The 60948-nt window shown below is 42.7% G+C and overlaps 2 protein-coding genes across 2 annotated transcripts; one reads left to right on the forward strand and one right to left on the reverse strand.

Annotated features, from left to right (window-relative positions):
- Positions 1–30400: 30400 nt before the first annotated feature.
- Positions 30401–45448, reverse strand: SLC2A10 (solute carrier family 2 member 10). Its single transcript, XM_072633656.1, has 5 exons — positions 45065–45448; positions 38774–40135; positions 34766–34888; positions 32188–32323; positions 30401–30868 (listed from the first exon to the last, which is right to left on the reverse strand). The coding sequence occupies exons 1-5, from the start codon at positions 45375–45377 to the stop codon at positions 30772–30774; spliced, it is 2031 nt and encodes a 676-aa protein (XP_072489757.1). The 5' UTR covers positions 45378–45448; the 3' UTR covers positions 30401–30771.
- A 5773-nt stretch (positions 45449–51221) lies between these two features.
- TP53RK (TP53 regulating kinase) lies at positions 51222–53011 on the forward strand. Its single transcript, XM_072633657.1, has 2 exons — positions 51222–52177; positions 52473–53011. The coding sequence occupies exons 1-2, from the start codon at positions 51868–51870 to the stop codon at positions 52949–52951; spliced, it is 789 nt and encodes a 262-aa protein (XP_072489758.1). The 5' UTR covers positions 51222–51867; the 3' UTR covers positions 52952–53011.
- Positions 53012–60948: the final 7937 nt, after the last annotated feature.

Raw genomic sequence — 60948 nt, forward strand, 5'->3', positions numbered from 1 at the left:
GCCCTCTCTGGACCACAGATTTCCTGGATGAGGGGCCCATATTAGGTCTCTTAAAGTTCCTAAGATCTCTTGTTTTATGGTTCTAAGGGACCGCTGAGCTGTAGTTTTAAAATGCTATAGGAATCTGGAGGAGGGGATTACTGCAAAAGTCATCAGAGAAGAAGACTTCCTGCAGGACGTGTGACTTATAGAGCCTCTGTTCCTTCCAGGTCAAGAGATTAAATCCTGGATTTCCTATGATTTAGGGAAATGCACATATTGGGAGCACTAATGATCTAGTAATCAGCTGGGTTGACCTAAGTTCCTATCTGGTGAGAAGAGACAGCTGGTTGCTGGGTTAGTTAAGTGTAATCTATCTCTGTCTCCCTGTTAAGTAACACCAAACATATAGACATCACCCCCCATTTACACGATGTTAACAAAGTCTAACACTTATATACTGCTTCTATTTAACATTTAAATAACGCCAGTACTAGCCAGAACCTATAATGGTCTTGCTCTCCCAGACTGACATTTTTATAACGGTAAATTGGGCCATCTTGTGTCTCAGTTCTTCCCTAGCCCTTAGTCATTGAAGGGGCATTGCCTTAGACAAGCTGAGAACTAGGAAAGACTTTAATTTAGAAAGGTCAAGTTCACCCACTGCATCTTGGGTCCGGCTCTTCTTGTCTTGCCACTGGACTTTGATGACTCTGGAGGAGGGAGGGAGGCTGCTGAGACTGATGACTTTGCCTAGCTCTGCCTCACTTCGGGCAAATCAAGATATCACCCTTGACATCACTAATTTTTCTAACTCAAACTATACTTATTTGTGCATATATCTTATCTCTCCTATTAAAATCATAGGCTTAGAACTGAAAGGAATCTTAGGGGCCATCTATTCAAACCCTTCTCATTTTACAGATGGGGAAACTAAGGTCCGGAAAGAATGGTTTGCCCCAGGTCCAGAGCTGGGCTTTGAACCCAAGACCTCTGACTCCAGAGGCTGCTTTCTTTCCCATGTACCTTGCTGCAGCCTCGTGATTTTTGAGGGCAGGAATTATTATTTATTTCCTTCTATTCCCAACACTGAGCACAGAACTTGAGTAGGAGACTGTGAGATGTTTGTGAATTGAATGGCTTAGACCCTTTGACCTCTCAGCCAAACATTTTCCATGAAGGAACAGCTAATCAGAGACCAGTTGGCCTTTAAGGTCAATGGGGACATGGAAGATAGCTACCCCAGCCTGGGATCCCCAGAACCTAGAAGGCTTCTGAGGAAACAGGGTATTTCCCCTTATTCAGTGCTCTTGGGTTTGGGTAATAGAAGTGGCCAGCGGCTCCCACTTCCCTCATCTCATCCCCTTCCTTCCAGACCTTGCAAAGAAAACCCCACACTGGAAGGAATAGTAAACGTCTGGATGCAGAGCTCATGCAAAGCAGATGTGAGCAGCAGCCCAGCCTCCTCCCAAGACCTGACAGGGCATCAAAGAGTCAGGGAGGCTGAGCTCAGGCCTCAGCTGAGGCAAGCAGATTTTTATTGCTGCTGATGAAAGGAACAGCCAGGCCAGGAAGAAGCTTAACAGAGAGGGAAAATCCAGGCTCCTTGTTCTAATTTTCTGCTGGCCTCAGGCAAGAGCGTTAGAAGGAATCCATTAGTGCAAGAGGCCAACAGTGAAGGCAGAGGGGAGGGGGAGAGTGACAGAGGAGATCCAAAGGATGCTAAATTAGAGAAAAAGAGAGAAGGGGAAATGATGAGAAAGACAGAGACACAAACAGACATAGAGAGACTGAGACAGAGAGAAGACTAGAGTATGAGAGAAGAAAGCCTAGAAAGACCAGAGAGGGAAAAAAGACTATAAAGAGAGAAAGAGAAGAGAAAGACTATCAAAGGGAAACCAGAGAGAGAGAGAAGAAAAGTCTAGAAAAAGAGACAAAGAATGAAAGTCCAGAGGGTGTAGAAAGAATTACATAACTTAGAGCTAGAAGGGACCTTAGAGATCACATGGCCTAGTTATTTTACAGATAAGGAAACTGAGGCCTAGAAAGGTAGGGCCACTTGGCCACAGTCACAGGGCTAGTAAAAGCAGCAGAGACAGAATTGCCTTTCCACTGAAGAAAGAAAAGGCTAGTGTATTCAGAGAAAAAAATAAATTAGACTGAGAGGACGAGGTAAAAGATTAAGAGATCTTAGGAGACCTCAGGAGCCTGGAAAGGAGACACTAACTTTGGTTACTCACCTAGTAGGGGCATGAGACCCTCTAAGTATCTTGAATACTCACCCATCATGATCACAAACAAACCAATCATACATATGGTTGTTCAGTCCCTGCCCATTCTCACTGAGATTCCCAGCTAGCTTCAGTCCCCTATATTCAAGTAAAGACTCTCCCATAGCCTGATCATTCCTAGGCAGACAGTTAGACATACCTTGAATCTTCCCACCAGCCTCCATTCTAATGCTTGAACGTCAACCTCCAAATAGGTTAGCAAGGTATGAACTGCTTGTACTCACCAGTAGAAAGGTGATGAGGACCAGCTGTGCTAAGGTCCACTTGGCCTCTGACCCCTGAGGTTAGCCAGATCGGGGAAGGATGGGTTCAACAGGTTCAACAAAAAACACTTTTTTGTCAACATCTCCAAGGGCAGGGAAACTGCAGCCTGGAGGCTACATGTGGCCCTCTAGGTCTGCGAGTGTGGCCTTTTGACTGAATCCAAACTTCACAAAGTTTCCCTGCTCCACACCATGCATATACAGAGTCTGTTCTCAAGGCTTCCAAACACCTTGTCTGGTCAGGGATTGAGGTGGCAGGGAAGTGGGTGACTATAGGTTTGTGTGAGTCAGTGATATTTAAGACACAGACCCAGAAATATTCTACCTCTATTTGCTGCATGACTCTCAACAAATCATGGCCCCTTCCTTATCTTCATTTCCCCAATCTGTAAAATGGGAATGGGTGAATATAGTCTCCTCCAAATTTTCCCAGGGTCAAGAATCTTTTTTCCTGAAACATCATAAGGAGAAGCACAAATTGAAGGTGGTAATTCTAGAGCAGGGGTGGGGAACCTGAGGTCATATGTGACCCTCTACATCTCTTATGAAATTCAGTCAAAGGGCTGCACTTGAGGACCTGGAGGGCCACATGTGGCTTTGAAGCCACAGGTTCCCCACCCCTGTTCTAGAGGTTATACCTATAGGCCACAGGGAACCCCTGCAGTTGATTGAATAAGGAATCTAGCCTTAAGGACAACAGGTTAGAAGAAGCAAGTAGCAGAGGGAAGAAGCCATTTAGGATCATACTGTAACAGCCAAGATGATGGTGAGGACAGCCTGCATCAGAGTAGCCACTGGTGAGAAGAGAGCTGAGGAAAAGATGCATTCCAGATGTGATCACAGACTGGAAGCTTGATGTCTCATGAGCCTGCAACAAGGCAGACTCTGCCCTTTCGGACCCTTTGTCACACAGGGTTCTCCAGGATACCATATTCTATGTTTTCTCAAGATAAGGTCAAAATGGGTACACGATTTAGATGTAAAGAGTGATACCATAAGCAAATTAGGAGAGCAAGGAATAGTTTGTCTGTTAGATCTATGGAGGAGAGAAGACTTTAGGACCAAACAGTAGATAGACAGCAATGCAAATAAGATTAGAAGGAAAGCAGAAATCTGGAAAAACAGTTTTGACAGCAAGTGTTTCTGATAAAAGCCTTACTGCTCAAATATATAGAGAAGTGAGTTTATAAGAACAGAAATCATTCCTCAATTGATAACTGGTCAAAGGATATGAACAGGCAGTTTTCAGATGAAGAAATTAAAGCTATCTATAGCTAATATGCTCCAAATCACTATTGATTAGAGTAATGCAAATTAAAACAACTCTGAGGTACCCTCTCACACCTATCAGATTGGCTAATATGACATCAAAGGAAAATGATAAATGTTGGAGGGGATGTGGGAAAATTGGGATACTAATGCACTGTTGGTGAAGTTGTAAACTGATTCAACCATTCTGGAGAGCATTTTGGAACCATGCCTAAAGGACTATAAAACTGTGTATGTCCTGTAATCTAACATTACCACCGCTAGGTCTATATCCCAAAGACATCCAAAAAAGGTGGGGAGGATCTACTTGCACAAGGATATTTATAACAGTTCTTTCTGTGGTGGTAAACAATTGGAAATTGAGGGGATGCCCATTGACTGGGGAATGGCTGAACAAGTCATGGTGAGTGATTGTCATGGAATAATACTGTGTTGTAAGAAATGACAAATGGACTGACTTCAGAAAAATCTGGAAAGGCTTACAATAACTAATGCAAAATGAAGTGAGTAAAACCAGGAGAACATTGTGCATGGTAACATCAATATTGTACGATGACCAACTGTGAATGATTTGGCTCTTCTCCTCAATATAATGATTCAAGACAATTCTAAAGGACTTGTGATGAAAAATGCTGACACATCCAGAGAAAGAACTGACAGGATCTGAATGTAAACTGAAGCGTCCTATTGTTCCCTCTATTTTTTCATGGCCTTTTTCTTCTTTAGGTCTGTTTCTCCTTTCACAACATGTCTAATTTGAAATATGTTTTGCATGACTGCACATGTATAACCTGGGTCAAATTGCTTGCCTTCTCAATGAGGGGGGAGGGGAAAGAGGAAGAAAATTTGGAACTTTAAAAAAATGCGTGTTAAAAATTGTCTCTATACGTAATTGGGGGTAAATACTATTAAAATCTTTTTTTTAATTAAGAGATCAAAAAAGAGGAAGGGGAAAAATGTTGTAGCATGTGCAGCAGCCATATCCCAGTAAAATCATCTTGGCAGATGGTATAAACCAGGTTGAGGGTAACCAATGGGACTCAGATCTGTTGGTGAGTTAGGGGAATGTGTACTTCAATTATATCAGGACTTTCCCAGGCAGAAATGGGTGGATGAGAACAGTTTGTTCCAACAGACAGTGAAGGTTGTGGGAGCAGCACACTGTGATGTGCTTAGAGCTTGGTCATGCATCAAAGATGCCAAGGTCATCTGCTGCATCCCAGGCCATCACCAGTCATCTTGACTTTAATCTTGCCGCTGGACTTTGATGACTCTGGAAGAGAAAGTGAGGCTGACAACTTTGCACAACTTTACCTCACTTAAGCCCAATTTATATGCAAGTTAAGACATCACCCATCATTCACTATTTTACAATTTTATTATTTTACTTTGTTATTGTTTTACCTACCTTGAAGGCCTGTGACAATGGGTGAGTGATGAAGCAGCAGGTGCAGGTATACAGGGAGCTGCAGTCACAACTTTGCACACAGGCATCCCAGGACAGAGGGTCATCTTCTTACTGTACTGAAGAAGCAGCGGGATTTGGCAGTCCCCTGAGTGTATGAGCAGCTTTTTTTTATAAGGACCTCACTGCTTACCTGCTGGCATGAGGAAGGGGCTAGAAAAAGGCTAGAAAAGAAGGGGCTAAAAATGTTGGCTTCACCCAATCCTGGCCTGGCAGGTGGGGACCCCATCCTATGGTCAAAACACAAAAATAGTACAGAAATTTTTGCATAGATGGTTCCACTTACCACTGGCACATGGAATGTGTGCATGCTCATGGACAACATGGAATCCAATAGATCTGAAAGATGAACAGATCTTCTTGTAAAAGAACTCAACAGGTACCACGTCCAAATAAGAGCCCTGAGTGAAATAAGACTGGCACACGAAGACTGGCTTACCAAAGTCAGAGTTGGATACATGTTTTTCTATAGTGGACACTGTGATGGGGAGTGCCCATGAACCTGGCATAAATTTCACAATTAGGTGTAATCTAGTCAGCAAGCTTTTATGCCTTCCAAAATGAGTGAAGGACAGGCTTATGACAATGCAATTGATGCTTGCAAGAAAGTGCTGCAACACTATCACCCATGCTTCCATCATGGTGAACTCTGATGAAGTTAAAGAAAAATTTTATGAAGACCTGAAGTCTCTCATCATCTATATGCTGAAAGGTGTAATTCTGAGTGATTTTAATGCCAGGGTAGGCACAGACATGACAGGGAGTCTTTGAGAGAAACAGAGTCAGAAACAGATATAGCAATGGTCACTTACTACCAAGACTTGTGCATCTCATGACCTTCTCATCACCTGCACTGTCTTCTATTTACCTAAATGTAGCAAAGTATCATGGATATACTCTTGAAGAGTAATTTAATAGACTAGGCCATTGTAAGAAGAAGAGATAAGAAGGATGTGAGAACGACAAAGGTGAGTGGACTCTTCCAAACTAAACATTCACATTCAACGAAAAAGGTGGTCCCAAGGTGAGAGAAGTACTAGAAGACTTACCGTCAACAGATTCAAAAGCTTCACCATTCATTACTGATCTGGAGGAAAAGCTGAGTCTGCGCTCAGAAATGGTGAAGCAGAAAAGGAGTGGGCAACTTTCAGAGACTTGGTGTACAGCATCACATTTGCTCATGTGGGTCAGAACACTTGCAAACATCAGGATTGGTTTGACAATAAGAATGGAGAAATTCAGAAGCTGCTAAGTGAAAAAATGAGAACTCCACAGGGTTTGCCAGCAGGATAATTTATCTGTCTGTAAGAAGGCAGTGCTTAACTCCATCAACAGTAAATTTCAAGAGAAACTTAGAGAGTCGCAGGATTCTTGGTTCAGTATGAAGGCAGATGAAATTCAGTTTTATGCCAACAGCAACAATCTGAAGCACTTCTAAAATGCCCTGAAGACTATTTATGGTGTACCCACATGTAAAGTTCTTCAGAGATGTCCTGAGAGTGCTCTTGTATCATTTCTTCTTACCTCGATGGGAGTGCTAGTTTTGTTTAGGCTCTCTGTAAATAGTCTCTTAGGTAAATATATATTTGGCATTTGGGCTATGTGGCCGGCCCATTGGACTTGTGCTCTCTGTAGTAGATTTTGAATGCTTGGCAGTTCATCTAGAGGAGGTAGTGGACACTGAGCTCCTTTCTCAAACCAATCTGCCAAGCATTCAGACTCTACTATAGAGATTGCAACTTCACATTGTACAATGCTAAAAGTACACTTGTGCAGAGTGATCTCTACCAATGAGGAGATAGACCCATACTAATGGGCTTTGTGACTTAGATTACATTTGTATTTATTCACTTTAGATCTATGATCCATATATTTTTATATGTATTCTCCTCCATTAGACTGCAAGCCCTTTGTAAGTGGAGATAATTTTTTTCTTTGTATTTATATCCCTAATACTTAACTGTGACAATTAAAAAGGTTCAAGAGACATAATTTCTGAGTAATTTAATCATTTTATTAATAAGGCCAGCAGGTTTATTAATAAAAAGATAGTTATTTGGCCATTTCTCTTAGACCAAAGACAATCATGGTGGTGGACTCATACCTTATATGCCCTTTTGGAAGAGGAGTGACAACCAACTCTTGCTGGTTAACAGTTAATGAGAGAATGAATATTACAATGAGGGACTGAAAGTGACATCATGTCACCCTTGAATAGAGAGATTATCTCTGTATCCAGATTACCCTCAGCCTTGGGCAATCTATTCAAACACCCAAGCCTGAGCCCAACACAATAGCTACTCTACCTGGGTCAAATCTGAACAAGAAAGTCAGTTCAATCTCATTATCAGCAATGTCCTTCAAGAGACTGAACTTTTTAAAATCAGGATTTTAGAAAAAGAGGGGAAACTCTTGATCTCTCCAAATCATTGGTTATTAATCATTATTTCTCTTGTAACAAAAATGTCTGGCACAAAAATGTCTGGCTCTTAAATTCAGGTAGATTAATTGATTACCAAAGAAAGCTTTTATACACATCAACCTGGTCACACTTCTCTTCTGCTCAATAATTTGCAATGGTTACCTATTGCCTACTGAGATAAGGTTAAACTGTTTAACATGGCATTCAAGGATTCCCACAATCTGGTGCCACTCTACATTTTTGGCTTTATTTACTATCTCATTTAGATCAACTCTAATGCTACCTTCTACCTGAAGCACTTTCTGATTCCTCCAAGTTGTTAGTTATCTCTACCTCTCAAATCACTTGTATTTACTTTTTTTGTGTGTGTTCTCACACCAGAATATAATCTTCTTGAGACTTGAGCCTTTGTAGTGTCTCTTTTTGTAACCACAACCTTACCTCCTCCACTGAAACATTACTATCCTTCTTTGAACCTTTCAAAGACTTTTGTTTTTCACATCTTTAAAACAATGATAATATGATATTGTGTGTCATAAGAGCTTGTAGAGGTCAAGCTCCTTGAAGGCAGGGACTATGTCTTATCTAAACTTTGTATCTCTCTCAATGTCTAGCACCAAGATTTGAGTAGTAAACTTTTTTCTCATTTAAATTTTTTTATTTGAAAATTGCTATTCATATTTATTTATAATTTATATAGTATCTGAGGGTTGGCAAAACACTCTTTACAACAATTCTACAAAGTTGATCCTTTGAGATTTTTTTTTTCATTTGTTTGATCAAAAACACAAGCAAATGGAATAGGAACAATAAAGATGCATTCTTCTGGTCTAGTAATCCACTATGCTATTAACTGGACTCCTCTAAGACCTTGATCTATCCATCATCCCCTTTCTTTCATCTTCAATTTCTTCTCCTCTTTCAGATCAATAGTAGGCAAAAGGTCTCTTTTCTCTTGACTATCACTTTCATCTGTGCTATAGTCTTCCATTCACAAAGTGAATGACTCTCCTTGAAATTTTCTTTTTTTTCACCCATGACATTTAATCTACATTTTCAAAGCCTTCATCTTCACTCATTTGTAACTGTCCTGTCAATTCCTTGGTTTGAGTAGTGCCCTCCTCTGATCCTAGGGCACCTTCTACACCCAGATTCCCCATCCATGGTGTGATTCATAGCAGTGAGTGAGCTATGGTCAATAAGTCCCCATCCATCCTCCGCCTCTCAGATCTATCTATGGAGATGAATTGTAAACTCTTAATAGCTGTAACTCATGGCTCAAGACCCAGGCTCTGTGCTTACATGAACTGGGTTGACTCTTTGTTGGGGGGGGGGCATCTCCCCAAATCACATAACTGAATCACTTTGCTCCAATCTTTTGAAGCTGGATTGAAGAATGCATGGAGGTTAAGGTCAAGGTTAAGGTAAGGTTAAGACTGGAAAGGTAGGAAGGAACCAGGTTATAAAGAGCTGTAAATGCCAGAGCATTTTATATTTGATCCTTGAAGTAATAGGGAGCCACAAGTTAGTGGCATTACTTGAACTCCAGTCTTTGGATTCCAAGTGTAGCTTGCTTTCCTATACACTGGGCTTCCTCCCAAAGAGCATAGGACAATACCTGCATTCAAGGATTTCAAACAAAGTCATTTGGGAGACAGGACAAAGGCACACAAAAAATGAACAGTATAAGTTTTATCTATTTTCATCTAAATTTATGATTTCACTCATGTAAGGAGCTCTCTAGTGAAGAAACTTCTTCTACCAAAGCATATTTGCAGTTATTTTGCAACTTATGATCTTAAAGAGTTTCCTTTAGAGTGTGTTACAGTAACGGCAGGACACATCATAAGGCAGAACAACAGAAGGGATGAGCAAGTAGGATAGATAATAAACACACCAAGATCAAGAGAAGAAGATATCAGGGGTGGTTAGGGAAGGCTTTAAGGAAGAGATGAGATTTAGAACCATAGGATTTATTACAGAATCTCAGAGTTGGAAGGACCACAGAGGGTATTTAATTGAATCCAAACCTCAACAAGAATCCTGGGGACTGGATTTACCACTTACCATAGGCAATAAGCAAGTCACTCCATCTTTCTGAGGGTTACAAGAAGGGAAGGAGAAGGGAACAAACATTTATTAAGTACCTACTATGTGTCAAACACTATGCTAAGTGCTTTGCAAATAGCAGGGGCTTAATAAGTGTTTTTATATAGCACTTTAAGATTTGCATAGCACTTCACATAAGTGATCTCATCTCATTCTCACAATAATCCTATGAAGTAAGTGCTGTTATGATTCCCATTTTACAAATAAGGAAATTGAGTCTGAGAAAAGTAAAGTAATTTGCATAGGGTCACAAAACTAGGCAGTATCTGAGGGTGGATTTGAACTCAGGTACAGCACTCTATCCACTATGCCACCTAGCTACCTTCTTAGAGAACTTAGAGATAATCTAGTCCAAGCCCCTTATTTTCCATTTGGGGAAACCGAGACCTAGAGGGGAAGATTACTTGCCCAAGATTACACATGTAATAAGTATCGGCACTGAAATTTAATCTCAGGTCCTCTGATTTCATATCTAGTGTCCCTTCTTCTACATTGTCTTGAGCTGGGCCCTGAAGAATGGGGAGGGATTCAGGGATGTGGACATGAGGGGAGAGAGCAGTCTAAGTAAGGGTTAATTAATAAGCATTTACTGAGCTGCATCTATGTGCCCAGTCAAAGCAATGATCAACTGCCAGTGGCTTCCTGTGCTCTAGCAGAGATAGAAAGGTCACCCAGAGTCATCTGTCATCATGCTCTCCCTCTGAAGACATCCATCGGAACCATCAACACCAACAGGAAGGCAAGCTAGCATCCCCTATGGCTCTCTGTGCCTGACAGCCTGATGGCCTCTTGTTTATCTAGCTTCAGAAATATGTGCTCCTCCTCCCCAGGCAGGGACCTTCAGTCTGCCGTAATCCAGATTCCTCGTGCCCTGAAGAGTCCTGCCTTCAAAGCTCCGATGAGATCAGAGATTTAGAATTTAAAAAGAGCTTTCAGATCACTAGGTATACTGCCCTCCTTTTATTTTACAGATGGAGAAACTGAGACTATGAAAAGGCAAGTGATTTATACAAGGTCATACAGATAGCAAGTTAATAAGGTCTGGATTTAAACACAGGTCCCCTGATCCCAAACCAAGTACTCTTTGGACTATATTGCTTTACCCATCAGCAGGGACAGAGATTGTCCATCAACGTCAACAATTCCGGCCTTTCAAAGAGTTCGTGAATCTGTTTGCTTAGGGGGTTCTTCTTCATCATCATCCTAGCTAACATTTATATAGCTCATTAAGTTCTTCAAACCAATCTACTAATTTGCTCTTTAAAATTGAACCTCCCTCCCATCCAAGCCTGGGACCATTTTTCCTGAGGGACAGCCAAGTGACACTGTGTACTGAGTGTACAAAAGGAGATATGACTCTTGATTGGTGCAGAGACCTCTGAACCAAGGACAGTGGACCTGCAAACTAGAGAAGAGACTTCTTCAGATTCCCAGAGATCTTCTGAGAACACTCTCATTGGTGAGATCAGTCACACCAGCTGAGCCAGTGTGGCACGACAGAAAGGTTTTGCAATCAGAGGACTTGGGTCCAGATCCCAAATAGTCTGACTAACACCCTAGATCTTGGAAGTACAGATTTCAATAAATGAAGAGGAAAGATAGGTAAGATATCATGGATAAAAATCTCAGGTTGGGAAGAGGAGAGAGAGAGAGAGAGAGAGAGAGAGAGAGAGAGAGAGAGAGAGAGAGAGAGAGAGAGAGAGAGACTTTTTTGCCTGTGTGACCTTGGGAAAATCATTTAAATGCTGTGGGCCTCAGTTTCCTTTTCTGAAAAATGAGGGGATTGGACCAAATAACTCTGGGGTCTCTTCCAACCCCAAATCTCTGATCCTGTGATCCATAAAATAGTCAGTCCTTCCACCTAGTTGGCAGAGACTATATGTATGCATTTCTATTGCTCTTCTCAACTCTGATCTAGAGTCAGAATGTAAGGTTCCAAGGTGTACTGGAAGACATAATGAATTGAGATTTGTCATGAAAATCCTAACTTTGAGGAAATCTTTCCCACTTATCAGGGAATTAGACCCTTCCTCATGAAGGATCATACATGAGGTTCTGAGACAGACTCTTCAGAGGACATACTTCAAGGTGTTTCACTTGAATGAAGCTCCATTGTCTGGGTTGTGTTCCACCAGCCAAGCATCAGAAAGGCAACCTAGTTCTCCTCAAGGCTGCTTTGTCCTCAGGTGATGAAGAAGAGATAGCAGCAGTTTGAGCCTTTAGACCTCTGAGCCAATCAAGTCTCAAGGAAGGTCTCAACACACTTTAAGGAAAAACCAACCTCATTTGCCACAGGGAAGGGATTAGACCCTCTTAGAGGAAATCCATGCTGTTTCCTAGGTAGGACAGGGCACAACTGTGGAGCATTATCAGACCTCCAGGGAAGCAAACCCACCACACAAATTTCTCACTGATTGTGCTCTTCCCAGAGATACTGAAACGTAACACCAGAAATAACAGAAGAGAAAAATCCTGGAATACTCCAAACCAGTCTCTTCAAGCTTCTTGAAGTCTTAACTGCTTTCTTTTTTTTTCTCCTTCTCTGTCTTTCTGTCTGTCTCTGTCTCTCTCTCTCTCTCTCTCTCTCCCCCACTCCCCCTGGAATATATACAAGTGTTTAGCTAGTTTGTCCAAAGTACACCAGCACTGAAAGGGAGCATTCTTCAACATCTCAATTACCAATGATCAAAAGTTGTTTATTAAAAGACAGCTGCCTCAGTTTCCTCAATTGTAAAATGATGATAGTAATAGCACCTACCTCCCAGGATTTTTATGAGGATCAGATGAGATAATATCTGTAGAGCATTTAGCACAGTGTCTGGCATATAGTAGGTACTTAATAAATGCTTATATCCTTTCTTTCTGAGGGTGAAAGGCAGGGAAACAATGGGAAATGTAGGTGCTATAAAAAGAAAGTATCAATAAAATTTTATTTCAAAGGAATTTTCAATGCTCCACGATTTCATGAGTATAGATTCTCTCTCCACCAGTACATTTTACAACTTAATAGATAATCTTCCAAAGTTGCTACGATAACTCTTTTTGTTCTAGCAAAGAAATAGAAATTGAGTGTTTTCATCACTTGAAGACTGGGCAAATAAATTGTGGTATTTGAATGCAATGGAATACGACTATACTGTAAGAAATGAAAAAAGGGAATGTTTCAGAGAAATTTAGCAAGACCTGTATGAACTGATGCAAACTGAAGTGACCAGAACCAGGAGAATAATTTACATAATTACAGCCCTTTAAAGGAAAACAACTTGGAAAGATTTAAGAACTCTGATCAAGGCAAGGACAAGTCAAGATTCCAGAGGACCAATGAGGAAGAATGCTACTCACCTCCTGAAAAAAAAACTCAATAGAATAAGACAGTCATTTTCAGAATAACCAAGGTGGGAATTTGTTTTGCTTGACTATGCATATTTTACAAGGATTTTGTTTTTCTTTCCCCCACACAACATTTTTTTAGGGACTGAGATATGGGAAGGAGAGAAGGTTAAGATTAGAATTGGACACCCCCCCAAAAAAAAGAAAAAGAGAAAAGGATCATTGAAGCTTTTTTTTAATAATGGAAGAGAATATAAGGAAAGACAGAAGGAATCAGATAAACAAGACAGCTTTGAAAGTTACTTGTTAAATTTATTATAAGCTTAAAAGAAAAAGGAAGCTGTACATAACAGGGATATGTTTCATATGTAAACTTTTTTCTATTATACTATGTATATAGAACTGCTCATTTTATTTAGTACTTAATTCAGACTAAAAATAGAATAAAATTTAAAATTGAGCAAAAAAAGTTGCTGTGGTCAAAAATTCACCATCTTTTAGTCAATGTGGTAATGAGCCTTTCTGCACTTAGTTTGCATCACAGATACATAGTTCCTTGTCAGGCCTGTACATGAATTGTCTCTGCCTGCAGAATCTTCATAAGAACCTAGGGTCACTTCCCTCCATGGTGAAGCTTCAGAACAGGACTTTAGTGGAGGGGCTATGGGTGAAAGCTCTGATGGGATCACTGCTTCTCTTTGCTCTACTTTTGGCACAGAAGGAGTTCTCATATATAGCTGGATATTCTAAGTCAGTCCTCAATACTAGATCGTATCTCCTGGCTGGTTTTGTGATCTATTTCTTAAACTCTTCACCTAATTCCTCCTGTCTTGATGGACTGTAGTATTTTCCCATGACTTTATCATTTCTATTCCTCCCTCTGTTATTTTTACTCAAATGTTTCCCCCCTATAGATCCTGGATTTTCTGATATGAACATGCATATATACATACATACATATTTATTTATTTAAAAGTATGCAGTTCTAGTCTGCCTGGCTTCCAACATCACCCCTTCTCTATTTTATGCCTTTGGATAAAGGAATACCCTCCCCAAGACATACTGCAGTCATGTACCCCATACCACCACATTTCAGTGATAGCTATGAAATCATATTTGCATTCTTCTGTTAGCATCTCTAATTCTGCTGCTTATGTGATCCAGACATGGTGAATTTATTCACACAGTCGAGACCATGGGTTTTATTGCTGGTCTCTTTCTTGGATTTTCCCCCAAGTATTCCAGGGAATCTTTATGGTATTTTGCTTGTTTGTATTTTTAGTTCCTTCTCTCTGTGATATCAGAAAGAAATTCTGTTGTTTGGCATTGAAATCTCTTCACAAGCTGTCCCCAACCTACTTTTCTAGCCTTAGTATACATATTTATTCCCTTTCACGTTCCCCTTGGTCCACTCAAATTAGCTTTACTGTTTCACCAACATGGCACTCCATTTCCAAACATTTCCACTGGCCATCTTTTAAGTCTCATGTGCCTCATCTCCTTATTACTACTTCTTATAGGTCTAAGTTCCCTTTAAGACTCAGCTGAAGGATGATCTTCTATATGAAACTGCTCTTGATTGGTGGTCACCGCCCTGTGCCTCCCCCTCCCCCCCCCCCCCCCCCCCCCCGCTGCTATTTCCTTCTTTCTAGCCTTCATGCTATATCTACCCCAACTACATATGTACGTATTGTTTTCCCAAATAGACTAGAAGCACCTTGAGGTCACAGAACATTCCATTTGTGATTTGCATCACCAGCTTCTAACACTGAGTCTAGTACAGAGTAGATGTTTTAAAAATATTTGCTGAATGATTCTCCCTCCCTTTTCCTTCTCACTTTAGAACGTCAAATTTGTAGACTCTAGAAAAAACAACAACATGTTTACCAGCCCTCATTAAATATATTCTATGGCTGGCCAAGAACTCATCATTTCCAGCTGTGATTCAGAAATCCAAATTTTGTTCTCAGATACCATTTTCTTAACCAGATGTTCACTTCCAAATCTGTTTTTCTCTTCAGACACCCGCAGCCTTAAATTGGCAGCAGTGATGAAAATATGTGCCACCAGAGGTCTTTCATTTCATGCCCAGGACTTCGTAATCTTTAATGATGCTTCTTGGGTTCTTTTTGGTTCTATTATCCCCCCTCTCATGAATCACAAGTAGTGGGTAGACTATCTGTTAAATACCAGAAACATGACCAGGTTTGAGAGCTGACTTTCAGTATCATTAGAGTGCCAATAGGTGCCTACCAGTACCCCTAACTAGGGAGTCACCAACTACTGCCATATTTATCTTTCCTCTCACCCTTATCATATGATCACTCTCCTGACATGACCTTTAGAACTGCATCATTATTCCTGTTTCTTTTTCCAAAGGTTTTAGCTTTGAAGACAGCTCAGGATCCTGAATGCAAGAGCCTTGGGAATAGTAGTGCCCTCAAGATTACTGATTCTGCTTCTAGCCCAGGCCCATGGCCATCACTGAGAACAATCACTGTGGAGAAGAGCCTACTTCTTTGCCACCATAGACACCAACTGTACTGTCCTGCCACTGACAGGAAGGGTCCTGGGAATGGCATTACCTTCCCCATCCCACCATCCAGCCCAGCTTCCTCAGTCAGCATCCTGAGAAGTCATCCATGGGCATGCTGCTTCATCCAGATTTCAGGGAAGGTAGTGGTCAAGATGATGGTAGTGGTGGTTTGACTTGCCTGGCTTATGTAAGCTACCTCCTATCTCTTCCTCAGGATACCTGGCAACTTTGAGACTGATTCCTGAGAATCAGGGTGCTAAACACCCAGAAAAAGACACACTTACCACTAAAGTACTTGACACCATTCAGTGATTCAGCATCAGAAATTATTATAATTTTGTCAGTGGAACATTAAAAGATGATCCACTAACAACTAGCTTGCTGCTGAATCTTCAGAACTATGGGATCTTCCCATCCAACTTGCAGTGGAAGACATCTCTATCTTTTGTCTCCCCCATTAGAACATGAGTTTCTTGAGAGCCTATTTGTAGCCCCAGGCACTTAGCACAAAAGTGTACTTAAAGTCAATACCTTAAAGTCAACAAAGTGATTTTTCATTCCTTCCTTCACTAAGTCAATCAATCATTATCTTATAAATATAAATCCTGACACTTCTATCTGGTCCCATGGTGTAATCTATAACCTGTGTTGTTGTGGTTGAGGAAAGTCTCATTTCTTCTTTTTGAATTTTATGCTTAGAACCATTCAGAAAGGTACAAGTGCTGAAAGCCAACGAGTAACAGGCAATGTTAATTGGTCCATTATATTAAATGAGTTAGAAAAAGTTCATTGCTCTTATCATCATTTGTGGTGTTATTGATAGAAGAAATCTATCATTAAAAATACTTGAAAGAACTCCTGAAAGTGATCTTTGTTCAATAAAACTATGCCATATAATTGATTCTTTTTTGCTTTGACCTGAAGACTAAATGGAAGCAAAATCTATCAGGCTAAATTTTGTCTAGCATCTTCACTGTGGCATTCTTTTATTGGAAACAATCAGAAGGTATTTGTTCCTGATGTATACATAATAGTCAATGAGCAATAATTGCTAATGTTCAAGATACACTCTAAGTTGATTTAGTATGTGTCAAACAAGTCAGACCAATTTGGCCTGAAAGTTTGGTTAGCAGTAGATGGTAAAAACAAATACTCATTCATTGGACACCCTTACCTGGAAAAAGACAGAATTAGGAGCAAGGATACCAACTGTACCTTACATATATTGTTGTTGAAGAGCACAAAACCACTATTTTTAAAAGGCTTTGATGTAACCTGTAGTATCTATTTTATATACTTTTATCTTTCCTTAAAACTTGCAAAGCAAAGGTCCAGTATAGTTGCGACTCTTCTTTAGAACCATCAGAAGTAACGATTCATAGCCATCAAAAGAAACTCTGGTTTGGAAATCTATAGGGAAGCACACAGTGACTCTGATTTCATACTAGGGTAAGAAACACAAGCGCAAACTATTGCATAGCCTCCATCTAGATGCTCAGACCTCAGGAGAGAAAAACCCAAAGCAAAAGCCAGATACTAATTCTGTTTTACAAGAATAATGTGGGAGTTGATGTTCTTGACCAAATGGCAAGGTGTTAGTCGGTGAAAGTGGCAACTAAGAGATGGTCTATGCAAATTTTCTAAGTATTACAGGTATGTATCTGTTTTTGTTCAGTCATTTCAGTCATGTCTGACTCTTCGTGACCCCTTTCGGGGTTTTTTTGGCAAAGACACTGGAGTGGTTTACCATTTCCTTCTCTGGCTCAATTTGCAGCTGAGGAAACTGAAGCAAACAGGGTTGTGTCTTGCCCAGTCTCACACAGGTTAAGTGTCTGAGGCCGGATTTGAATTCACAAAGATGAGTCTTGACATTAGGACTCTCACTCTCCTAGCTACCCTATAGCCACTGTGCCACCTAGCAGCTCATCAGAGATGTGGCATCCAAAGATACATTTTTAAAAATTATGATTCAAACATTAGTTATCAAGAATACATCCAAAAGGGAAGTGAGGAGTTTACTGGAGATTTTCCAAGTAGCAAATTGGAAGTTTCACCAACTGTGGTGGAAAACATGGGCTCCTCCTTCTGAAATGTGTGTGCTTCATCTGTAACAAAAAAAAAAAAAAAAACCTGTCTGTGGAAAAGGTCCCACAAAAAAGACTGCAAAATGGAATTCCTAAATAAGTGTTTACAAGAAAATGTATTTGATGGTGTATATTTTCTTTCTCTTTTCCACGCAAATGCACTTCAAACACAAATAGCTACAAGCAAAAATTAAAATTTGACTTTGAAGTCAACATTTTCATCCCCTATCTGTATTTTTTGTCTGCGTCTATGGATGCAGCCTGATTTTGTGCAGAATTCTTAAATTCTAGTCTTTCTGCTGTTACCGCTATAAGTGATGGCAGCTCTGTACTAACTTGGGAAGATTCTGAGCAGAGGTCCAAGGAAGGATCACGTGACTATGTAAGAAGGCTTGGCCTTTTTTATGTTTATCACCCCATTGGTTACAGGTGATTACATTTTCAGCCTTGACAAAAAAAAAAAAAACCAACCCATACATTTGTTAAAGCATGCGAAGGTTGTAATATGCTTTGGCCAGGATGGGGAGATGGGTAGTACTCTCACTAATGAAGTATTGAAATGAAAATAAAAATGAAGAAACTGAGGCCTGGAGAATTAAGTGACTTATTTGCCCAAGGAATTTGTGACTGTATCCTTTCTACCCTTCTGTGACTGTAACCTTGATGAGGTTGCCAAAAAGGGGCTGGACCCCTTACCCCATCTTCCCTACTTGGCCCATCCCTTGGGCAAATCCCCAAAAAAAGAGACAGAATTAGCTCTCTTCCCCTTCAACACAACTCTTCTCTGTCTCCCAACCAGAAGGAATTTTATAACTTTATTCAAAGAACCAGACCCGGAAGGGACTTTAGAAATAATTTAGGCCAAACCTCTCATTTTGTAGAGGAGAAGACTAATACATGGAGAGAGAAATAGATTCGCCCAAGGTCACATAGTTAGTAAGTTAGACACATAGTAAGTTAGTAACAGAATGGGGCAAGCATCTAGACCTTCCACTGGATTAAACTCAACGAACATTTATTATGTTGCTCTTATATGTAAGCTGCTCCGCTAGGTGCTGGGGATAGAAAGATAAAAAATAACAATATTCCTGCCCTCAAGGAGTATATACATTCTACAAAGTGGAAAGGGGTAATTATGACATGTATCTAACACAAGACAGGATCTGACAGGTTCATCGCTTCCTCCTTGACATAGGGTAAAGAAGAAATACAAAGGACACTAGTAATATTTGAGAATACTTTCTTTTTTCTAATCTATCATTTATTTATCTTTAACATTCTTTTTTTTTTGAAAAAATTGAGTTTCAAATTCTCTCTTTCCCTCCCTCTCTCCAGGCCCTTCTCCACCTACTGAAAAAAGCAAGCAATATATCAATTATACACATAAAACATATTTCCATATTTACCACAATGCAAAAAAAACAAAAAAATGAAGACTGAAAAAATTACACTTTAATTTTCACTTAGAGTTCATCAGTTCTCTCTCTGGAGGTGGAGAGTATTTTTCATCATGAATGCTTTGGGATTGTCTAGGATCATGGCATTGATTAGAGTAGCTAAGTCTTTCACAACTGATCATTACAATATTGTTGTTATTATGTACAGTGATCTCCTGGTTTCCTCACTTTATTTTGCATCAGTTCATATATTTTCCCAGGTTTTTCAGAAAACATCTCCCTCATTTCTTATAGCATAATGGTATTCCACCAAAATCATATACCACAACTTGTTGGCCATTCCCCAATGGATTCACTTGAGAGGACACTTTCAGTATCGGAGAAGGTTTCACAGAGGAGATGGTACTTGAGCTGAATTTTAAAAGTAAACAAGTATTCTGAAAGGAAGGGATGATAAAATCCATAAATACACTGTAGTGGGAGAGGGCATTTCAACTTCAGGGAAGAGTTAATAGTTGAGTTTACATGAAATGTAGGTGAGTAACGGGAAATAACCCTGAAAAGGAAATAACTTTAGAGCCAGATTGTAGAAGGCCTTTAACATTGAGTAAGGGATATATATTTTATTGTGATTGTTGATAGGGAGTCTTTGAAGGTTTTCAAGCAGAGGAGTGTTTGTTTTTGCCAGCTGTGTGGAGGATGGCTTGAGGAAGGGAATGACTGGAAGCAGAGACGAATTTAGGAGGCAGCTACAATATTCCAGGGGTGAGGTGATGGGCCCAACTTAGAATGGTGGCCATTTAAAATGAAGAGATGAATGAGACAGATGTCGTGGAGATGGAATCTTTGGGATGTGGCGGAGGATTGGATGTGGGGTGTGGGAAAGAAGAGTCTAGGATGACTCAGAGGTTTCAAGCCTGAGGGACTGGGAGGGAAGACTCTCTCCCTTAGCCATAACAGCTCACATTTCTGTAATGCTTAATGGTTTACAAGCCCCTGACTTCTAACACTCCTCTCAGTCTCATGTGTCACCAAAAATAAATATAAATGGAACCATTCACCAGAAGCAACCCCTTCAACCTTGTATATACTTACCTTATATGTACCTGGTTATTTACATGTTGCTGCAGGAACTGTTTTTTGTTTTTCTTTATATGCCCAGCATTTAGCACAGTGTCTGGTACATAGTAAGCACTTTATAACACAGGCACATAGTAAGCACTTTATAAATTCTTATTGGCTAATTGATTGACTGACTGATACTTCCTCTAGGTAGAGAGGTAGGAAGTCACCTAAAGTAGAATAAGTTTTCCTCCCCTCCCCCAGGAGGCCAATGTATGTGGGAAGACTTCCCCAAGCCTGGGAGTAGAGCCAGGGGCATCATAAGACTCAGGAAAAACTCTCAGAGGGTGGCTGAGTGATTCCCTTTTTGCCTCCCATCAAAATTCCATACGCCAAAGCCACAGATGAAAAAATAATATTTAAACTGGAAAATAAAATAGACAAATTCAAACAAATATGGAAACCATTCCTGACTCTGGCAGGGAGAAGGATCTATACACCAAGTTTTGAGAGGGGTACTGAAGTAGAGACAGGAATGAAGAGGCTTTCTGAAGGACATCTTCCACAAGCCAGCCAACTCTCATTTATCCCCAGCCAGCTTGTCCTCCCAGGACAATTTCCCTCCCATCTCTACAGCCCACCGCACCACAATCTTCCGTCAGCATCTGGCTTTCCCTTCTGCCAAGGACTGTGTATTCAATTTTATCAAAATCAGAACCAGGAAGTCCATCACCAAGAATAACTCCCACAGCTAGAGCATCTTGAGGTTTACAAAGCACTCTTCTCACAACAACTCTGAGAAATAAGCGTAAGCATAAAAACAAGTGTAAATATTAAGAAATGAGTATAAAGGATTATTTAAGGATTAGTATACCCTTTTTACAGGTGGGGAAACTGAGGCTCAGCGAGATGTATGTCTCAGCACTGACTTCAGCATAAGTCTTCTGTAGCCTAGACCAGGACTATGTCTACTATGCCATTGCCTCATATATACATACATATATATTATACGTATAATATATATGTATGTATGTATGTATATTTTTAAAGCACAGACACTCAAGTCCAAAAACATTAATGTAATTCCAGCTCTGCCACTGAGTAACTTTATAAACTAGGGTAAGCCCTGGACGTTCCTTGGGCCTCAGTCTACTGTCCTTGAGGACCTGCAGCGTCCCTCCCAGTTCTATATCCTGCGTTTTAAGTTATTATCTACTGCATATTTGCTTATTGCTTCTTAAAGGGGGAGGGGAAAGAGAGGGGAGAGTTCCCTGCAGAGAGAAACCAGCAAAAGCCTAAGGCCTTGCCAAGGCTCAAATATAGAAACTTCAAAAGGGAAAGGAGAAAGCCATAAATGTAAAATAGTTATTCCCCAGCTAGAGCACTGGGCTTGGAATCAGAAAGATTTATTTTCATGAGTTCAAATCCAGCCTCAGACATTTATCAGCTGCATGACCCTGGTCAAGTCACTTCACCCTGTTTGCCTCAGTTTCTTCATCTGTAAAATGAGCTGGAGAAAGAAATGGTAAACCACTCCAGTATCTCTGCCAAGAAAACCACAAATGGGGTCATGGAGAGTCAGACACAATTTAAACTCAACAACAACAACCTAGAAAGAATGGGAGTCTTGAATATCCTAATTGTATGTGATAAGACTAGCACAACTACATTCAGACCTTTATCCCTAGACACTCATCTTCACAAGTTTCCCAAAGGAGCATGGGAAATAAAATAAGTACAAGGTATAAGTGCTCAGCCCACATACCACTACTTGTAGGAAGATGAGCACTGAAGAAGGCTAGGGATTCTGAGAGGCAGAGGTATGGGAGAGAATGCATTTCAGTCATTTAGGATGGCCTGTACAAGTGGGAGATGGAATGCCAAGTTCAGAGAACAGCAAGGTTTGCCAGTAATGGAAAGTGTGTGAAGGGGATTAATGCAAAACAAGTCTGGAGAGATAGACTACAGTCAGACTCTGGAAGATCTAAGTTGTAAGGGCTATGCCAGTTTTAGCATTTTATGACTTCCGAAGTCAAACATTCCACCATTCTACCCCCACCTTGGTCCAGAAAATTGAGAGACTGGCAAAATAGACACAGTCAAAAACTTTTGGTAGAGATCTACCTGTCCACATCTAGACAGAGAACTAGAGGGAAAGGGGGTGGAACAGAGGTAACATTTTCTAAGCTGGAAATTCTGAGAAACTCAAACTTTCCTGGCTACTTACTGGTCAGGGGCAACCCTGCCAAGGACCACCTGCTTGACCCGATCTCACTCATCACCACAAACACAATTCTTTGAGGGCAATGCCCTCTGACCTACTCCCCTCTTGGCTCCCAGTCTTTGTTATTTCAGCTGGGAATAGCAGGCAAAGGGAGGTGTGTAGGGGGTGATGACTGTGGAAAAGGGGTCCAGGGAGAGACGGAGTTGGTCCCAGGCTTTAGTTGTAGCTAGTGGATTTTCACAAATCACTCAGGAAGGAGTCACCACCTTTCTCTCCATCTATGTTCCCAAAGTAGAATGAGCTGACTAGGGAAGATGTGAGTTCAGCATCATTAGAGGCATTAATTGGAAAATTAGATGGCTGACCAATTGCTAGGGTTGTTGTAGAGGGGGTTTCTGTCCTGGTAAGATGTGGTTAAGGTGTGGACAAGATGGCTGCTAAGGTCCATCCAGTTCTGAGATGCTATAGTTCTAAAATATTCTGGAACCATCCTGGGCTGATGGGTGAGCTTCACTGCATCCTGAGGGATCCAAGCCCCCTCCTCTCTTCCAGGTCACCTCTATGCCATTGCTTTGAGTGCCAGTTTCTCTTCCTCTTCCATGGGTTGTCTGCATTCATTAGAAGGTGAGCTCTTTATAGTGAGCCCAATACAAATTCTAACACACACACACACACACACACACACACACACACACACACACACACACACACACACACACACACACTCTGACTCTCTCTTTCTCTCTCTCCCCCTCTCCCTCTCCTCCCACTCTCTCTCTTTGTCTCTGTCTATATCTCTGTCTCTGTTCCTCTCTGTCTCTCCCTCCCCCTTCCCTCTCTCCTCCCCTTGTCTGTCTGTCTCTCCTCCCTCTCTGTCTGTCTGTCTCTGTCTCTCCCTGTCCCTCCCTTATCCTCTTTCTCTTCTCTCTCTCCTCCACTTGTCTATCTGTCCCTGTCTCTGTGTGTCTCTGTCTCTCTTTCTCTTCTCTTTCTCTTCCCCCTCTCCTTCAGTCTATCTGCCTGTCTTTCCCCCTTACACATACACATATACATACATACATACACACAAATACACACAGAGAGAGGTCAATCTGTCAAACCCTAAGAATCATTAAATCATTATGTCAGATTTGGAAGAGATTTTAGAGGTCAGCTATTCCAACTGTGTGATTTTACAGATAAGAAACTAAGGCATGGAAGGAGGAAGAAAGCTGTCCAAGGGAATACAGCTAATAAGGGGCAGAAGGGGGACTCCAGTTCCCAGTTCAGGGCTCATTCCGCACATTGTGGAAAGAGCCTATTCTGGGTTCTTTTCCCCCTTCCTAGAATCTCCACCTTCCCTCTTTCATTCCCCAGCATCCTACCCTCTTGCCCTTCTCTCTTACTGCTCTAGGGAAAGCCTCTGATAGGAGTCACCAAGCTCAGCGGTGGAAATCCCTGGGTCTTATTCCTGGCATGGCCATGGAAATATTCCTGAAAAAGAAGGAATCATATTGGAGCAAAATCACACAGACTTGGGGCCTGAGGGGGAGGGGGCATTCTAGGAGGAGAAGAGGGCATAGGATTGAGGAGAAAATTACAGTGAGAACAAAAGGAACTACAGGCCCAAAGTCCTTCCCCAAGGCCATAAAGCTGAGGCTGGATTCCTCCTACTGTGAGCCAAATTTCCTTAGTTTTCTGTCAGTTCAAGGCTCTATCTGGAAAAATTACCACTTGTGGAAAATTCATTGTTCTTCAGACTCTCAATAAAAGGCTGTCCAGAGGGCCTGTCCATCTCCAAAGCCCTGTCCACCCCCGCAGTCCCAGCTAAGCCTTCTCTGGCCTGGCCTAGCTCTGTAGACCTTCCTTCAGAGGCCCCTTTCCCAAGCGCTGGCCAATCTCCCTTCCCATCCCCCACTATGGGGTATCTACCTAATTATTAAAGTCACAATTGCCTAAAGGAAAGAAAAAGAAATGGGCAAAGGAAAAAAGGAAGGAGGGAAGGATCATGCCCACATATGGAACTGGACTAGAGCATTTCTAAAATCCCTCCTAGCTTTGACATTCTAGCAGAAAGAGCACTGGAATCCAAAGTCCAAGGTTCCACTCCCAGATATACTTCTTACTACTAGCTTCATGACTTTGGATAAGTTACTTCTCTTTAAGCTTCATTTTCTTCTCTGAATGCAGTACCTGGGACACCACCATCCACACACACACACACACACACACACACACACACACACACACACACACACACACACACACATATACAAGGGTCCTAAAGAGAAGTTACCTGGTTCAAGGCACTCTGTAGATCAGCACTCATTCAAAACTATAGCTCATGGGCTCCCACCAGTTTTTTACCAACCTTACCAGAGGACACATATATTCAAAGTAAAAGACATTTAGTCAAATAGTACAGCAAATAAAGTGATAGAAAAGATCCACAGATTGCCACTACACTGGTAGGAAAAGCAGAAAACACCCCCAGCATCCATGTGGTCAAAGGCACATGTGCCTTTAGAGAGCAATTGATATCTTCTAGCGATGTCTTCATCCTGTTTTCTGTCAGGCACCTAGTCAGGCACTGAGCCTCCTCTCTCTGTCATGGCATCTTCATGGGGCTCCTGGTAGCTTAGCGGCCCTTTGCTACCATCGACTCATCCCCAGTTCTTCATACCTGCTGCTCTCTGCTGCCGTCTACTGGGGACAGTGGCCAGAAAGCTTCTACAGGATAAGGGAGGGCTAAAGCTCTTTTGGGGCATGGCTGAAGGCTAGGACCCACCATGGAGAAACTTTTTGATCCTTATCTCCTGGCACAGACACAAAATTCTTGGATCCAGCATAGTATAGAAGAAATCTGGAACATGATGCCAGTTCTGAATTCTATAACTTCTAAAGTCAAACACTCTGTCTTCCTAGCCCCATACTAACCTTTGTCACAAAAAATCTGAAAGGTTGACAGATCAATAATAAAAAGTTTTGGGTTATACCTAACTTGTCCCTGTCTAGACAGAGGGCTGTGGGCAGTTGGAAGTGGGAAGAGGTATTTCAGAGTTCAAATCTGAGTTCTACTATTAATTCCTTGTGTGACCTTATGAAAGACACTTCGGCTTCTCTAGACCTCAGTTCCTTATCTGTATGCAGTACCTGGGACATGTACATGCACACACATACACACACACACACACACACACACACACACACAAGTCCTAAAAAAAGTTACTGTGGTTCAAGGAACTCTGTGGACCAGCACTCACTCAAAACTATAGCTCATAGGTCCCCACCAGTGAGTTTATCTTTACCAACCCTACCAGAGGACACATATATTCAAAGCAAAAGACATTTAATCAAATAGTATTGCAAATAAAGTGATAAAAATGATTACACAGACCGCTACTACACTGGTAGTAAAAGCAGAAACCACCTCCAAAAATCTATGTGGCCAAGGCACATTTACAGAATGAGGGGATGGATCAGAAGACCTCTACAATCCCTTCAAACTTTAAAATCCACAATTCTCTTTTTTTCCTGTTCCCTTCCTTCCTCTCTTGCCCTTACAATTTGAGATTCCCCTTTCAAAGTAGCAGGGTTGTTAAGCCTCTAACTGAGGGGGAGGCGTGCTTTAATTAGAGGGCTAGCATTAGGCCAAGAAAAAGAGATGGATCTGAAGTCAGGAGACCTGAGTTCCTAAACCGACTCTGACATTTCCTAGCTGTCAGACTTAGAGCATGTCACTGAACCACTCTGAGTGACAATATCCTTCTTTGTAAAATGGGGTAATAAGACATGTATTATCTTCCTCTCTCTGGAAAGGGATCTTGTGGCCTAAGTGGTCAGCTAGGCCCTCTAGGAAGCACCTCCACCCTCCTACACATACCCACCCAATAAAGAGTCTCATGTCCAGTCAAAGAGGAAGCAAGGGAGAAAAAAAGAGCACAGGGGTCTTATAGCCCCATTAAAGTTTCATTGAGATATAACATCCCTTTCTCAGAGAAGCTTTTAGACAGGTAGGGAGGCAGGAATACAGAAGAAAAAAGAGGAGAATCTTAAATGACCAAATACTTCCAGAAAGTGACTTTCACCAACTGGCTTTGCGTCTTCTGGTTTCTCTCAACACTATCTCCACTTTTTCTCACTGTCAGGTTCTGTGGGTTCCAGATGCCCATATAGTGATGTGTCCTCAAAGTCTTCAAAAGCTATAACATATGGCCAGAAGTCTACCGATTTCTTCTTTCTCTGTAGAGCCAAACTCATGAACTAAAAACCTTAGAATACAAAATGTCAGAGTTGGAAGGGGTGGCCTATACAGCATATCCTGTCCAATCTTCTTATTTTATAAAAGGGCAAACTGAAGCCCAGAAAGGGGAAAGTATTTGACTAACCTCATACACTGTGGCAGAGCTGGGACTCCAGCAGATACTTTCTGATGCTCAGTTGTGTCCTTTCCACTATACCACACCATCTCTCCTTTGAAAAGCTCTGTGACCACAAAGCTCCCAAGGAATCAGGTGCCATTATGTGGCCAGCTTTTCCTACAAGCCTTCTTCAAAGAGCAGGATCTTGGTTAGGGGGACAGAACATGTGACACATTGCTATGGAGCTTATAACTAACTACCCACAACATCTAAGCCCTGTGTTGACCCAATGGGAGAGACAGAAATAAAGGGTAAGATCTAAGATGGAGAGAAAGCTCTGCGGGACATAGGAGAGACAGCCCTAGCCTAGAAGGCAGTAAAGCTAGGTTATGCTCCTTGCTAAGTCATTTACCACCCGTGTGACCTTGGGCAATAACGAAACCAGATGACATTTCTATAGTACCCTTTGAGTTTACAAAGCATTTTTATATGTCATTATGGAGCTAGGTGTAGTTTCCCCATTTTACTGATGAGGAAACCGAGGTGAAGTGACTTTGCACAAGGCATACAGAAGCAGGATTCAAACCTGTGCCTCCTAAGTAGAAATCCTGAGTACTTCCCACCATACCCCAGCTCCCTCAGCTGACAAGGGCCAAGATTTCCAGACTCTGTAGCAATAAGAGTATGTCCAAGCAATCCCTGGGCACCATCTAGTGGCAAAAAGTAGTATTGCCCCCAAGATGCACATAGGGCTAGCTGGGGTCGGGGCTGCGGTGGGTGCCCTGCTGAGCAACTGGCCGCGTTGAGAATAAGGCTGCCTCCTTACTGTGTTCCAAGGGATGAAGGTCCTCCTAGGCTCTGTCTACACTGGTCTTCCAGTCCCCCGGATGTATCTGTCCCCACATTCACCAGAAAGTGTGGCCAGAAAGAAGTCCACTGCTCCATGATCTCAAAACTCTTGGAGGCACTCTATTTGGGATCATGCCAGTGTCCGTAAGGGGGAGGATTCCAGTCATTTTGGATGGACCACTCCTCTCATTCCCCCAACCTATCTAGAGCTCAGTGTCCAATTAGCTTTGTGACCTTGGACAAGACTTTCCCTCTCTGTGACTCAATACTTTCACTTGTAAAGCAGGATAGTAATCCTTAAAGCACAAGCCTTTCTACTTCACTTGAGTATTGAGTCTTCAGTGACATAATGAAAAGTGCTTTGAAAGGTATCATTACAATGTCGACATGACTGATGATAATTATTACAGCAATGACTGAGGCCTGTTTGAGAAACAGCAGGAGAATTGAAGGGTAAGACAGAATAAAATTTTGTATTTAGAGCTCCTCTAGTCCAACTGAGGAAACTCAAAGGCTGTGCCTTGATGAAGGTCACATGGTGAGTTGGGAGCTGACCTAGAGCTCTGACTCCCCAGTTTAGTACTTTATCCTGTCACATTGCAACTTTTAACTTAGTTTTAAATTTTAATCTAATTAGCTTAACAAGCAGGTTTGTAGATTCATAGACAGGGAAGAGAACTTAGCAACTGTCTAGTTCAACCTTTTTCATTGGACAGAAGAGTAAACTGAGACCATGGAGGGTAAATGACTTGGCCATGGTCATACAGCAAATTCGTGGCAAAGTTGGGGCCTGGCCCCAGTTCTCTTAACCCCTCATAGAGTGCTCTTTCTACTACATCCTGCTTAGTACTTATTGGGCATCCGTGTCTGTGCTTAGTGTAACGGGAAAAGGTTTATAGTTCCTGGCTGTGTGACCTTGTGCAAATCACTTAACCTGTCTCATTTCCTCCTTTGTAAAGTTAGATGATTTCCAGAGTCCGTTCTTGCTCTTCATTAAGTATGATACTAAGGTTGAAAGGCTAAGGAGGAGGGAAAGTTCTGGGAAAACGCAGTAACTCTCCTGCTTAGGAATTTCCATAGCTCCTCAATCCTGCAGGATAACGCAATGGGGTTACAGAATCACAGGACCAGAGCTGAAAGGAGCATTAGACATCATCTAGTTCAAATCCCTTAATTTTACCAATGATGAAACTGAGGCCAAATGAGGTTAAGTGGTTTGCTTAAAGTCTAATCTCCTTGAGCCAGCATTCAAGGGCCACAGGTTATCCTCAACCCACTTTATCTCCCAGTGTCCTGTGAACATTACCTCTTGATTCTAACCAGGGTTCATTGGAACAGCCTTCCCAAGGCAACCTGACACTGTTGGGTGGCCCAGAGTACTGGGAATGAGTCCAGTCCACTAGGGGTAAGTTGATTTAAACCTCTGCTTCACCTAATGCCAAGTGATAGTGTCCAGGCTTAAAAATGGTCTAACGGCAAGAGTATATATTTGGAATCAGAGGACCTGGATTCAAGTTCCAGCTCTGCTACCTATCAGTTGTGAAAGTAACTCTGGGTAAGTCAGCCTCTTGGGTTTCAGTTACCTCATCTTTAAATAAGAGGCTTAGACTACATGCTTTATAAGGTTCCTCTTAGTTTGACATCCTATGAAACTGAGCATCTGACAGGGAGATCCCCATATATACACACTTTCCTCAATCTGGTTGATCATCCTTGAGAATTCAGAACCTAATGGCTAAATCACTGTGGTAGACCTGAAGAATTTCTGGTTTGGAGGACCTAATCTTTCTTAGCTGACAAGCTCACTCTACACTGATTTGTCCACTTTAGGACCCTCTTGGAATCTTTTGTGTCTGGAACCTTTCAAGTTTAAAACATCTAGCAATCTAGATAATTGGTACCTTTTTGCCTCTGACCTTTGAGGTGGGAAACTAATCAACATGTCTTCTTGCCTCCTTTTCCATGGTCCTTTGGGTATCTTCAATTAAGCCAAATGGACTTCCCTTCAACATTCCATATAGGGAGGGACCTGGTGCTCCTGGCTCTAGATGGCCCCTTTGGGTCTCAGTAATGCTTCTTTAAGCCAGACAATCAATAAACATTGAAGTGCCTACTAGATGTCAAGCATTGTGCCAAATGCTGGAAATGCAAAGAGAGGCAAAAGGCAGTCCCTGTCCCCAGGGAGCTCACAATCTAATGTGGGAGACAATAAGCAAACAAATGTATACAAATAAGTTAGAGACAGGATAAACAGGAACTAATTAACAGAGGGAAAGTACCAGAACTAAAGGGAATTGGGAACAGGTTTCAGGTAGAAGGTGGGATTTTAGCTGAGGCTTGAAGGAAACCAGGGAAGTCAGGATACAGAGATGAGTCCCAGATGGGACTACGAGTCCCAGATGGGACTACGACCCCCAGAGGGGTCAAAAGGAACCTTGCAGGTCAGGCCCCCAGGCCCAGGGCATCCCCAAAAGGTAAGAGTGTTCTTGATTTCTCCTTACAAGTTAGGAGGAATCTGAGGCCTGCCCCAGGGAATATAAAGGTTCTCACTTAATCTCAGGGGTTTCAAGGAACCATAGAAGGGATAGGGAGTCATTGGCTAATTTTACCCAGTTAGGTCTTATAGATCCAAAGCTGAAAGGATCTTCAGAGGTGCATCTCATCTTAACATTCAAACCCTATCCAGTTGGTGCTATTTTGTTCTCATGGAAAGATTCTGCAAGAAACTTTCCGGCAGGACAGTAGGTGAGGGAGACAGTAAAGAGTTCTGAAAATTGAAATACTCTACACGCTGCAACTTTAATATCATACTTCATATGTTAAACACCCTATTTTAGAAGCCCAAAGGGAGAAACTAAGGTACATCAGTTGAGTCTGGTTACCAGCTACCAGTCAGTCCAAAGCTGAGACCAAAGGCTCAAGATTTCCTGATTGTCCTTGAGAAGAGAGGGAATTTGGGGTGGGGAGAAGAAATGACCAGTCTCAACTCAGCCTCTCCCCTCCTATCACATGAAGGTAGAAGCAGAGTCACTTCCATTATGGGATACAATGATTTCTTATCAGAGAAAGATGAAAATGTTCAGTGGCTACATTGACCCCAACTGCTAGAGACCTCAGATCTTTGTCCTTCCTTCCATGAAGCTGGAGTATCTCAGGAGGCAGTAGACGTATTTACCAGGCTGTACTGAGCCCAGGCTGAGCTGGGTCCTTGGCCCAGAAGGCCGCTGATCAGTTTCCCAGGAGAGAACCTGTCAGACAAGGAGTATGATCAGAAGTGCATAGGGGCAGGAAGAGGGAGAGGGGAGCCCCAGGGAAGGTTTGGAGGTACAGGCCATACCTAGGGGTGCTAGATCAAGCCTATCCCTTTAGGCCATTGACCCATGTGGCATCTATAGGGAACCCATGGACCAGGGGACCTATGGGTTCCATAGGAATTTAGCTATCACACAGTGCTGTCATTTTGGGCTTCAGGGTCCAAAGTGGACGCCTAAATGGGGTGAGACCTCAACTGTGGCTGGGGAGATTGGTTTTCTGTTGTGTCTCCTCACCTGAAACCAACCCTAAAAACACTGCCATCCTGTTAAAAATCTGATTAAGCTAAATAGCCTTTTTTAAGCTAAAGTAAACTGTGATATCTGCATCCTGCCCCTGCACCCAGTCCTGCTGCTGCCACTCTTTCAACTTCATCTCCTTGGCTCCTAAATTCTGACCACCTAGCTAGGCTGGTTTGCCCAGGATGCCTCCATCGTATCCCCTTCCCTAGGTCTGCCCCTCTCCTTCGCTCTGGGCCCTGGGCCAGACCTTGAGTCTCATCCTGGTTGGAGCAGGATGGGGAGGAGAAGTCAAAGCCATGTTATGTGAGGACAGGATAAAGGAGCTGAAGATATTTAGCTAGGAGAAGAGAAGGTATGGGAAAGATGTAATCATTATCTTCAAAAATTTGAAGACTTAAGGACTACGTTTAATATATATGAAGACAAGAGAGAACTAGGGCCTATGAAAGAAAAGGAGTTAGGAGATGGATTTCAGTCTCTCTCCCTAAAGGAAATTCCCACCCCCTCTTACCTTAAAGGAAAACTTGCTAATAGCTTGGAGTTATGGAAAAGGCTAGCTCATGACAAAGTGAACTGTGCAGTGATAGTTGTGTTCTAGAAGATGCTAGGTAATCATCTGTAAGGGATGCTTCAGGGGAGATTCCTGCAAGGGGTGGGAAGTGGACCATAGGACCAGCAAAGTCCCTTTCAGCTCTAATACTGTGATGCCAGGATTCTATGACTCTAAGATTTTGTGATTTTATGATTATTGGGAACTAGTTCCCCCATCCTCCCCCCCAAAAAGCCATGAGGGCAGGAGAAAACCAACAGGCAATGTGAGCGAGGTCCAAGAACTTGAGAGGGGAAGCACCTGGAGGCCAGGAAGAAAGGAGGGCAGTATTGGGGAGAAGGCAGAGTACAGAGCAGAAAATCCAGGAAATGTTTATCAGGGCTTTATTTGCTCCATCACAGGTGAAAGAGGGCAGTTTGTGGAGGCTTTAAGCCTCTGTCTCTGACCCATTGGTGGCACATACCGTCTTCTCTGGAACTGTTGGTCTATCTCTGCTAGGGACTGGCCTTTGGTTTCAGGGACAAATAAATAAATGAAAACCAAGCCAATCACAGCCATCAGCCCATAAAGCAAGAAAGTCCAGGACAAGCCAATTGCTCCTGCAGAGACAAAAGGGACAACGTGTGTAATGGTTTGTGGTCACAGGTCACAAGTAAAGGTCAAGGATCTTTGTGTTAGGCACAGTAGTTTGGCTCTTGTAGGAGCACACGGGGCAGAAAATGGTCCTTTTGCTGAGTTCCCTTGAGAGCCAGTTCCCTTGAGAAGGCAGAGTGATAAAGTCTTTGACTTTGGGCCAATCATTCCATTCTGATGGACCTCAGTTTCCTCAATTGTAAAGTAAGGGAACTGAACCTAATTCTATTCTAGCTCAAAAGATCTGATCCTTTAATACCCATACATTAGATCTAAGCCCTGACACCCCCATCACCATTTTACATAGGAAGAAACTGGGGCTCAGAGTACTTAAGTGAGTTTTCCAAGATCATATAACAGCATGACTAAAGTCTTTATTCTACAGACATGGAGCCTGGGTTCAAAATCTGTCCTTGATATTTACTACCTCTGCTACCTTGGGCAAATCACTTAACTCCCTTGGTCCTCAGGTTCTTTATCTGTAAAATGAGGGGCTTGGACTAGATGATCTCTGAGGACCTCTGCTGCTTGAGATCTATGAACCCCTTTATCCCATCAGGAGAGGAGACAAAGGCTTTGGAAGGGGAAAAGTAACATACATCCACCTATCAATGAACAAAGGGGCAGCTAGGCTATGCCACAGTGCACAGAGCACTGGGCATGGAGCCAAGAGAACTTGAGTTCAAATCTGGTCTCATAGACTTACTAGCTGTGTGACCCTGGGCAGGCCACTTGCCCCTGTTTGCCTCAGTTTCCTCATTAGATGGAGAAGGAAATGGCAAACCACTCCAGCATCTTTGCTAAGAAATGTGACCCCAAATGGGGTCACAAAGAGTTGGACATGACTGAAAATGACTAAAAACTCAATCAACAAGCATTTATGAAACACCTAATATGTACTGGGCTAGGAAATGGGGATACAAACACAAAGAATGAAACAAATCCTATTCGCAATGAGCTTGCATTTTATTGGGGAGTCACATGTATATAAATATAAAGAAATATATATGTAATAGCTTAATGGAAAGAGCCCTGGACTAGAAAGCAGGGAACCTGGGGTCCAGTCCCAGCTTTGTCACTTAGGACGACTGCATTCAGAGTTGGAAGGGGCCTTGATATCACCTAGTCCAAACCCTTCATTTTACAGGAGGCCCTGAGAAGTTACAAAGTATGTCCAGGGACACAGAGTTGGGATTTGAACCAAGGTATCCTGACCCTAAATCCAGCGGTCTTTTCCTCACACCATACTGTTATATGATCTTGGAAAACTCACTTAAGTACTCTGAGCCCCATTTCCTTCCTATGTAAAATGGTGATGGGGGTGTCAGGGCTTAGATCTAACCTATGGGTATTAAAGGATCACATCTTTTGAGAATAGAACCAGGTTCAGTTCTTTTATTTTACAATTGAGAAAGCTGAGGGCCATTAGAATGAAGTGATTGGCCCAAGGTCATACAAATAGTAAGTAATAAAAACAGAATTTGAACACAGGCTCTCTGACTCAAAATCATGATAATCTCTAAAGTTCAGTGCAGCTCAGAGTGATTTGCCTAAGGCCACACAGTGAATCTTTTGCAGTAGGGTAGTCAATAAACCTTTATTAAATTCCCATTATGTGCCAGGTACTGTGTAACTAAGCACTGGGGATACAAAGAAAGGCAAGCTCATAGTCTAACGGGGGAGACAGATTCAAAAAACTATGTACCAAAAAGCCATATACAGGATAAATTGGGAATAATCAAGAGAAGGAAAGCACTAGAACTATGGGGACTCTGGAAAGGCTTCCTGTAGAACAGGGCTTCTTAAACTTTTTCATTCCTTTCCCCTATTCATGTGTTTCATAGCCTGAGGGTATGTATAGTGCAAAGTGCACATGCTTTGTGTTCAGGACCAAGGTCGAAGAGAAGTCCTGTGCACAACATGGATAAGTGCTGCCAGAAACACCTCGGATTCATTATGCATTTGATTTTGAATTTTGGTTGTTGCATGTTCAGAAATACTTTTACTGTTCCCAAATTTTTCATGATGCTACATAAGGTCATAACTCACAGTTTAAGAAGTACTGCTAGAAGGTGGGATTTTTAGCTGGGATTTGATGAAAACCAGAGAAGTAGGGAGGTAGACATGAGGAGAGAAAGAGCATGAAAAACTAGGACTACAGCCTAGGTCTCCTGATTCCAATTAATAAATGTTTGTTGACTTGAACTAAATTGAAATACACAATAAAGAACTTTTTCAATTATGGGTTCACAGAAGAGGAAGGATTTTATTTCCTTATTCCCAGGCTCCATTTCATACCATATCAGCCAGTGACAAACAGCTACCCACCTGTACCAGTGACAAAGACCATGCTTGCCACTCCCCTACAGGCAGCTGAAGGGCAACTTGACTTAAGGACAATTACTCACCAATCAGATCCAGGAAGGAGAGGCTAATCAGCAAGTTGGCAGCCCAGTTAAAACTATTGCAGAAGGCAAATGCCCGTCCTCGTATTTCAGCAGGATAGATCTCACTCAGGACCAGCCAGGTGACTAGGAGACAGATGGGATGGGGGAGGATTCAGGTCAAGTCAACCTTGAAGGGCTAAACAGAACATAAGATCTGTGGCTGAGTTCTGAGGTAGGAAGGGGGACTCACTGCCCTGGGCCAAGTGGTAAAGAAAATAGTCCTGGATTGGAGAAAAGGAAAAGGCAGCCCCATACTCACCAAGGTCAGAACCAGAGTTCAGAGCTTGTGAGCTTTCACTCCCATGTCCCCCTCCCACCCGAAGGTCAACAGGAACTGTGATCATTAAGACCAAGGGAACAAAGGGAGAAGAAACCTATGTAGCTAGATGGAACTTCTAATTGTACAGTAGTATGTTGAGGCAGCTTTTACCTATAGATGCCAGAGCTAGCTCAGTATTTGGAAGGATCTGAAGAAAGGTTTGGGAGAGAAGAGGTATTAATTAGACTGACTACCAAACTGAAGGTCTACAGAGCCATTGTGCTGACCTCATTGTTGGAGTCTACCAGCGCCATGCCAGGAAACTGAATCGCTTCCATTTGAACTGTCTTAGGAAGATTCTGAGGATCACCTGGCAGGATAAGGTACTAGACACTGAAGTCCTTGCTCCAGCTGAACTGCAAAGTATTCAAACTATGCTTCAGAGAGTGCAACTCTGATGGGCTGGTCACGTTGTTCAAATGCAAAATGTACACTTGCCAAAAAGACTACTTTATGGAGAACTTGCATGGGGCAGGTGATCACATGGTGGCCAGAAGAAATGATACAAGGACACTCTCAAGGTTTCTCTCAAGAACTTTGGATTTGACTGTGCAACATGGAAGACACTGGCACAGGACCACTCAGCATGGCATGCCCACATCAGAAAAGGGGCTGTGCTCTTTGAGCAAAGGAGAATTGAGACAGCAGAGAGTAAATGCAGGATGCACAAATTTGAGATATGCATCCCAAATATCCAAATGGACTATCTGTGCCCAATCTGTGGTAGAGCATTCTGAGCTCGTATTGGTCTGATCAGTCACAGTCAGACACACTGAAATTTCACTTTATAATGGTGATGTCATTTTGGTCCTCTTTGAAGACGAAGGACAACAACTACCACCAACCACCTATAGATGAGGTAAGTAGTTGTCTACCCACTGTGATCTGAGATACACAGAACAGGTCCTCATGTCACCAAATCTCTCCCTCTCCCTACCACTCCTGGTATATCAAATTCTACAATTCATTATTTTGGGTCACCAAGCCTCTTTGGGGGCAGCTAGGTGTCACAGTGGATAAAGCATTGGGCCGGGAGTCAAGAAGAGCTTAGTTCAAATCCATCCTCAGACACTTAACAGTTGTGTGACCTTGGGCAAGTCATTTAACCTCTGTTTGCCTCAACTTCCTCAACTGTAAAATGAGGATAATAATAGTATCCATGAGATAATATTTTTAAAGCACTTAGCACAGTACCCTGGCATGTGTGCCTCTATTAGCTTACTGCTGTGCAAAGAGCCTCTCTAGAACAGTGACTTGAGTGTCAAAAGACTTTGGTTCAAGTCTCAACTTCACCATTCATTAACTGTGTGACCTTAGTCAAGTCACTTTCCCTTGAAGACTGATTTTTTTTCTTTTATCTGTAAAATAAGAGGGCTAGACTCAGTAATGAAAGACAGCTAGATTGCTCAGTGGATAGAACACTGGGCCTGGAGTCAAGAAGAGCTGGGTTCAAATCTGGCCTCAGACACTTACTAGCTGAGTGACCCTGGGCAAGTCACTTAACCCTATTTGTCTCAGTTTCCTCATCTATAAAATGAGCTGGAAAAGGAAAGGGCAAACCACTCCAGTATCTTTGCCAAGAAAATTCCAAAAAGGTCATGTGGAGTCAGACACAATTGAAAAACAATTGAACAACAAGAGACTCAATAATGCGTAACCCTTCCAGCTCTAAGTCTAGGACCTGTGCATTTCCACCTATACAACAGTATACTACAGGGTGTGGGGAGGGGCAGTCAAAGCATGAAGGACTTTGTAATGGATAGCATTTAGTAATAGAGTTAGCAAGGAAAGCATAGAACATAGAATGCTAAAGATGGAGGGTATTTAGAACATAAAGTAGATAATATTAGAGTTGGAAAGGTCCCTAGAAACAGAACACAGAAAACAGATTAGAGCTAGAAAGGCCTTAGAAGACAGAGATAGAATGTTAAAGTTGGAAGGGCTCTCAGAATATAGACCATGGATCTTAGAGCTGGAAAAAGATCTTAGAACATAGAGCACAGAAGTCAAAATTGGAAAGGCTCTCAGAACCTAGTCATGAAGTCCTTTCCTCTCATTTTTCAAGCTCAGAAGGGTGACTTGCCCAAGCTGGATGGATGTCCAGGCCTCCAGGGGCCAGTTCTCCTCACTCCCAGTGATCTATTATTTCTACTACCTCACGTAAAGTCTGCCTATTTTGATCAGGTGTCTCCTTACAGACTAGAAAACAGAGACTTGCTCAAGGTCACATGGTAAAAAGCTGTCAGAGGTGGGATCAAAATCCAGTCCTCTCCTGATACCACATCTAGTGCCCCTGCTCAGCAGCACAGCTACATCCTACATGAAGTTACTGCCCTTTGCCATGTCCTAGTGACTAACCTGGTACTAAGAGTGTGGTATGGTAGAAAATGTGTGAGAGTTGGAATCAGAGGGCTTGTGTTCAAATCCTACATCTAGGAAGAGAGCACAAAGAAGTATAGATCAGCAGGACAACTTTGAAAGCTAGAGGTTAAACTCGTTACACATTCAAAAAGCAGAGCCAGCTGTGTATGACAGAGATCTGCAGTTTCACACTCAATCTTCCTTTTCTGTGTATGGAAATGCCTACTGTTAATTTGTTTTTAAGAATAAAAGCATTTTTTAAAAATTCCTCTTCTGCTACTTACTACCCAAGTAGGGGTATAGGGCCATCTAATTCTCTTGGCCTAAGCTCCTAGTTGGTAAAATTAAGAGGTTGGTCTATATGACCTTGAAGGTTCCTCTCAGCTCTAAATGTACAATCCTTTTGGGAGATTTTTGGAGCATCTCCCAGCATAGGCATTGGTGTTCTCATGCTGCCCCTGGATCCTCCTAGGAGGCTTTACAAAAGGGTGAAAAGAGCTATACAGACTGAGAGTCAGGATTTAAATGCCCAGATCTGTCATGTCACTTTAATTTGCTAAGTCTCAGTTTCTGTGAAATGGGTACACTAATATCTGTACTATCTCATAAAGTTGTGAAGCTAACCCATTGTATGTAAAACACAACATAAAGGTAACAGGAAGTTGATACTATTACCTGATTAATAACTCATATTTCTATATACTAATATTGACTAGTAAAAACTCATATTCCTACATGCTTTCTAGTTTATAAAACATTCTCCTCACAACCCTGTATTTAGGGGAAGAAGACAAAGACATTTTTAGAGTGTTTTAAGTTGCAGAGTGGTTTATACACATTATCTCATTTGCAATTATGAAGTTAGGGTCAGTATCATTATACCCATTTTACAGAGAAGGGAAGTGATTTGCCCATGGTGGTCATGCTAACAGGCTTCAGAGCCAGAATTCAGACCCAAGTTTCCTGACTCCCAGTCACTTAGTACATTCTCTTCTTCCCTTTCTCTCTAATCCTTACAAAGAAGACTAAGGAACTGACTGGGTTTTCTCTCTCCCAAGGAATGGTTTATTTATCCAGAGAAATGCCTAGTATGATTTCAGAATGGCTGATGCTGAGGAGAGATTTCCAGATGGGAGGAAACCCCAGGAGTGCCTCTGCAACCATGACAGATAAGGATTACCTACTCTGCCTGTACATAAAACTGGATTCAGTCACCACTACTGGGATGGGTCCCGAGGATCCCTTGAGGCTGGGAGTAGCTAAGGGAAGGCCTAGTTTCATATACTTACTTGGTCCAAATCCAAAAGAAAAGGCACTCACAAATGCCATCATGCAGAGTAAGGCGATCCAGTTTAAGACCCTGTGTTCACTGGTCGAGGTGTCAGTAACCAGGTTACTAGTGCTATATACCAGTGTGTCATGAATTGATGAAAGAGTTTCCTGAACACCTGAGGAATTAGCAACTGTCCCTTTGGCTTTGGGACCAGATGTGTCCATCTTTAGGGAAGTCAATCTTGTGTTGGCAATGCCTGAACTCCCCTGGTTCCTGCTGGCCCCTGGAAGAGGAGGTGGGCTAGGGTCTACCTGGAAGGCAGGAAGCCTGGGGGCAGAGGTTGTGTTGAGTGTCCCAGAAGGAATGTGGCAGCCCTGGCTGGAGTCCATCGACACAGTAAAGCCAACTAGCCCAATGCCACTGATGGAGATGGCCATAATGGTACAGCCAGTCATCAGCAGCACCCTCCTCCCAGCACGGTCTACCAGTCCCATGGCCACCAATGTGGCAACCACTTTCACCCCTCCAAGGCCCACAGAAGCCAGGGTGGCTGAAGACCCGCCTCGAAAACCCACAGAGTGGAATATGGTAGACGCATAGCAGAGCACATTGGGTTGGCCGGTGAGCTGCTGGAAGAGCACCAGGCCCAGGCCCACAGCTGTCCGGCCCCGCATATTAGCCTTGGCCCTAAATAGGCTGAAGAAAGAGTACTGCTTCTTTCTGCTGGAACTGGCTGTGGCTTCTGCTGCTTCCTCAAGGCCTTGAAGGGGAATGAGGCCCTTATGGGTCTCTGATTCAGACTCACACTGTGGAACTAGGCTCGGTGGGAGGAACAGGAGGCTGAAGGACTGCATGAGGGCTGGGGCAGCTGCCCAGCCAAACATGTGCCGCCAGCCCTGCACTGTGTCAGCAAGCACATAGTTGAGAGCATAGGAGAGCAGGATGCCCACAGTGATGCCCATTTCATACAGGGACACCAGCACACCCCGATGCCGAGGTCCCACCAGTTCTGAGACGTAGATGCAGCAGGCCATGGAGGACAGAGAGATGGCAAAACCCGCTGTGCATCGGCCGATAGCCAGCCATGGCAGGGAATCTGCCAGGCTCAGGCTTAGGCTGCCTGCAAGCAACATAAGGTTGCTAAATAAGATGGCTTTCTTCCTCCCATACCGGTCGATGAGGAACCCTCCACCTAAGGAGGCTAGGAGAGCCCCGAGGAGCAGGGTCCCCACCAGGATCTCCTGCTCAAAGCAGCTGAGTCCAAAGTCTAATTGCAACTGCAGCAATGCCCCGGAGATGATGGCCAGCTCATAGCCAAAAGTCAGTCCTCCCAGCAAGGAGACAGAGGCACACAGCAGAAGGACAGGCAAGTGTAGTCCTGAAAGGCAAAGAAGAAAATGATGGTTTTCTAGAGCTGCCCCCGCCTGTCCTGGCCAGGCAAGGGAGGCAGTATTTGTGAGTCCTCTGATAGTATGGGATGGGGGTTTCCGCATACCAGAACTTCTTGGTTAACTGAATTAAATAATGTAATTGCTTCTGCTTGAAGTTTGTTGAGAATCTTGCTAAAATGAGTCTTTTCCTGCCTCAGTAAATAGAGTATGTTTAACATAACTGAACCTGTCTTCCATACGAAGGGATCTCCTACAACTCTGAGGTGATCATTCTCTTAATCAGTGTTCATTGTCCAAAGCTATAGACACAAGATATGAATACCATGGATGAAATCATTGAGCCTAACTCACAACTTCTATAGTTAAGGAAACTAAGGCCTGGAAAGGAGAAAAGACTTTCTTAGTCACATAGTGAGGAAATGGGCAAGTTAGAATCATGGGCTGAGTTCAGATCATTCCTTGGGACCTAGGTGGCATAGTGATAGACTTGGACCTCCAAAAAATGGGGATCATATTTTGTTCTAGCTAGACAGTTAGGAGGTGCAATGACTGGAACTCAGGACCTGGAGTCAGGAACACCTGAGTTCAAATTTGACCTTAGATACTTACTAGCTATGTGCTGGTCAGGTCACTTAACTTCCATTTGCTTCAGTTTCCCCATCTGTAAAGTGGGGATAATAACAGCACCTTCCTCATGAGCTTATTGGATCAAATCCAAATTAAATCAGATAATATATATATAAAATACAAACCTTAGAGAGCTATATGAATTCTACGTATAAACATTGCTATTATTTTGATAAATCATTGGTGTTTTTTTAAATAAAGGCATATATTTTCTCGTCATTTTCCTCTTTTTCAGAGTGTTACCTACTTTCTAATCCCAGGGATCCAAAGGTTCTGATTAATCAAGGTTTTACTATATGATTGAATTCCCTGGTCCTTCTTTCCTCACTTACTGAGATTATTGCAACAGCCTCTTAAAAGGTTTCTCTGTATCCACCTCCTCCAAACTATCTCACCCATACAAGCCACCAAAATGATCTGAACTTCCCTGCTCATAAACCTTTAATGACTCCTCCAACTGTGACTGTCTCTCCCTCTCTCAGGGTTAAGTGACTTGTCTACCGTCACATAGTCAATAAGTATATGAGGTGAGATTTGAACTCAGGTCCTCTTGACTCCAGGGTTGATACTCTATGCACTGTGCCACCTAGCTGCCCCAACATTTTTTACTCTTATTTCATACAACTCCCTTTTCCGACATCTGCATTCCAGTCAGACTGAACTGCTAGCTGCTTTCCAAATTCATTTCACTAGCTTTCACTTCAGTGCATTTATACAAGAAATTTCTTGTCTGAAATACACTCCTTCCCCATCCCTGCCTCTCAAAATTATGATCTCCCTTCAAGGCTCTACTCACGCGCCTCTTCCATGAAAGCTGGGCAATTTCCCCTTTATTAATATTTATTTGTTTACATATTGTAATCACCTTCACCAACCCACCCCCAATAGACTATAAGTTCCTAGAGGAAAAGGGCTATGTCATTTATGTCTTTGTATGCCTAGCATCCAGCCCAGTGCCTTGTACCTCATAGGCATTTGGTAAATAGTTGTTGAATTGAACTGAATTCTAGCTCTAACACTTCATATCCAAATATAGCTCTAATATATTCTATGTTCTAAGTCCCATAGTTCATACAGAATAAGCTCATATTCTAATTCTCCTTTAGTTCTTGCAGTCTATATTTTAAATTCCTAGCTCCAGCATTCCATATTCTAAGGTTCCTCCATTTCTGGCATTCTGTAATCTAAGATCCTATCTGGCTCTGACATTCCAGGTTCTAAGATATTTCCAGGTCTGGCACTGAATGCTATATGCTCCCATTCTCACATTCTATATTTTCAAGTCCCCTCCAACTTTGACATTTTCATATTCTTTTTCCAGATCATGAATGGTCACAGTGAAAGCACAAAGTATGCAACTTCCTGGCTCCTCACAGGGCCAAAGGGAAAGAAAAGTCAACAGAATGTTGACAGTCAATAAAGTCCAACCCAGAAAACCCTACAGCGAGGCCCTCTAATCTCCACCAGACCTTTCTTGCTCACTGCTGGTGGCCCAGAAGCCTGAAACCCAAACTGTACACAAGCAATCTCCTCACGGATTTTGAAAAACTAGAAAAATGTTATTCAAATAAGGTGAACCTTAGTATGTATCCTTGCCTGACTGGGCCCGATCCAGAGAAAGTGTTCCTGCAATATGCTAATAGACTAATGGATATGCTAATATGCTAATAAAATAAAACAATTGTGATAGACATCTTTGGAAGAAGTACTCGGCTAGAGGCAAAAATGGCATGGGGGGGACAGAGGTTATGTTTAAGTGCAGAGGTGGAGAGAAAAGAAAACTGGAGAAACTGGGAATATTCTCCAGACTAGAGGACCTGGGGCTGGGGGTGACGCAGGAGCAGGAGGAGGAGAAGCACATTAGATATCCAGAGCCAGAATAGTTAGAAACTGGGGCAAGGGCATTGGTCTTGTGGTCAGAAGACCTGGCTCTACAATATAATTAAAAGGTCCAGAAAAGAGGGATTAGTTTAGGCAGTATTTCTTGGAAGGGCAGAAAAGGAGTGAGGTATCACAGAGTTCTAGAAATCTCTGGGATGGGGAACCTGCAGACTAAAGTGGACTTGTGCCTGAGTGATGTGGTAAGGCCTGCACAAACCAGACAGAAGGAACGTTCTTTCCTTTGGGTCTGATGGTATGGAGGGAGAGATGTGTTCATTAAAACTGAGAGGAAGGTAGGAATCAGAAGGTGAGGAGATGACCAAAAAACAGGCATACCCACTTGTTATACCTACTCAAACAGATTCAGCTGAACAGCTAGCTATTAATTGTTTGTTTGAATAATAATGTGTACTCCAAGTTTTTCTTTCAATGTACAGAAGTAGTTTTGCACATTGTAAAACTCACTGGGCATGCACTGTGTGCAGACACCATTGTAATAGAAAGAGCCAGCATTTATTAATACTTTGTATATCACGCAGATATAGCATGCAAAGTGCTTTACAAATATGATCTCATCTGATCCTCACAACAACTCTGTGGGATAGGTGCAAATATCCAAATTTTTTATATGATAAAACTGAGCCTGAGAGAGGTGAGGTAAGTTGCTCAGGGTCACAGTAAGTACCTCAGACAGGATTCACACTTAGGTCTCCTTGACTCAAGTCTGGGGCTCTAGACATATAACCACTCTTCTTCAGAGAAAGGAAGCAGGACTGAAGGAGTAAAGACTGACACTGGAAGGGCTCCTTACCTGTTGAGTAGCAGCAATGGAAAGTTACTGGCTGTGAATAGACCACGGGCAGCCTTCTCTTTGGATGGTTCAGCGCCAGACTGACCACAATGGCCACTCCAAAACCCAGTCTCTGATTCCAAATCCAGGCTTCTGCTACTTATTACCTATGTGACCTCAGGCAAGTGAATTCACTTCTCTGAATCTTCATTTACTCTTTAAAATGAGAGAAGCTAGGTGTAGCACCCAACTTTTTAATCTCACCTCCTGGGAGAATGTGGCCAGTAGATCTTTTGAGCTTGAGTTCTGAGCTGCAGTTTAGCTGCAATAGAACTAAAGCTGATTTGGTATCTGCATTAAATCTGGTATGGATAGAGTGAGCCCTCAAGAATGGGGGGATGAACCAACAGGCTATCTTAAGAAGGGTCAAAGTGACCCAGCTCAGAACCAGAGCAAGTCAAAGCTCCATGGGTCCAGGAGTGGCAGCTCTGCTTCCAGCTTGGGAAGGAGATCCAGTCTCTCAAAAAAAAAAGAAAAAAGAAAAAAAGGTTCCTAAAGAGGTATAAGGAAAAGAACCCTGGACTTGGAGGCAGAAGAGACATGGGTTCAAATATTGATTCTAAGTTGTATTACTGGTTGGACTTTGAAGTAACAAACAGGCTCTTTGAGGCTGGCTTCCTCATCTCTGAAACAAAGATGAGAGGGTGTGGAGTAGTGGACAGTAAACAGACAACGGGACTTGGAATCCAAGAGACTTAGGCTCAAGGAAGAATTCAGGAGATTCCCTAAAATGTAACTTATGGTTTATGAATCCACACATGTGGATGGAACATAGGGTCATGAAGGGGAGGAAGAAAGGGAGTGGGGGGGGGGGGAGGGAGGGAGGGAGAGAGAGGGGGAGAGAGAGAGGGTGGAGAGAGAGGGGGGGAGGGGGGGAGGGGGGGAGGGGGGGAGGGGGGGAGGGGGGGAGAGGGGGAGAGAGAGAGAGAGAGAGAGAGAGAGAGAGAGAGAGAGAGAGAGAGAGAGAGAGAGAGAGAGAGAGAGAGAGAGAGAGAGGACTCCAGTAGTTTGGGTAGAAGTCCTGTTGAGGTTTTCGGATAACAGACAAGAGTACAAGCCTAGTGAAGGACTGTCAGGCATAGATAGATCTTTGGAAGGAACATCCACATCCACTAGATCTCACGTTAAGTGGAGTATTTGGGGTAACTGAACACTTGAATAACCTGACTGGTTGTTTTGAGAAGAGTGCTTTTGTAAACCTTGATGCGCTACGAAAATGTGGATTAGAAATGGTAGGTAGTTGTAATATAGGGACTGGGACAAAATCAGGCAGTTGGGTAAATTCGGGTCATCTCCCGGGATGGGAGTTGGGGCGTAGAAGGAAGTGAGTGGATGGGAAGTGGGGAGAGGGAAATAGGGAGAGAGGAAAGAGGGAGGAGCCCGAAGAGACGGCCAGAGGGGTCCGGGGAGGAGGGCTCAGGAGCCCAGAGAGTTTGGGAGGAGCGGTGGGAATTGGGGGCACGGCCTCCTGGGAATCCCCCCAAGTTTGGTGAAGCCCTAGGAGGGAGCTGAGCCTAGGGTAGGGGCTCCTCTCGCTCCGGGGCAGCCTTCTACTTACCCATGGCTAGCCGGGTTCGGCAGTGCCGGGAGACCCGACCTGGTCGGGGGCAGCAGAGAGAGCAGAGCGCATCCCTCGGTGCGGCCCCGCCGCCGCTCCGCAAACTTTCTGCGGATCTCCTCCCTGCCCGATCCCCGGCTGCGCCCGCGCCACGTCGGCCAGCCCCCGCCCCAGCCCCGGCTCCCGAGGAGCTGGGAGAGGAGGGGCTGAGGGAGGGGGCAATATACCCGGGCCCGCCCCTGCCCAGCCAGCCCCAATCCCTGGGCCTCACACTGGACAGCCGCGGAGCTCTGGACTCCGCATCTCGGACCATATAGGACCTGGGCCGTAGTTAAGGAATGCCAAGTGCCCAGGATCCGGAGTCTGAAGCCCTAGGTCCGAATCCGGGTTCTGCCATCACTTGTCATTATGACATCGGTCAAGTCTCTTCTCTCTGAGACTTAATTTCCCCATCTGTAAAAGGAAGGCGTTGGAATAGACGTAATCTCTAAGGAACCTTCTGTCTCTGAATCCAGTGACCCATTTTCTCTTGCTCCGCAGCACTAGTGGCCGGACTCGAGGGCAGAACGCCTGCGGGCACAGGCTTGGACTCAGGCTGGCATGCTGCGGGTCCTGCTGCTGCAGTCAGCAAGATTAGCTAATCTGGATACTGACCAACCTACCACGTTCAGGCTCCCTGAGAGCTCTGGAATGTGGGACAGACATTTCCTGCCCTTGGGGAAGACAAATGGGATAAGAAAACATTTAATACAAAAATCCAAACAAGCTTGGGTCCTTGTGCCCGAGGCCCAACTGCTTCTCTGAGTACAAACATGTTTAGCCAAGGTGTGGGCATGGATGAAAAAGAAACTTGTCCCTTCCTCTCTCGGTTCCTAGTGGACCTACTAGCAGAGGACTTGGAAGGCACTTAAGGTGTCCACTTTTTTTAAACAGATGGTAAAACCTCCTTGCCAGGAGATAATTCTTGAAGCTCACATGGTTTTCCTAGAATCACTACATTTATTCTGGCATTAGTTAAATATTCAGCAGAGCCATCATGCACAAACAAGTAGAACCTCTTTGAAAGTCACATGCTGACTTTATTAATTACAGGCTTTAAGGCTAGCTCTCTCTCCACTGTGGCACATTGTCTCTTTAATTATATATATTTTTTAAAAAGGTGAATTAGTATCAATAGGATAATATAGTTATTCATTCAATATTCTTCTGTATCCTAAGTTGGAAACCCCTGAGTTAGGATATAATAAAATGCTAACTGCTAAGTATCAAAGGAGTTAGGAAGGGGAGGGATCGGGAACTGGACCCAGCATTGCTATGAGTAACAAAGGTATTACAGTGTCCCATGAAACTAAGATACCCTGTGCAGCTTCCTGGGGTCCCAACATACTTCAGATATACTGATGTTCCACCTGCTAAGTCACAGCTTTAGAATTTAAACTTTGTGTGTCCAAGGCTGCAACAGTGCCCACTATGAAGAAGTGAACCCTGTGAACAGGAGATCCCACAGATGGAGACAATCTAGTAGAACCATGAGATCACAGAATTAATCTCCAGCTGTGTGGTATAGTAGATAAAGGGATAGGCCTGGAGTCAGGCAGAACTGAATTCAAATTTGACCTCAGACACCAACCAGCTGTGTACCTCAGACAAATCATTTGACCTCTGTTTGCCTCGATTTCCTCAACTGTAAAATGGGGATCATAACACCACCAACTGAGGTGTTGTTATATGAGGGTTGTTCCCAGGATTGTGAGGATTGATTAAGATGATATTTGTGAAAAGGCCTTAGCACAATGCCTGGCATGCAGTAGGAAATAATTGTTTCCTTCCTCTTAAATAAAACAGGCTCAACACATTTCTATATTGACAGGCTTCTGGACAGTTTATACAACATTACTCTTGGTGTCACACATATTGTCAGATTTGGTTGAGGTGTTGATTACTTTGCTGAACTGATTTTTTTTCCATTTCTTTTCTATTCTTTTCTTACAAAGGATGACACTCTTTACAGGAAGAGGGAAAGAAATGTTTGGAAATGAAAGTAAAGTAAAAAAAACTCAAAAGACAGCCAAACACAAAATATATTTTTATAATTAAATTCAGAAAAAAAAAAGCAAATGGGGACAGACTATAGTGGAAAGCTCACTGGACTGAGAGGCCAAAGCCCTGAGTTTGAGTCTACACTCTACCACTTACTGGTTGATGACTATAAGTCTCATATCACTGGGCCTCAACTTCCTCATCTGTAAAATAATCCCTGCCCTTGGCCCTTTCCCTGGGTTGTTGTGAGAAACTGCTTCATAGCCAAAAAGCTTCACAAACTGGAGCAACTGGTGTTCTCCAGAGGAAGGATAATACGATGAATAAAATAATAGAATAAGGAGAATGGTAGATGCTGTTTATTATATTAGATTGTCAAGTCTTATTATTAAGATGGAACTCAAAACAGACTGTCAAAGGGACTTAATTAGGCAGGTGTTCCGAAGGGGTTGGTAACCCTGGTGATGCTTATAATGATGATACCAATAATGATGCTAATTAAGTGGTGCACTTTGAAGGCTGAACAAGGGAGGGGCAGTTGCTCTGAAGTAGGCTTTAATTGCTTTGAGCGAGAAAACGATCAAGAATTTGCACCTTATGGAGACAGCAGTTGCAGACAGCTCTGTTGTAGAAGGCCTTCTTTCTGTAGAAGGCTAGGTTGCCCAGAGTGGGATCACACCCCTCACTTCATTAGCTGGGGTTGGGAGTAGTGGGGGGCTAACTACTCTTTTTCACTTTCATTTCTAGCTCTTTAGAATGGATGTGGGGGGAACAGAACTATCCTTACAAGTGGACTAAGGAGCTGGACATGAAATGGGAAGACCTGGGTTTAAGTCAGACCACAGCTAGTGAATGTTACTTTCTTTGGCCCTCTGTAAAAGCAGGATTCTTGTACTTCCTACTTTGGAAGGTGATTGTAAGTCCAGTGCTTTTTACAGTATAAAGGAAATGTGAGCTGTTATTATTAATTTAAAAGTTATAGGATCATTGATTCATAGCTGGAGGGACTCTTAGAGGCCCTGGATGCAGAACAATAACTTCATTTTGTGGATAAGGAAACAGACCAAGAAAGGTTAGATGACTTCCTAGGGTTCTGAGATTCTTCTCTAGTCATCACCTCCGAAATTCTAGGATTTTATGAGGGTAAGAACTTTAAGAAGGGCAGCACAGAGAAGGGGAAGTCAGAGCAAAAGTGGATGCAGGAAGTCAGCAGAAGGATAAGCTCTGGAGTTGGGAATTTAGAGATAATCCAATCATTTTACTAAAAGCAGACAAAAGCCCCCTTCCTCTGATGTCTCTGGCATTCAATCTACCACTTCCCAGCCTCTTTCCTCCTTGGCTCTTCCTCTTCCATTGTGCCCTTTGGAAAATTCACTTAATCATCAAAGCATTTTTCTTTATCTTCTATCTCTTCTTTTCATCATCTTTCCATCTTTCTAGATTCAGGGGAATACAGTTTTCTCCATATGAGAGAGTCACCTTCTCCACTGCTGACTGTTCTGCATCTCATGTTCCCCAACATACTGATCAGGAGAAGCAAATGTGTTCCTGGTTCCCTATGGCCACTATAAATCAATTGATCAATCAATTAGCAAGAATTTGTCAAACGTCTAATATGTGCCAGAAGCAGCACAAGGACCAAATTATGAAATCCTCAAGGAGTTTCCATTCATTCTATTTGCTACCAGAACTGAGCATCTTTTCCAACTCTGAGATTCACTCCATCCATTTATAGCATCTTCTCCATATCCTTAGTGTTGTTGTCTATTGGCCTCCAAGTCACTTTCCTTCATTTCCTAGAGTTCTAAGCCTGACCGACAACTCTTCCTCCACTTTGATTCCTCCCATACTTGGGGGGTGGAAGTGAGGTGGAGGAGTGGGCTTCAATATTCCCAACAATGTCTCCTCAAGAACTCTGGTCTCCCACTTCACCTGTCTCCTTAACTCCTATGAACTTATTTTCATTCCACTTAAGTTGATCACAGAAATATCTTACCATCACTCCTTGTTATGAACTTGAACTATGAAATTCCTTTCTCTGACCATAGTGTCCTGTTCTGTCTTTCCTTCTACCACAGCCTCCTAGTCTTAGCTTAGTCTCTCATCTTCAGCTATTTACTCTTTCTCACTCCTAACCCTCCATCTCCAATCTCTTGTCAAGGCTTGTTGATTTTACCTTTAAAACATCTCTCCCATACACCCCATTCTCTCCTCTGACACTGCCTCTCAGTACAAGCCCTAACCACTTCAGCCCTGGACCATTGCAAGAGTAGCCTGCTTGTGAGTCTGTCTCAAGTCTCCCCCAATTTCTATCCATCCTCTACTTCGCTGTCAAAGTAATCTTCCAAAAGCACAGGTCTGACCCTGTTATCCCCTACTCAACAAACTCCAGTGGCTCCCTATCAACCCCAGGATCAAATATAAAATGCTCCGTTTGGCTTCTAAAACCTTTCATAACCTATTCCCGCCTCAACTTTCCTATTCTTCTTACACTTTACAACCTTCCCCCATTCCTACCCCCCTCCCCAGTCCCCTCAGGTACTCTGCAGTGACACTGGCCTTTTTTCGATTCCTCAAATAATCTCCTGACTCCAGGCATTTTCACTAGTTGTTTTTCATGCTCAGAATGCTCTCCTTCTTGGTTTCTCTGTCTTCCTTCAAGTTCTACCCCAAATCCCACCTCCTACAGGAAGGTCACCAGCCTCACTTTCACCTCCAGAGCCATTTGCATTCAATGGCCAGATATGGATCTAGAGGTCAGGATGCAGTGGCCTTTTCAAGCCAAAGTCTTTAACAGGTCTTACTTTGACTATGCAAAGCCCACAGGGATTAAGGTTTAATAAGAAATGAGGCAGAGAATGGCCTCTTTACCTCATTCAAACAAAAAAAAATTCAATCTGGGAGGGGAAGATCCTCAGGGTTTCTGGCCAAAACAGAAACAACGCTATTTATGCTCACTCTGAACCACTGGAAAGGCAAAAGACCATCCCTGCTCTCAAGGATGGTCTAATGGGGCAGACAACATGTAATTGACTCTGTACAATCAAAATATACACTAGATAAATCTGAAATAATCACCAAAGGGAGAGCAGTAGAATTAAGGGGGATCTGGAAAGGCTTCCAGCAGGAGGTGGGATTTTAGGAAGGACTTATTCTCCACTAAGCTACTGAACACTAACGGAGGAATCTGACTAATCTGAAAATTGAGTCCACCACAAATTCATGTCACCTACTTTCAACTGAGCTCACCTTCCAGAGACTTACAATATTTCCCCTGAATTTTACTACCACCCTGGGGTGTCCCTCCCCCACGTGTCCCCAAAGTAGAAAGTGCTTAGGGTTAAATAGAAAGTTGTGAGGCAAGGTTTATGGAAGAGTCAAATTATGTTCAAATCCCATGTCAAGCATTCACTAGATAGATAGCCTTACACAAGTCACTTAAACTTCTAGGCATAAGTTTCCTTTTCTGAAAAACGAGGGGTTCAGACTTCAGCAATGGCCTCTGAGATCCCTTAAATACACAAGATGTCGTTTGTGTATTGTCTCCCTCAATTAGAAAGTGAACTCCTAGAGAGCAGGTAGCACTTTGTAAACACTAAGTAAACACTTAGAAGAAGCTTTTCCTTTTCATCTGCCAAACTACAGAACTCTATTCGGACAACTCCTTGTACCACCAAAGAGCAAGATCTAGATTTACTCCTATATTCAGCTTCCACTTTGTCCAGGAACTCCTCTTCTGGCTATAGGAAGTTTGGTCCGGAAGTCTTTCATCACTGCCACTGGCCATCTTCTCTGTCTAGTTTTCTTGCAGCTCACTGTTTGGCCCATCAACTCCTTTGCTATGCACCACTGATTCCTCACTGCCTTTACTGAGGCTGTGGTTCCCTGAAAGGACTGCCTGTCTCCAAAGAACTAAATCCAAATGTAGCCCCTGTTCTTTCTCCCTCTCTCCCCTACCTCTCTCTCTTCACTTGCCCCTCACTCCTCCCTTCCCCTCCCCATTCTTTCTTTCCCTCCCTCTCCCTCTCCTCCCTTTTAAAGGCCAACCATGTTAGTCTGGCTATTGACTTCATCAACCAGTCACCACAGATGGTGGCAACCAGCACTCACCACAAAGTAAAGAATTCATTTTATTAAAGAGACATCTCAGAGTAAGAACAAAGGGACAATCACGTCAACTCATTCAATTCAAATGATCAAGTGTTTATCGAATACTAAGTGTCAGTTGATGTGCTAGGTGTGGGACACAAACCCAAAATGAAACAGTCCCACCTTCCAAGGTCGGAGATTCAGTTGTGGGAACATCCACCCGCCCACCCGCTGGAGGCGCGCTGGAGTTGGCGGCCCAGGGGATGAGTGTGAATCCCCGGATGCACTACCAAGCACAAGCACTCGATAAGAGCCAGACACCAGGCAGCTACAGAGAGGCAGGAGACGACGTGGCGGTGAGACCCTAGGCAAGTCACTGAACTTTTTAAAAATTACTTTTTAACATTTATTTTAAAAAAATTTGGGTTTACAATTCTTTCTCTCCCTCTACGCCCTCTGCCACCCATGGAGAGGGCAAGCGCTAATAAAAACAAGTGAAGGGCTTGGACTCCGAGAACCCTCTCAACTCCCGATCTATAGGCGGGTTGAAAGTTCCGAAGAGGAGGGGGCGGAGCTTCCGGGAAAAGCCGAAGAGTTCCGAAGAGGAGGACCAACCACCGAGGGCTTCCGAAAAGAGCCGAAGAATTCCGAGTGGTCGTTGAGAGGCGGGCAAGATGGCGGCCGCCGCTGAGACTGGGAGGGAGACGGCAAAGGCTGCGGCGGAGACCGCGGACTTGGCCGCGGACCAGGAACAAGAGCAGAAGCTGGAACGGGAACGGGAGCGGAGCAGCGACTTCCTGCGGGGCCTGGAGCTGGTGAAGCAGGGGGCAGAGGCGCGCGTGTACCGCGGCCGCTTCCTGGGCCGCGCAGCGGTGGTCAAGGAGCGCTTCCCGAAGCGCTATCGGCACCCGGCCCTGGACACGCGGCTGAGCCGGCGGCGTACGGTGCAGGAGGCTCGGGCCCTGCTGCGCTGCCGCCGAGCCGGTAAGCGCGTGTGCGCGTGCGCGCGCGTGCGCAGGGGAGGGAAGGGAAGGGGGGAGGGGAACACTTTACACCTGGCAAAAGATCAGTCAGTTTCCTGGACAGTGACTGCGGGAACTCTTTAAGATAGCAAGTTTAGATGAGATGCCACCCCAGCCCTTCTAGTTTTGTTACTTTTGCTGAAATGATTTGGCACGATAAGAAAACTCTGCGACCTTTACAAACATGTTCAATAAACACTTTTTCAAGTTATTAAAAATAATACAAACTCCCTTTTCGTTTTTTGTCTCTCCTGCAGGGATATTAGCCCCAGTGGTCTATTTTGTAGACTATGCCTCCAATTGCTTATACCTGGAAGATATTGAAGAGTCCTTGACTGTCAGGGACTATATTCAGTCCATTCAGGGGACTGAAACAGATGCTGAAAACCTCCCCCTCTTAGCCAGAAAGATGGGGAAGGTTCTGGCACACATGCACGATGAAGATGTTATTCATGGAGATCTCACCACCTCAAACATGCTCCTGAAAAAGCCTGCTGAACAGCTGAGCCTGGTGCTCATAGACTTTGGCCTCAGTTTTATTTCTGCCCTTGCTGAGGATAAAGGTGTAGACCTGTACGTCCTAGAAAAGGCCTTTCTTAGCACGCATCCCAACACGGAGAGCTTGTACCAGGACCTTCTAAAAAGCTATTCGTCAGAGTCCAAAAAGTCAGGCCCTGTGCTAAAAAAGTTAGATGAGGTCCGGCTGAGAGGAAGGAAGCGGTCCATGGTGGGGTAGGAGGAGATTCTGTGGTAGTACCACACAATTCATTTCCAAATAAAATTCCCAGGGAGGTTACCGAAACGTGTGTTGAGATTTTATTTTTAATTTTTTATATTCTGAACTTAAATACCCCCAAAGGAGCCTTTTTGTACACACAGCAGAACATAAAAAAGGGGATCTCGATGAAATCATAAATCTCCATTTCACATTACTTTTTTCAAAAGTATGTAATTCAATTGTTACGTTCGAAACTGTTCTGCTTATCTATCCTTCTTTCTGAATGAACTTCTTTCTATTCTGTGGATTTTAAAAAATGTTACAATGCCCCTCCTATTTTTGTATCAGTCCTGCTAAACCCCCTCACCTAACTTTACTCCCTCAAATTAAAAAAAGAGAGAAAGAGAAAAAAATCCTTGTAACAAATAAGCATAGACAAGCAAAACCAATCTATACGGTGTCCACAAATAGGTGTTTCTGTGTCTCGTGGGCATCATCACTCTCCAGAGGTGGTTTTACATGCTTCATCACGTTTCATGCTTTTATCATCCCTTGCCCACTTCAAACCCTGGAACACAACCAGTCCACTCCCCCGGGACATTATTTGTTTTTTCCCTCAATACCCAGTGAAGATATTAAGATTTTAAAGAGGCATATGTCTCTTTATTGGACTGTCAGAACTATAACTGTGAATTCCTCAGATTTCTTTTTCTGGATTTCTTTCAACTCATGTTTGTATTTAAAATTTCTATTCAGCTCTTGTCTCTTCATCATTAAGATTTGAAATTCCTCTTCTATTAAAGGCAATATTCCCCTGTAGGATTATACTTGGACTAGCAGGTTAAATTATTCTTGGTTGTTAGCCTTTTTATTTTGCCTTTTTGAATGTTGTATTCCAAGATATTGCATTTGTAGGAGAATCTGCCAGGCCTCATGGTATGCCAACTTTATAGTTCTTAGTGCTTTTAACTGTTTGGTTCAGAATACTTAAAAGTATTTTTTCTTTGATATGGGAGTTCTTGATTTTAATTACAATATTCCTGGGATTTTTCATTTTGAATTTCCTTTCAGCACGTGTTTAATGGAGTCTATTTGTCTTCACTTTGCCTTCCAGTTCTAATAGATCTGGCCACAAGCATTTATTAGATCTGAGCAGTTATCATTTAAAATTTCTTAAAATATAGTGTCCAGATTTTTTAATTATGATTTTTAGGGAGTTTAATGAATCTTTTTCCCTTGATCTGTTTTCTAGGCCAGTTTTTTATATTAGATGTCTTATTAGTCACATTGAAAAAACTCCAAGAAAAATAAAAGTTGGGAAAAACTATTCACTCTGTAGTTAGGAGTCCATTAGTTTGGAGTGGGGGCGGGGGTTAGATAACGAGTCCTTTGGAATTGTAGATCATTTTATTGGTCAGAATAGCTAAGTTTTTCATTGTTGACCATTATAATATTGTTACTATGTACAGTGTTCTCCTGATTCTGCTTTCACTTTGTGTGAGGCCATGTAAGATTTCCCAGGTTTTTCTGAAACCATCCTGCTGATCATCTCTTGTAACACAACTGTATTCTGTCACAATATGTACCATAACTTGTTCAGCCATTGCTCAGTGGATGGGTATCCTCTCACTTTCCAGTTCTTTGCCAACATATGTACATATAGGTTCTTTTCTTTTTTTCTTTGATCTCTTTGGGATATAGACCTACTAATATGACATCAATGGGTCAAAGGGGGTATATAGTTTTATAGCCCCTGGGCCTAGACTTTCTTGGTCTGAGCGTAATGTCACCTTGCTGGTCACTGCCTACTCCTTGGGCCTTCCAAGTTTTCCACTCTGGAGTTTTCTGATCACCTTGAAGTTTTTTTAGGGAAACTCTGTCCTTGTGGCCTCCAGATACCGAGCTTTGCAGGTTATTTATGTTCTGCCCCTGGTCATTCTGTAGTCATGGGGAGAGGCTGCCATGTGCTGGTGCTGACCTTGTTGGTGGACTCCCTTTCCTATTGCCCATGGGCTTTAGGCTGACTTTTATTGCCCTTCTGAGGTGGAAGAAGTCGTAGTTATTCATTGCATATCTTGCTTATTTGGTCTCATTCCAACTTAAGAGTTTTGTGGAAGCTGGTTGACTTGTAGGTATCCATCTTGGCCAGAAGCTGTGGTGGGATATTTCTAAGTAGTATTTTGTGTCATTGGCATCCTTCATTGTCATCCTCCATTGCCACTGTAGATTGTTTTGTCAAAAACTGTTATGTGGGTGGTCCTCAGTGGGTGGCCAAACAGTACTTGAAACATGATTTCTTCACTTGTTTTTCAGAGGGCTCCAAGGGATTTCGGAGTAAGGCTAATTTGTTTTCCAGCCACCTCCATCACAGTCTCCTGGACAAACCACCTGCCCTCCCCCTCCAGAGATTGTGTCCTAGAGGAACTTGTACCCAAGCCTCTGCCTTCTCCCCACTCCCCTTTGGGTAGCTGCCTCCCCTGGAGCACTGTTTCAGAAGGGGTCCAGCTGTGCTTCATTCACTCTCTCTTTTTCAGTTACCAGCTCTGACGGATCAATACAGGCATATCTCATTTTGTACTTCACAGTGCGATGTTTTTTTGTTTTGTTTGTTTGCTTTTTTTTACAAATTGAAGGTTTGTGGCAACCCTGGGTTGAGCAAGTCTTCCAGCGCCATCTTTCCAACAGCATGTTTTGATAATTCTTGCAAAATTTTAAACTTTTCCATTTTTATTATGTTATGGCGATCTATGATCACTGATCTTTGATGTTGCTGTTGTAACTGGGGCAAGGGCTTCATGAACCACATCCATATAAGACAGAGAACTTAATAAACGTTTTGTGTGTTCCAGCAACTACACTGACCAGTTTCTCTCCCTCTCCTCAGGCCTTCTTATTTCCTGAGATGCAACAATATTGAAATTAAGCCAATTAATAACTCTTCAATGGCCTCTAAGCGTTCAAGCGAAAGGAAGAGTCCTGTTTCTCTGACTTTAAATCAAAAGCTAGAAAGGATTAAACTGAGTGAGATAGCTATGCTGAAAGATGAGGTGGGCCAAAAGCTAAGCCTCTTGTGCCAAACAGCAAAGTCAAGTTCTTGAAGGAAATTAAAAGTGCACTTTTTTAGCAATGAAATATTTTTTAATTAAATTATATACTGTGTTTAGACATAATACTATTGCACTTAATAGACTACAGTATAGTGGAAACAGAACTTTTATATGCACTGGGAAACCATAAAATTCATGTGACTTGCGTTTTTTGGGATATTCACTTTGTTTTGGTGGTCTGGAACCAAGCCTGCAATATCTCCAAGGTATGCCTGTATATACCTACTATATTCTAGACACTGTGCTAGGAATACCAGGTACTGAGGATATAAGGACAAAGGATGAGAATTCTAGGGGTGACTAGGTTAGGCTTGTGTCTGATGAGGCAGATTTAGTAGGCCCAAATTCATAATTCAGCCCTTGGAAGTTTAGATAGGGAGCAAGCATGGCCTGCGAGTATGCCCCAGAAAAACTAACTAGGCTGAGGAGCTATGTATCAGGGAGCTTATGAATCTCTGTCCACTAAAGCGCGAGGCTCAATGCCAGCAGACCTGCATTTTCCTTAGTCCTAGCTCTTAATAATTATGTGGTACTCACTGAGTCTCTGTTTCCCCACTCTATAAAAACAAGGGGATTGGAGACTAGATAGTCTCTCTAAGGTGTCTTGTCCTCATGCTGTAAACAGAGGGTCACAAAGGAATGTAAAGTATGGGATCAACCACAGGTGTCCATGAAAGAGAAAAGGTTAAATAGAATAACAGCACACTTACGGATGCCGGTCCCACTGGTGGGAAGAAAGGCAGGGGAAAGGGCTGAAGCCTGCCTTTCGTTTCTTGTCTGGTTTTTTCCTCAGCACTCGGTCCACCTCAGCAGGCACCTCAGCGGGGCTGGAGGTAGAGTGCTACAGTCTTAGTCTCATATCCTGTCACTTGTTTCCCTAGCTTCCACTCTTCAGTGTGCCAGGTCCAGCTGTGGGTTCGAGGACCACGTTGTGGCCGCTGCTGCTGCTGCTTCATCTCTCCTGGGTGCTCTTTGCTTTTCTTTTGGGGTCCTCCTTCCAGTTCCTCAGTTTCCAAACATTTGATGTTTCCTTGCCTCAGGAAATAAGCAAAAAAAAAAAAAATCTCAATTCCCAGTAGACTCAGGAGTTTCTGGCCATTCTTATTCCGGTGGGTGGGTAGGTGGGTAAGGAGTAGGGGACATTGGAATCATTGGAATATATTAGAATCATAAAATGTTAGAACTAGAAGAGCCTTTAAGAGATGTTCTAAGCCAGATTTCTTAATCTTTCTTGTGTGTCATGAACCCCTAAAGCATTCTGGTGAAACCAACAGATCCCTTCAAGAAGAATGTTTTTACCAGCATAGGATAAAACACAGATGATTAGAAAAGAAATCAATTAGGTTGAAATACAATTATCAAAATGTTTTTTAAAAAACCCAAATCTCAGGTTTATAGACTCCAAGTTAAGAACCTACAATCTAGACCATCACTCGTTCTGCAGAGAAGAAAATAAGGCCCAGAGAGGAGGAAGTTAACAACAAATATTTAAGAAGGACAACTTTGTGTAGCACTAAGTACTTAGTGTCAGAGAGATAAAAAATCCAGATAAGAAAAATTCACCCTTAAGAAGCTCCCTTTTTAGTGGGGTGTGGGGGGTATGTGTGTATAAAGATAATTTTAAAACACAAGGACAGGGTTTGGGGACTAGACCTTTCATTTCATTGACATGGGTAATTACCAGATGAGGAAAAACCCTCTATCAAAGCAGGTGGGGACCTTGGTTGCAATTTATAGTCTTAGGGTTTGCCTTGAGCAGCTTTTCTCAAAATTTTGGGTCTCATGATATCTCTACAGTCTTAAAATTATTTAGTACTCTCCAAAGGATTTTTTGATTAATGGTTCTATCTATGGATATTTACTGTATTAGAGATGAAAACATCTTAATGTTTTTATGAAAATAGTTTTGACTTTGAAAGTGTTTTGGCTCTACTTTGAAAACTACTGCCCTAAAGGTCACATGAGTAGGATTTAACGCTGATCTTTCTTGCTCTAAGGCATTTCCATTATCCCATGTTGCCTAATACACATGATAAATGAATTACACAGTGTTAGAAAACAAAATGAAATAGAGGTCTGAAGAAGTAGGTTGCTAGCAACAAGAAAGATCAGGATAGGCTTCCTGAAGGAAGTGATATTTGAGTTGCCAAAGGTCCCCACATATTGGGAGAGCTGGTATTTCTCAGATGATAGAGCCTGTTTCTTTCATTAGTGCCTCTTTAATAGTAGTGTCCTTGTCCTGTCTGTGTTCATCCTTCATTGCTGAAGAAGACCATGCCATCAGAGAAATGATGACATGACTTGCACTTGACTTTGTTTTGATTTGTGTTTTGTCCACGATCACACAACTAGTAAATGTTGGAGGCCAGATATGAACTCAGGTCTTCCTAACTCTAGGCCTGTCACTCTATCCACTATATGACTTAGCTACCCTAATGTATATGGATATTTAATATTTCATGGGAAATTGGTAATTTACAAATTCCTTTTCTGTTTTCTCTTTAGAGATGTAGTAGTGATGTATCTGAAATCCTTCAAAAGCTGCCCAGGGCAAATCAGACATATTAGTGGCTCTGGACACCCACTCACAGGCTTTCACATGAACTTCAGACCAATGACTTGCACTAGCTCAGCTATAAGTTTTCCAAAACAAGTAAAATATTCTGGATGTTCAACTTTTCTCCAGAAAAACAAGTTTCTAAATTTCTCTAAAACTGTTTTTATTGATTTTTGGACCCTAATTTGAACTAGTTTGAGAGTCAATAGAATGTTGGAGTCAGGAAGACATATTCTTACCTCTGACATTAACAGTGTGATCTAGGGCAAGTCAATTAACCTGTGCTTCTTGAAACTATAGATAATAATAGTACCTGACATTGACATTGTATTTTTTCTCATTTGGTCCTCAGAACAGATCTGTATAAGAAGTACTGTCATTTTACAGGTGTGAAAACTGAGGCTCAGAGAACCTAGATGACTTGTCCATGGTAACACAACTAGTAAATGTTGGTCAGGAGTCAGTTCTATTCCTAGGATGTAAGAACTCCCTCATCAAGAAAATCAGAGATTCTGGAAATAAATTAGTATCTGTGAAAGACCTCACAGGGAGTGCACTAAGGTGTGTTGAATTCTGGCCCTTCAATGACAATTTGAACATGAGAGATCTTTTAGTCTGTCATTTTACAGATGAATTTGACAGCCAAAGGAGATGTAACTTGCCAAGTAATAATTCATATTGATAAAGAGTTGTACAGTATATTTTACATTGTGTGCTCATCCTTTGTTTTTGAAGACCATGCCATCAGAGAAATGATGACATGACTTGCACTTGATTTTGTTTTGAGTGAGGGAGGGCTGTGCAGGTCACCAGCCTCACTTCTCCTCCAGAGCCATCTGAATCCAGTGACCAGATATTCCTCAGGATGACTGGAGATGGCCCAGGATGCACTGGGAGACCTTGGCCTTTTTAGGCTAGGCCTTACCACTAATTAAACACTAATATCCAGAGTTCCCTAAGAGGTGTTGTCACATATACATAAGGGAGGAAGAGGGCTAAATCAATTTCCCTTAGTATTTACTCAAGTCACAGAAGAAATGATTGGGACTTTTAATGCTAGTGAATAAACTGTAGCAAGTACTAACTATATTGTGATCCTAAATCACTATTCAAGGATCATCCATCAAAAAAATCCTTTTTTTTTTTTTATCTATACCAAAACATTCACAGCAACACTTTTTGTGGTAGCAAAAATGGAATCAAAGTGGGTGCCCCTTTATTGAGGAGAATTTGACCAAATTGTGATATGAATTTCCAGAACTATGACACCATCATAAATGGTTACTATCTCTCATCTGATCTACAAGTTTAAAGTAGCCACTAGTTGAACCCACATTCTATCACTCCAAATCCAGCGTTCTTAGTCAGTTGGGAATCCATTGCTTTTCAGGGGTGGGGAACCTGTAGCTTGTGGCTCCTGGCTTAGGTTATTCAAGAGAATTTCTTCTCTAATTATTCCTAATTTCCTTGAAGAAAATCCATGTCCAATCATATTCAGATATACAGCTGGTGCCTGTGCACAAGAGTTTGATCAAATATTTGAAAGGACCTAAAACTGGATGAGTGGCAAATCAGGCTCGGATTTCTAGTTGTTCATTTGTTTAATCATCTGGAATTTGACTATGACGGGGATGATGGGGTTGAAGTCTGAGATGGCAGTAAACAAGAAGACTTCAGTCATTACTTAATATATGCTATGGTGCTGTGGGGAGGGAAGCGAGAACACCAAGAGGGGCTTCACAGTGGGTGCATTTCAGGAAGCCCATAGCACCACACAAATGTCAGCTAGAACGGGCCTTGGAAATCATCTGGTCCAAAACTCTCTTTTGCAGGTGAGAAATCAGGTGAGTTCCTCTTTGAGATCACATATTCGTCCAACAGCTGAGGCTTAAAACCGTGGAGAAGATAGGATCACAGATGTAGAAGGGAAGAGACCCAAAAGATCGACTAGTCCAACTACCTTTATTTTACAGATTAGGAAACAGAGGCCCCGGAGTGAAAGATGAACCCAGGTTCTTTTACTCCAGTCTTCCATTTCTGATTTTAAATAGAAACACTCCTTTGTATGGTGCGTAATTTAAAGTTTACAACATTCACTACAATCCCGTGAGCAGGTTTTGCCATCCTTAGTTTACAGGTGAAGACACTGGGGCTCAGACTGCCTTACGGGACTAGCGGGTGGCCCGGCTCCCCGACCCCAGCGCCGTCCTGCAGGTCTCGGGACCAGAAAGCGAAGGGCTTGCCCCAGAAGTGGGTCTGTGGTGTAGGGCAAGGGCTATCACTTGGCACAGACAACAAACTCGCGGAGAGGGAGCCCAAGCCTTCCTTTCTCGGTCTGTAAAGGAGGGCAG

This window comes from Notamacropus eugenii, chromosome 1 (assembly GCF_028372415.1).
Source record: "Notamacropus eugenii isolate mMacEug1 chromosome 1, mMacEug1.pri_v2, whole genome shotgun sequence".
NCBI classification, from domain to species: Eukaryota; Metazoa; Chordata; class Mammalia; order Diprotodontia; family Macropodidae; genus Notamacropus; species Notamacropus eugenii.

Coding starts and splice junctions, on each gene's coding strand:
- TP53RK (XM_072633657.1), top strand. CDS start 51,868: ATGGCGGCCGCCGCTGAGACTGGGAGGGAGACGGCAAAGGCTGCGGCG. Junction 52,178..52,472: donor GCTGCGCTGCCGCCGAGCCG/GTAAGCGCGTGT, acceptor TCTCTCCTGCAG/GGATATTAGCCCCAGTGGTC.
- SLC2A10 (XM_072633656.1), bottom strand. CDS start 45,377: ATGGTCCGAGATGCGGAGTCCAGAGCTCCGCGGCTGTCCAGTGTGAGG. Junction 40,136..45,064: donor CCGAACCCGGCTAGCCATGG/GTAAGTAGAAGG, acceptor TTTGCCTTTCAG/GACTACACTTGCCTGTCCTT. Junction 34,889..38,773: donor TTCTTTTGGATTTGGACCAA/GTAAGTATATGA, acceptor TCTGTCTCCTAG/TCACCTGGCTGGTCCTGAGT.